General features: G+C 37.5%; 2 protein-coding genes across 3 annotated transcripts; both read left to right on the top strand.

Moving 5' to 3' along the window:
* Window positions 1-7,829: 7,829 nt before the first annotated feature.
* On the top strand, window positions 7,830-10,077 carry LOC136205602 (uncharacterized). Its single transcript, XM_065996265.1, has 2 exons — window positions 7,830-8,113; window positions 8,660-10,077. The coding sequence occupies exon 2, from the start codon at window positions 8,676-8,678 to the stop codon at window positions 9,816-9,818; it is 1,143 nt and encodes a 380-aa protein (XP_065852337.1). The 5' UTR covers window positions 7,830-8,113; window positions 8,660-8,675; the 3' UTR covers window positions 9,819-10,077.
* Window positions 10,078-19,738: 9,661 nt separating this feature from the next.
* On the top strand, window positions 19,739-46,067 carry LOC136205599 (uncharacterized). 2 transcript variants are annotated; one of them, XM_065996262.1, is made up of 6 exons: window positions 19,739-19,910; window positions 20,983-22,103; window positions 39,749-39,884; window positions 39,930-40,033; window positions 45,570-45,694; window positions 45,770-46,067. In XM_065996262.1, the coding sequence occupies exons 2-6, from the start codon at window positions 20,991-20,993 to the stop codon at window positions 45,915-45,917; spliced, it is 1,626 nt and encodes a 541-aa protein (XP_065852334.1). In that variant the 5' UTR covers window positions 19,739-19,910; window positions 20,983-20,990; the 3' UTR covers window positions 45,918-46,067. The 2 variants fall into 2 exon arrangements, with proteins under 2 accessions (XP_065852334.1, XP_065852335.1); XM_065996263.1 differs by lacking the exons at window positions 39,749-39,884; window positions 39,930-40,033; window positions 45,570-45,694; window positions 45,770-46,067 and having other exon boundaries at window positions 20,975-22,462.
* Window positions 46,068-72,089: the final 26,022 nt, after the last annotated feature.

The raw sequence follows: 72,089 nt of genomic DNA, 5'->3' as shown, positions 1-72,089 counted from the left end.
CTCTGCAGTCGGCTTCCTAGGTCTTAAGGACGGACCTTGAATATTCCTCGACGAACAGCTTTGAAGGAGCTTCAATGGAGGTTGAAGAAGATGGAGGAGATGGAGAGGAAATTCAAGGGGAAAGCTAAAGTAATTTACAATTAATGAAAGATGCCTAATTTACATTGGAAAAATCCTATTTATAGGCGTGGCTCGGGCCCTTTTCTTGACCTATTTCGTGTCCTTATGCAGGTAGGAAGTCGTGGGACCGGTCGTGGAGTCATGGGGGCGGAATTGGTCTTTTTGACCAATTCCCGCAGGTCTGCTCGCCGAGCAGGGCGAGCTGCTCGGCGAGCAGGCACTGCTCTTTGCGAGCAGGCTCCCTGCTCGCCCGAGCAGACCTCTGAGGGCCATTCTCAGCGAGCGGGCATGGCCTGCTCGGCGAGCTGGCATAGCCAGCTCGGCGAGCTGGCCTAAAATAGGCCAGTTCGTCGAGCAGTCTTGCCCGATACGCCCCCACGCGGTCGCCAAATGCCAAATATGCGTCTTTTCGCCCAAACTTATCCCTGCGCATGCACAAAAACTCCAGATAACATTAGTCCAAAGGCTAAATTGACCCGCCAATCGCTTATTTCGAGCAAACGCTTCATTCGGTGCGACTTTTGACGGATCAATTAGCTTCAAAAGATAACGGAATTATAATACTCATGCCATTTTCGCCGTATTTGCCTAAATTGATCATAAAACGAGCCTAAACAACGAAAAGTAAATAGAACGTTTCCAATTTCTAACTAACTCACACAAAAGAGATTAAATGCGAGAATTGCTCGCTTATTAACTAAATAACGCTAAAACCCGTCCTAAAACCGTACCCAAAGATAAGGGTTTTTGACCCCCCTATCATCGGGACCAAGTTGCTGCCCCAGCTGGCCGATGAAATAAAGGCCGTCCTCACCGAACACTCAGACGTGTTCGCTTGGTGCACCGAAGACATCACTGGCGTTTCACCCGAGCAGGCAACTCACAAGTTGAATATCGACCCTTCTGTCGAACCTCTAAAACAGAAGCAGCGGGTACAAGCAAAGGACAAGTAGGCAGGTGTCAAGGCAGAGATCGAGAAGCTTCTGGCTGTAAAATTTATTCGCGAAGTTCACTATCCGGATTGGCTTTCTAATGTTGTATTTGTAAAGAAAGCCAGCGGAAAGTACCATATGTGTGTAGATTTTAGCGATGTTAATAAAATGTGTCCCACAGATTCTTATCCACTGCCTAACATAGATCATCTTCTCGACCAAACGGCAGGACGTAAAATCCTATCCCAATTTGATGCCATAGCCGGTTTCCAGTAGATACCCTTGGACCCAGCCGACGCTGAAAAAACCTCTTTCATAACACATGAAGGCACATATTGCTATAACATAATGCCTTTCGGCCTGGAGAACGCAGGAGCCACCTATCAGTGGCTGATAGACAATATGTTTTCTCACCTAATTGGCAAAACGGTACAAGTATACATCGACGATATGGTCGTCTTGAGCACGGAGGAAAGTGATCACCCACGCGACTTGATAGAGGTGTTCAAAATTTTTCGAGATTACAATCTCAAACTCAACCCGGAAAAGTGCTTCTTCGGAATTCGTTCGGGCAAGTTCCTCAGTTGCGTAGTTTCGGAGAAGGGTATTGAACCTAATCCCGCAAAGATCGAGGAAATCTTAGAAATGAAAGCGCCATAACATCTACAAGCCATGTAGAGACTTAACGGGAGGATCATCGCTTTAGGGCGGTTTATCTCCTGCTCGGCACAGCGTTGCCTCCCTTTTTACAAAGCAATAAAAAAGGAGCATCCCTTTAAGTGGTCTACGGACTGTCAAGCGGCGTTCAATTCCATTAAGACCTTCCTCACCATGCCACCCCTGTTATCCGTGCCAAAACAGGGCTGAGATATCCAGTTGTATTTCACCATAGCCGACGAAACCGTGGCATTGGTTCTCACTCAAGCCGAAGGAACGGAGCTCTATCCAATATATTTCTTAAGCAAGGTGCTCAAAGGAGTAGAAATTCGATACTCGGAGGTTGAAAAGGCTCCGTTCGCCATCACACAAGCGTCTGAACGCCTACGGCCGTATTTCCAAGCCTATACCATTGTCGTCAAGACCAACTACCCACTCAAGAAAGCAGTCCAGAAGCCCAAGGTGTCTGGTCGCATTACCAACTGGTCGGTCCGACTGTTGCAGTTTGATGTATGCTTTGAACCTCACACTATGATCAAAGCTCAAGTCCTCTCAGATTTCCTTATCGAGTTCACCGGGTCGTCAACCGGTGACCCCTCCCAGGATAAAGCTCATAACGGCGACTAGTGGACTATGAGTGTGGATGGATCTTGTGGCTCGGGATGGGCAGGCGTGGGCATCGCCATTCAGGGACCTAACAACCTCCGTTTGCGATACACCGTCCAACTTGATTTTCCAACCACTAACAACCAAGCAGAGTATGAGGCCCTAATTGCGGGTCTCCGACTAGCCAGGACAATGGTGACAGGGTACCTGACAATGTACTCTGATTCCAAACTCATCGTCAGCCACGTAAGTGGCACTTACAACGAAAAAGACCCAAGGATGTGTCGATACTTGGAGCTTGCCAAGTCCCTGCTCGAGGATCTCAGAAACAAGGAAATTACTTTCACCCTAAAACTCGTGCCGCGAGAATAAAATGAAGAGGCAGACAGCATCGCCGCCCTTGCAGCAGGTGAACAGTCTAGTGACCCGCACACCCTTATAGAAACCACCACCGCCCTAGCAATTAGCATAAATTCTTCTTGCATATCGACACGGCCGACGCATCAACAAACGAATAGAGGAGTCAAATAATCAGATACCTAGAAGATGGAGCCCTGCTGGAAGACAGGACTCAAGCGTCCCTCGTGGTTCGGTGATCCTGGCGGTATGCAATGCATGACGGCATCCTGTATCGAAAATCGTCCAACCAGCCTTGGTTGTGTTGCATATCCGAGGAAGAGGGAGATCACTATCTAAAAGAAATACACCAAGGAGTCTGCAGCTCACATTAGGGTTCTCGATCCATTGCGAAAAAGGCTCGGCTTCAGGGAATTTACTGGCAAACCATGGACTCAGACGCAGTCCGAATAGTATACAATTGCCAAGCATGTCAGATGCACACAAACACCCATCATGCGCCGGCGGCTCCTTTCAAAGGCATCATCACACCCTGGCCCTTCGCCGTATGGGGGGTTGATCTGCTCGGACCTTTTCCGTTGGCCCTAGCACAAAAGCGTTTCGTGGTAGTCGTGGTCGATCACTTCACAAGATGGATTGAGGCAGAAGCCATCGCAAAGATAACCACCGACAACGTTATAAACTTCCTTAAACGAACAATAATATACCGCTTCGGAGTCCCTCATTCTTTCATCACAGATAATAGACGACAGTTTGACTGCGTTTAGTTCCGCGACTTCTGCTCCGACTGGGGCATAAGGGGATGCTATACATCGGTTGCACACCCTCCAAGCAACGGGCTCATCGAAGTCAGTAACCGAACGATTCTACGAGGAATAAAGGCACGCCTTTTTGACAGGGGGCAGGCATGGCCCGACTATCCCGACGCTGTTATGGTCGTATCGCACAATCCCGCACTCTGGCACATGATGAACTCCTTTCTTCCTCACATATGGAGCAGAAGCAATGGCACCCTCCGAAGTCATCCTTCAATCTCCTCACCGAGTCACTTACGAGCAGGCCAGTAATGATGATGAACTCACTGAGGCCGACGAGCGACTAGAGGAAGAACGCCTTCATGCTCTGGTTCACATCACGACCCATAAGCAAAGCTTGGCACGATATCACAACAAACAAATATGACCCTACACTTTCCAAGTAGGGGACCTTGTGCTCCGAGATGCGGCCGCCGCTCAATCCCCGCTCGCCAAAGGAAAGCTCGGACAGACATGGGAAGGGCCTTACAGGATTAACACGGTCCTACACAACGGGGCATACAGAATCGCCTCCTTAGATGGGCTGGTGTTCGAAAATAGTTGGAACATCCAAACGCTCAGAAAATATTATCAATAGCTTATGTAACCTTTCAATGACGAATAAAATCAAATGTTTGTTAAAACACTAGCTGTTATTCAAAGGCTTCTCGAGCATCTCGAACGCCTCTTAGCAATCGTGCAAACAATCCCATGTTGTTCCCGATTGACCAAACCGCGAGCTACCCGATGAGGTCCTCGCTCAATAACACTAGCTGTTATTCAAAGGCTTCTTGAGCATCTCGAATGCCTCTTAGCAATCATGCAAACAACCCCATGTTGTTCCCGATTGACCAAACCGCGAGCTACCCGATGAGGTCCTCGCTCAATAACACTAGCTGTTATTCAAAGGCTTCTCGAGCATCTCGAATGCCTCTTAGCAATCTTGCAAACAACCCCATGTTGTTCCTGATTAACCAAACCGCAAGCTACCCGATGAGATCCTCGCTTAATAACATTTGATGTTATTCAACGGTCCATCAAGCACCTCGAACGCCTAAACAAACACCTCGGTCGCATAATCCGTTGACCAGAATACAAATTGAGGAAACTAGAAAAAGCATCACACAGTTCATTAGCGAAAAGCGATACATTACACATCAAAAGAACAGGCATTACAGAAATCTAAAACTTTCAATAAAGAAACCAACATCCACGAAGGCAACACATTGGCACGATCAGGGTTAGGGATAGCCTCATCATCCATCAAGTCTTGATGCACTGCTCGCCAATCTGCACACTCATCAGTGTTATGTCCATTTTGCCTATGATACAAACACGCCTTACCAACATGAGTCATGCGGTGATTTGGGTTCGCCGAAACAGGCCCGAGATAACCCTGCCTAGGAAACTCAAGGAAAACCACGATTTGAGGCTTTAGAGGGTCAACAAACGTCAGGCCGTACGGGCGAGATGGCGAAGCATGGCGTCCCACTCGTCGATACTCGGATTCGAGAGGAAGGTTCGTCACTCTTTTCCAGTTCATCAATAAGGAGCCTCTTAATCCATGAAGGATGCGGATTCAACACAGGCGCGACTGTCTTATCGGGGTTAAGAAAGCCAATACCGTCTTGCGACCAAATCTTCTTCTCAGTCGAAGAAAATGCACTAACGGCCACTTCACAGGAATCTGTCACTGAACTAGTATATGAAGTAGAATTCTCGCTCTTCGTGTTCCTTTTTTGCGAGTTAGCACCTCGTTTCATCCACACCGGGGACGCATATCGGGCTTTCCGCTCCCCGTCATGATCCCCAGTCGGCGAATAATACACATAGGGATGTGGCATCGCTGATATCGCCTTCTGCACTTCAAGCACTCTGGCAGGAACGACGATATCCCAAAGAGACATAACGACAGAAGAAAAAGGGACAAAGCGACCAAGAACGAATCCCAGCAAAGAAAAGCAACCCAAAATAAACACAAAATCGGCTCCCATTTACAGCACGAAAAGACAAGACATGAAAGACAGTTCAATAAAAATAAACATCAGTTCAGTTGCAGAAATATGATGACAAAATACAGGAAACCATTCTTAAAGATCCTCCAAATCCAGAAAGTACGATTACATCATTGCAACAACAAAAAAGAAAGCAAAAAAGGGATAAGCTGTCTTCGCCTAGTTTTTCTTCTTGAAACGCCCACAAAATTCAACAGCTTTGGCATGGGCCTCCTTATCGAAAACGTCCAGAGAGAATACCACCTCTAGAGGAATAGCATACCCGGCAGTATGAGCAGCAGCAATTAGCATCATTCGGTCCATCTTGACAAGTTTTTCTTCACACTGCCTGGCAAAAGCACGAAGGTCAGCAGCCTCCTTCCGAGCTCCTTCAAGGTCCCGACAAAGTCTCTCGTTCTCCGTCTGAGCGCTCGCCCTCTCCTCGGCCAACGCGGCAAGCTGACGGGCCTTATCTCCTAAACTCTGTTTGGCACGACGAGTCCATAGCACTGCCAACCTCAATAGCAACTTACGGCAGCGCAGCTCTTCGACGTTGTGCAACGACGCCTGTAGCAGCTCGGAATTTTTCTTATTTTCGCCTGACAGCTAATCGGACAAGCTGGCAATCTTGGCTTCATGACGATCTAGTAAATCGCCAACACTAGCCAACTTCACATTCGCCACCTCCAGCTCAGCCACGGCACCTCGCAGACCCTCCTCCATATCTCGAAATAGTTTCTCATCGTTAACGCACATATCGAACACCATGTTAGCATTCGCAATAGCCTGCAAACAAAGCAAAACAATGGGACTTTAGCCTTCAAGAAAATCACAAACATATTAAGCAAAACTTACCACACCAAACGCCAACAAAGTCTCTAACCCTAGATTCACCGAACCTTCTTTCTCGCTCCCCATCACTTCTTTCCCTTTACTAATTTTACGCTTCCGGGACGGCACAGCTTCCATCCGGCCCTCACCAACCGAACTATCCTCACGAATAACCTCTGGTTCCTCCACGGCCCTGACCGGCTCGACTTCTTTCACGGGAAGCCCCTCGGAGACCTCTATAGCCATATCCCCATCATTAGCCGCGGACAGTACACCACCCATGATCTGGACCACCTGATACGCATCTTCAAGCGACGAGAAGGACGCCAACGAAGCCGAAGCACCAACAAAAGCTTCCTCTATAATGGTTTCTTAATATTGTGCGGCATTCGCATCGCCCACCTCCAGCTCAGCCACGGCACCTCGCAGACCCTCCTCCATATCTCGAAATAGTTTCTCATCGTTAACGCACATATCGAACACCATGTTAGCATTCGCAATAGCCTGCAAACAAAGCAAAACAATGGGACTTTAGCCTTCAAGAAAATCACAAACATATTAAGCAAAACTTACCACACCAAGCACCAACAAAGTCTCTAACCCTAGATTCACCGAACCTTCTTTCTCGCTCCCCATCACTTCTTTCCCTTTACTAATTTTACGCTTCCGGGACGGCACAGCTTCCATCCGGCCCTCACCAACCGAACTATCCTCACGAATAACCTCTGGTTCCTCCACGGCTCGACTTCTTTCACGGGAAGCCCCTCGGAGACCTCTATAGCCATATCCCCATCATTAGCCGCGGACAGTACACCACCCATGATCTGGACCACCTGATACGCATCTTCAAGCGACGAGAAGGACGCCAACGAAGCCGAAGCACCAACAAAAGCTTCCTCTATAATGGTTTCTTAATATTGTGCGGCATTCGCATCGCCCACGTCGTGCAGGTGCATCCCTAACCCGATGGTCAATCAATTGCACCCCCCTGCGCGTGAAAGAGCATTTTCCCTAGTAATTGGTTAAAGGCTTGTAAAGCCAATTTACTTATAAACTAGTTAAGTTTCTTATTTCTTTCCTATGTGGGATGTAAATGTTTAGTTTCATTTTATTTTCTTTCAAACTATTTCAAATGGTTCACTTTGAGCATCAATTTCTCATTTATTATTTGTCCGTTTTGAGTTTATAATATATTTTAAAAAAAATCTTATGGCATAGAATACGTTGATATATTTCAATTTATTCTGAATTTAATTTATTCGTTATATATTTAAGACTCAAATTAACAAAAAATAACAAATTAAAAGTTGTTTATAATTTATCGTGGATATATATATATATAATGTATAAAAATAATTTTAATTTAATTATATATATTTAATATATATAAATATTATTTATTTATTTATTACATCATCCGGTTCGATTAATCCGAGCTATCTAGTCGACCAAGTGACTCGTGACCCAGTCATCAATCCGGTTTGATGTCCTGTCTGTTAACACTGCTTCTAACAAACAGCCCCCCTACGGGTTATGAAAAGGAGATGCTTCTTTCACCTTCCCTCTTCTCGATTTTGTAATTCCCGCTTCCTCTCGATTTGCTTGTTTTTCTTTCTCCTTCAATTTCCTCACCAGTTGACCTCTGTTCACCGTATCTCTAGGCGACTCAACCATAATCTAATTTCCGATTACTTCTCCCTCCTCCGTCGCTGCATCAGAGTCGCTGTTCCACCGGAGTCTGGAGGTGATCGGATTTGCTGTTCCGGCTTATCGGAGAAGAATATCGGCTTAGCTTCAAAGGAGGCCAGAGCGGAGCCCACTGGTCAGATACTCTGAATCTCTCTTCTTCTTTTTCTGGGAATTAAAATTACTGAAAAATGTTCTGTTATTCAATGATATTTGTCTTAGAATTCACATAGTTTCCGTTAGGTTTATATTTATGCTGCGTCTTGTTTAAATTACTGGCATTGTATTAGAAATGAAATTTGAAGCTAATATGCTTTGAAATTGCACAGTCCTTTAAAGGTTGTAGAGGCTAAATACGTTCTTCTAAATTTGTATTTTATCCCTAATTTGTTATTCCATGAGTTCCCCTTTTTATCTGAGTTATGGAATTGAATAATCTAAACTGAGTACAAAGATCTATTAAATGTATTAGTCCTATTATACGTATTTCTTATGTAGTCCTATAAATCAAGTCCTCCATTGATCAAACGAAGTGAAATTTGATTGCTGAAGCAACTTGAAGTTATGTTTTACTTGCTACTTACTATTTTGATTCAATGAGTTATTGTTATGTATTTGTATGTATTTCTACAAGTTAGTTTTCTGCTCTTATTACGTACAACTAACAGTATGTTCTCTGTAGATCATTAGGATTATCAATGACTTCAGCATCAAAATCGATTGTTGCTGAACTCAATAAAGATCTCAAGTTGAATGGAGTAAACTATGAGGTATGGAGTATGAAAATCCGGTACTTGTTAGGAGAGCAAAAGGTTCTTGATTGTTTGGGTTCGGTTATGGATACACCCGAGGAAGGTACTATATCCCAACATGAAAAGGACCTAGAGGCGTATGTGGCTTGGAGGAAGAAGAACTCCACTGCACGCATCATCCTACTTAGTGCGATGGATGATGTTATTGCTAAGCAATTCCAAATTTATGACAATTCGATGGATCTATGGATTGCATTGAAACACAAGTATGGAGGTATGTCTCTAACAAAGCTTCGTTCCCTGGCTCTCAAATTCGATACTTATAAGATGCATTTTGAGCATACTATGAAGATGCATTTAAGAGAAATGTCTAAGATGATCAATGAGCTTAGTGATGCGGGTCAGAAAATGACTGAAGAGCAGAAGGTCCAAGCTGTTATTCGTTCTTTACGAAACAGTTGGGACCATATGAAGATGCACCTAATCCATAACGAAAGTATAAGGACTTTTGAGGATGCGGCTCGCCATCTAGAGTTAGAAGAGGATCGCCTCACATCTATTAAGATCAATGTTGAGTCACATTTCATTGAAACAGCATCTGTTGAAAATAGTTCCAAAAACAATGCCAACAAGCGTAGTTGTTTCGATGACTATGACAAAGAGCAGGCTCAAGAGCCTAAAAAGCCGAAGCAGAAACATGAAGGAAACAAATCGTCGATGAAGAAACAAAAAGTGAACATTTCACGGGTGAAGTGCTTAGACTGTAACCAGGAAGGGCATTATGCAAATGAGTGCATGCTTTCAAACTATAACATTCAGAAGTCGTCTACTCGTGACAACCTTGTTCTTAGTCCGGGAAGTGGTATGCAGATTGTCATGCAACCTTTATCTGGCAAGAGCTTCATCTTGGAAGTTGAGAGCATTGACACAATTGATACTTTGAAGGCCAAAATCCATCCTATAATTGGCATACCCCCATATCAGCTGAGGCTGGTGTTTGATGGTAAACTTCTGGCAGATGGTACAAGGACTATAGCCGACTACAACATTCCAAACCACTCTACCATTGATGTGGTATTAAGAATGTAGTCTTCTAAGTATGAGTAATGGAACATTAATGCACCATAAACTTTACATTATGGTGGAAATGTTTCCCCTGAATTCACCTGATAACATCGTTTCTTGTTTGGTTAGTGATTTTAATTGTCTACTTCTGGTTCTACACGTCTAATATAGGGTTGGATGTTGGAGTCAACCGTAATTATCTTATTCACTTCAACTTTCTAAACAAGTATTTACATGTTGGAATACTTTATAACGAACTTCAAATACCTTTTAATTTCATTTACGAGAATATGTATTTAGGTGCCTTTTAAACTTACTTTATTTTTTATAATTAAAAAAAAAACTTATATGCTTTTATGTTTTGTTAACTGTGGAATTATTTGTTATTTTTTATATAATGAGAATTGAGGTTTACGTTTTGCTAAAAACGATATTTTAATTCAATACTATAAAAAGGGCAGTTAAGGACCTCAAAATGGAAAATTTCAACAGTTAAAGTTGTTTAGTACCATATTTACTATAAAACTAAATCTTTTATTTTAAAAAACGGTTTTTATATATGCAGTCGTAAGGGTCAGGATGGCAACGGATAATCGGCACTATCCGATCCTAATGGGACTATCTGTATCTCGTATAAAAGGAGTACAAGACGGGTATGAGATCAAAATTAGTACCTGTTAGGGTAATGTGATGAGTATGGGAATACACTCCACGCTCATTGCCTGCGATAACTCTTTTATATATTGAAAAATATTATTGTTTTTTAGATGTAAGATGTGATATTTGAACTCCAACCTTTTGTTATTCAACAATTGAGTGAAGCTACTTTATTCTTATTGACTAAAGTTCAATTTGTTCAATTTTTAGATTGATGATTTATTAAACTTATACTTTGTTAAATTTGTAATATTTTTTGTTTTATTTATTGATTCTTAACGGGTACCAGCGAATTAAATGGGATGGGTACGAGATGAAAAAATATACTCGTTAGGGTAATGGGACGGAGACGGATAATTAAAAAATAAACGGGTAAGAGTTTGGGATTACAAATATGCGCGGGTACCCTACCCGTTGCCATCCCAACCTAAGAGATGCATATAAACATTAAACAGATAGAATATTCTCACCAATTTTCAATGTATATCTATTTTTAACCCTATTTAATTTACATTGAAACACCTAAACATAATAGTAATATTTATATTTTAGGCGTGTTATTGCGTGTACCGTGGAAGAATTAATATTTGTTGGTGGAAAAATTTGTGAAAATATTATATATATATATAATGCTCATATATCAAAACCGTTTCAAAAATCATCATCTTTTTAATTTTCTTTCTAAATATTCACTTTCTCTCTGCTCACTAAACAACACTTAAATTATTTCAAAATTAAAAATTGAAGAATTAAAGTTGCTTACAATATCATCAGGTCTTTAAATTTTTTGATTTTGAGGTCTTTGTTTTTAACAAAGCTCATTTCCTAGTTGTAAAAAAAACACACACACTACGTTTGGACAAAAGAAATTTCACGGATACTTACATGGATTTTTTTAGATTTTACCCTATATATTTTTGTGCTTATATATATTAAAAATAAAAATTTAATTTTTATACAAAATAATCATTGATAGAAAAGTTGGTCAGAAACATTTGTTGAAATTATTACCGATGGATTTCTACGGCCACATTGGTGATCCGGTGATTGATTATCAATGAATATTTGTGTGTACCGAGCATCAATAAGAATTGCCACTGTGTGATTGCATTAGAAACAATAAAAGTGAGAATTCTAAATGGATAAATATTTGATTTTCTTATTTTCACTAACCATACAAATAGAATTTGATAATTTTTCAAAATCTTGATATTATTATACAAAATCAAATCTTATTTTCACTAACCATAATGTTTCAAAATCTTGATATTGTCATACAAAATCAAATGTTCTAATTGCATCTTTGATTTAACCATCTCATATAGGGTAAAATCTCTGTTGGTAGAATTTTGATAAATTTACACAGAAATTCACTTTAAAAACATTATAATTATGTCAAACTAATAACATCATTATTTTTAATCTATTCAAAGAATTAGAGTTTATAAATTATGGGTTTAGAATATATGTCCAGTTTTAGGAATTATGAATTTGAATTTAAATTTTTTAAATTTGGATGTTAAAGCATATTTTATTTGTTATATTTAAAAAAATAACATATTAAGAATTAAATTTGATAATATGATATAATTGAAATTTTATATTTAATTATGATATTCATATAGAAAGCCTTATTTTTTTTTTTTTGGTACCAACTCGTGAATATCATCAAATTCTAAATGTTATAAGCATCTCATTTTTGGGAACTTAAAATAAGTAATTTTACCACTTTATCATTCAACTTTTTTTTTTTTTATCTAGATCTTGCAATTGATGTAGAATTTAAAAGAATGCAAATGGAAGAGAGTTAGAGATTAGAAAGGAACAATAAATTGAAAATAAAAAACGTGAAATCTTTGAAAATGGAGAGTGACATCCCATAATGAAGTGAATAAAGGAAATAACAATTTAATGATATAGTTTGATCCATATGTTACATAGTTTCGTGTTTTAAAACTTTGTACTTGTCTTACTACATTAACAAAGTGAATTTAAAATGTTAACTATATTTAAGTGATGTAGTAACTTTTGATTAAAAAAACCATAAGGATATTTGCTTTATTATTATTATTTTTAATTAAAGATTGGTTAGCGAGAAAGGGTAAGCGGCCAACATCCTAGCTATGCTGGCACTCCCACCATAGACTCAAAAAAGCCCCGAACCAAATTTATTAAAAAGAATAAAGAAAAAATGAAGCCAAAGAATTAGAAAAAGCGATAAACACAACGTCCTACACGATCATGAAAAAAGACGATCCATAAAAATCTGGGACAACATCTCACCAAGCCGATGTTGTTGTCGTCCGTCCATAATTTGCAAGCGAGTCCGCAATATGATTTCCTTCACGAAAAATATGAGAAACCACAAAAGCCACAGAATCGATCTAATTTAAACAATTGAACCATTTTTGTCTAAGCAACAAAGGAACCGAACAAGATTTAGATTTGAACATCTGCACAACATACATTGAGTCGCTTTCAAGCCAAATTTTCCGCGAACCTTTATTGATAGCCATGTCAATAGCGTAAACAGTAGCAGATAGCAAAGGAACTTTCAATCGGAAAGGCAAACGCACCAAGGCACAAGCCAATATGTGAGCGATAAAGACCTCTAGGACCAGGAGTACCGGTGACAGACGCAGAGTATTGATCTTAATTCCCTCGGAGGTTGTTGCCAAAAAATCGGAGTAATGCGTTGAGCCTTAGCAAGACGTTTTTCAATCCCGAGCTCACCTAAGATTTGAAGTTCAACTAGCGAATTCCACACGGAGCCCCGTCTAGTGAGAGCAGATTCACGAACAGCTCCCAAAATCCGTCTCATCCTCAAAAATGGACCTATTACATCAAGCCATAGAGCCCAAATCGTATTAACAATTGCTACCGCCCACAAATCAACGATTTGAGTACTGAAACGTTGAATAACAGCATGATCAAACAGATTCCTAAGAGTCGAGTCCGTGTTAATTCGTCTTCCAAACAATGAGCTAACACCATGCCAAATAAATTTGGAAAACCGACAGGAGACAAAAAAAGGTGGTCCAACGTTTCAGTATATAACAAGCACAAACTGCAACGAGAAACAACTTGACAACCGCGCAACTGAAGCTGATCATGTGTCGGCAAATACCCAAGATAAGTCTGCCATCCAATAAGCGACTGTGCAAGAGGAACACTCCGACACCTTAAAAAACGACTCCAAGGCTATTGATTAGGAGGAGATCTAAGCCAATCATACAAAAGCTTAACAGTTAGAACCCCACTCGCAGCTGGCTTCCAAACACATATATCAACATCGTCCCTACGCCATCTAATATTCCGCAATCTATTCTCCACATCCGCAGGTAACACGAGCAGATTATGCCAATTATTACCATCCAAATAATCCTCCACCAAATCAAAACAACGACGCTGTTGACTAGCAGATAGGCCAACCTGTGCAACCAACGAAGGACACATCCAAGCCCCATTCCAAAAATTAAGTTCAGAGTGCTGACCAATCCACCAAAAATAGTGATGCTCAACTTCAGAATAAATGGATTTTTATCAAGCTCCAAATAGAAGAATTCGTGATATAATGTCGTGACTGTCCTGCTTTATTGAGAAAACGTGTTCTAAGTAAGTTAAAGCAGAGATACTTTTCCTGAAGAAGACCCCTAGCCATCTTTCCATTCATCGCCTTGTTTAGAATAGATAGATTCTTAATTCTAAGACCTCCATCCTTGAAGTTTTGACAACAAATTTTTCAAGGGACAGTGACAAGCTTCTTGCAATTAATGGATCCAGGCCAAATAAAATTCCTCATATGCCTAGTCATATGTGCAAGCAGGGCAGATGTCCACTTATAAATGATAAAAGAGTGAATGAAGCTACCAGTAATTACAGAATTTACCAGAGCCACTCTCCTAGCCATAGACAAACAATGCCCTTTCCATTTAGCAAAGTGAGCAAGCACCATGTCCATCAAACTAGTCAGATATCGTGTCTTTGGTAAACCAAAAAACAAAGGGACTCCAAGATAGCGAAATGGAACAGACCCTTGACGAATACCAATAATATCAGCAAGATGATTGTCACGTCCAGAAGAAACAAAGGAGCGCAGAAATAGTTTAGATTTGTTCCAACTAACACAGACCCGAGATAGATCCATACAGCTCAAATACACCCTTAATAACAGCTAGATTACCCGAAGAGGCCCTACAGAAGAGAAGAATGTCACCAGCATAAAATAAATGAGTCGGAAACACCTTTGCAGAAGTATATTGCATCGGAGCAAGTCGCGTAATGTCCACGAGGTGAAGCAACCAACCACTACTAGAAAATCAACGAATTGTGACGGAAAATTCCATCAGAAATTGCCAGATTCCGTTACTAAATCATCTTAGTGGCGGAATTTAAGACGGAATAAAACCGTGGTTATATTGGTCGACGCAGATTTCACATACGGTTTTTATGACGAAGATGGAATTCCGTCAATAGTGATAGAATTCGAGACGGAAATAAACGTTAACAAATCCTTACGTTATTCAATGACGTTTTTCCGTCACAAAATTATAATGGTTTAAACGTTGAAGCTTTATTCCGTCAAATAGAAATTACTAACGAAATTCTGTCACAATATAATGTTTATGTTTTTTTAATATTAAATAATGCATTTAAATATTAATTTTATAATTCACATATATATATATATACTAATTATGAGTATAATTTAAACTAAAATATTATATTAATATAAATAAAAATATAACATCATATAATTACGAAACTAATAATCTAAAAAGTTTTTAGATCCTATACAAAATTAGCCTCCAAAATGTGTATCATGCATACTAAAAAACATTTAATGGCGCGCTCTTCAAAATGGAATTATTTCCGTCACAATTCCGTAACAGTTTAACCATTTTCTAGTAGTGAACAGCTAAGAAAGTCTTCGGCAATACCAAACAATATAGGAGACAGCAGATCGCCTTGTCGAACCCCTCTTGAACATCTAAAATATCCACTAATGGCTCCATTGTTCAAAATTAAAATCCGAGATGCAGATAAAATATTCAGAATCTAGTCTCTGAATTGAATAGAGAAACCAAAAGCGTCCATCACGACAAGTAAAAAATTCCAATTTAAAGTGTCAAAAGCTTTCCTGATGTCAACCTTCAAGGCTAAGTTCCCTCTAAAACACTTTTTACGAAGCATATTAGTGCCTTTAGAAGCAAGTGAAATGCATTGGTGAATACTTCGCCCAGGAATAAATCCAAATTGATTATGAGAAACAATGCGAGATGCAATAGAAGCGAGTCTATCAACCAATTTTTTTGCAATTATTGTAATAAACACGTGAAGGATCAATATAATTATCAAATTAAAAAAAATTGATATTAAAAAAATATATTTTCAAACTCATTCGAATGAGTCATATTAATTTTACACTATAAAAGGGTAAGAAATACATCTTTTATAGAGTTAAAGGGGTAAATAGGATCATAAAAGGTGAGAAATACCACTTTTATGGAGTTAAGGGGGGTAAACAGGACATTCGATGAGTTGGTGAGAGGTAAAATGACCAAGTTGGACAAATTAAAGGGGTGAGAAATACCATTTTTATGCAGTTAAGATGGTAAATAGGATATTCGATGAGTTGGAGGAGTAAAATAACCAATTTGGATAAGTTAAAGGGGCTGGAGTAGCATTAGACCTTAAAAATATGAATTTTTTTAAGAATCAACTTACGTACAGTTAAACCTCGATAAACGAATGTTCGATAAAGTAATCATCTCGTTTATATAATAAATTCTTTCCGTCCCGACTTGGGCCAATGGATTAAAGTAATAACCTCGCTAAATGCATTAAGTAATAAAAATATTTAAATCCTTAACAACCCAACAAAAATATAAATTAATAATTATTGAATTATATATATATATATATATACACATGGTGGTAGGGCTGTAGCCGAGCCGAGCCGAGCTTTGGCCTGTTCAAGCTCGGCTTGATATAAAATTAACGAGCTCGAGCCTGAGCCGAGCTTGCTATAAAATTAACGAGTCGAGCCCGATCCGAGCTTTGGCTTGCTCAACGAGCTTGAGCCAAGCTTCGAGCTTGTTTCGAGCCTAAAATCCTCTGTTGGACTTGGTTCATTAAGAAAATTATCTAACCATGAATTGTTTGCGAGTAAATTGTTAATTATATTTGTGAAGTTTGCTCGCAAATAACTCTTTAATTGTGTACATAAACAAGCTCACAAGCAAAGTTCGTGAATAAATAAACAAGATGCTTACAAATAGTTCGTCTATTACTCATTTATTATGTTTGTGAACGAACTCATCTAATAGCAAATGAAATAATATTAAGTTTAGATATTTGTGAACTAACAGAAAACTACGTAGTTTTCTACAAAACTAAAATTTGTTCATAAATGTTCTAATCGAGCATGCTCGCGAGCTTTCGAGCCGAGCTTTGGCCTGCTCAAGCTTGGCTCGTTTACGAACCGAGCTAGTAAATCATGTTCACGAGCGGCTCATTTACAAATCGAGCCGAGTCGAGCCGAGCTTTTATCGAGCCGATCACCGAACCGCTCATGAGCGGCTCTGTTCATTTACATCCCTAATGGTTGTATATCTATAGATGATATTTAAACTATTTTGAATAAAAAGTTATTCAAATCTGGTAATTCTTTTTACATTACAATCTTTAACACGTGATATGTAAATTTGATAAATTTTTTAATTTTTTTTCATATAGATTTTATACGTGGATAAATAAGAAGGAAATCAATTCTTTATTTATCCACTCATTAAGAGCATCTCTAAGAGTTTTTTAGTTTGACTCTTAAATTAAAATTTGAGAATGGAGAATTACAAATCAGTTTCAACAGTCTCTTAGTGGCTCCTTAAATCACTAAGAGCATCTCTATCATTTTTATTAATAGCGAACATCTCTCTATCTCTTAGTGCCTTCTAACTTTATTTTTATTAGTAATTTATTATTAAAGAGTTCTCCTTGCACTATTGATAAATATAACAATCATTAATAATTTTAATTATAAAATAATAAATAGTAATGAATATAAGGAGTATTATTAGAGATTATATATTTTAATCACTCTTAAATCACTAAGGTGCCGTTTGGTTCGCGGAATAGAATGGAATGGAATGGAATGGTTATTCCAAAAGAATAGAATAACAAAGAATGGAATAGAAATTCTTAGGAATTACTATTCCTATGTTTGGTTGATGGAATAAGGTAGAATGGAATAGATAATTTTTTTTATTAAAAAGACAATATTATCCTCAAATGTAATTTCTTATTTATTTTAAAAATTTAATTTTTTAATATAAATTGTTCAAATATTTAATATATATTATTTTAAAAAATATATAAAAAATAGAAAAATGGGAAACGCGAAAGATGAAAAAAACACGAAAAATACATTAAAAACGAAAAAACAATAAGAACATGAAAACGGAAAAATTGTAAAAACACGAAAAAAGAGAGGTAAAAAACAAAAACAAAAGAAAAAATGAGATAGAAGTGGAAAATGGTGAAAACGCGAAAACATATAAACGTGTTAACACAAAAAAAAAAAACACACACGCAAAATATGAAAAAACACAAAAAAATGTGCAAACCGTAAAAAACACAAAAACATGAAAAAAGTGGAAAACACGAAAATGTGAAGAAAAAAAATGAAAAACGTGAAAAAATCGAAAAACACGAAAACATGAAAAAGTGTTTAAAACATGAAAAATGCGTTTGTAACGTTTTTTTTATGTTTTTCCGTGTTTCCCAAGTTTTCTTTTTTTTTTCCGTTTGTTCACGTTTTCGTATTTTTCACGTTTTGTCATGTTATTGTGTTTTATTTTGCATTTTTTTGATTTTTCACGTTTTAGTTTTTCGGTTTTTCCCCTTTTTGTTTTTTTTCGCGTTTTTGTATTTTTTGTATTTTGTTACTTTTTCGTGTTATTCACGTTTTTCCATGTTTTTCGTATTTTTTCATTTTTTCATTTTTTTTGTTTTTAACGTTTTCGTGTTTTGTTTGCGTTTTTCGCATTTTCATGTTTTTCACATATTGTCACGTTTTTGTGTTTTAGCATTTTTTCGCATTTTCGTGTTTTTATTTTTCACGTTTTTTAATATTTCGTGTTTTGTCACTTTTTCGCGCTATTCCTATTTTGTGTTTTTCGTGTGTTTGCTTTTTTTTTGCGCCTTCGTGTTTTTCGCATTTGTTCACGTTTTCATGTTTTTCGCGTATTTTATTTTTTGCATATTCTCGTGTTTGTAACATTTTCACATTTTTCGTGTTTTATATTTTTCGTATTTTTACATTTTTTAACGTTTTCGTCATTTTTCCATTTTTCACGTTTTATATGATATAAATTATGGATTGACCAAAATTTATAAGATTTGGGAAAGTGATTAGAGAGAAGATTAAGGATTTAATGGAGGATAATTTTGTAAATTACGAAAATATAATATTAGGAATAGGTTATTCCTAACCTAAATTGAAGAATAGCTATTCCATGAAATCAAGGAATATGGATTCCATGGAATAGCTATTCCATAAAAAAAAATCAACCAAAGGTGGGAATAGCTATTCTTTAGGAATAGACTATTCTATTCCCCCTCTATTCCGCGAACCAAACGAGCCATAAATGTTTTTTTTTTGGGCTTAATACATCATTTGCCCCTTGAACTTGTCCAAAAAGCTTGATTGGCCCTCTGAACTTTCAAAGTGTTCCGATAGCCGCCTGAACTTGTATAAAATGTTCAGTTACCCCCTAAACTTGCGTAAAATGTAATCAATTGATCACTCGGTCGTAAAAAAGTAAGTTAAATGCGAAAGATGTATTCCACGAGTCTTAGAATTTCATTACATAATTTAAAAATAGAATAGAAATGAAGTTATTACTTGGTCAACTATAAAACTTGTCTTTTCTAGTATTAAAACCGTATATCCCGATTTTGGTCGTTTTATTTTTTTATGACTCGTGGGATACATCTTTCACATTTAACTTACTTTTTACGACCGAATGATCAATTGATTGTATTTTATGCAAGTTCAATGAGCTATCAGAACACTTTGAAAATTCAGGAGACTAACTGAACATTTTATACGAATTCAATGAACTATCAGAACACTTTTAAAATTCAGAGAACCAATCAAGTTTTTTGAACAAGTTGAAAAATCAAATGATTTATTAAACTTTTTTTTTAGATGAAAATCACTACGTGCTAATTATTTATATTATTTTTAACCGCTCATGAAAAAAATTGAAACAATCCGCACGTGTTGAAAATTGTTCACCTCATCTCTCGACGACTCAACCATCAAGTCCCGATTAAGAAGAGATCGGATTCTCTATTCCGGCTTAGGAGGCGATCGAAGTGGGTAAGTCCATTGGCATAAAGACCGGAGCAGAGTATCGGCCTAGCTTCAAAGTAGGAGCAGAACAGAGCCCACTGGTCAGATACTCTGAATCTTTCTCTCTCTCTCTCTCTAGGGATTAAAATTTCTGAAAAATGTTCTGTTATGCAATGATATTTGTCTTAGAATTGAGATGGTGCCCGTTAGGTTTATAGTCATGCTGCTTTTTGTTTTATGTGCTTTGTTTGGCATCTTAGAAAATTCTGCATATGCATATGATTTAAACGTTACTCTATCTATTCTGTTTCTCAACATGAACAAATTGAAAAATGAATTTGGGATTCCTTTTCTCCAACTGGATAGCGTCAATTGTTTGTTTGGGTAAAGACACAATTTAAGTAAAAGTTTCGTGTATAGCTAAAAAATGGTAGAAATTAGGAAAATGACACTCGTATAAATATCTGGAAACAAAAAATTCTCATCTCAGTGACCAAAATTATTGCCATTGTATCTCAATGATGATCATGAACACGATAGTGGTGCTTATAATTTTCGATTTAAGGTGTTCCCTGTCCTTATATGAATTTTGTGTTTGGGAATTTGAGAATTTATTAGTATCCATTAAGTATTCAGATTATTTAATTGGTCCTTTGAGTTTTGGAGATGTCTATCTCATTGGCCTTTTGAACTTGCTTAAAATATCTCATCAACCTCCTAAGTCTATGTGGTAGAACAATGGGTGATTTAGATAAGTTAAATGGATATCATTTTAAGCAATTCCAGGGACTAATAGATCATTGTAAATAAGTTGAGAGACTAATGAGACATCTCTAAAGTTTAGAGGGTCAATAGAATCATCTGAAAAAGTACATGGATCGATCTATTCAATGTATTAAGCTTGTTATATATATTTCTTATGTTGTTGTTGTTCCATAAAACAAGTCATCCATTGATCAAACCAAGGGAATTTTGATTGCTGAAGCAATTTAAGAGTGCTTTTTTTAGTGGTAGGTTTATTGTTTTACTTGCTACTTGCTATTTTGGATTTAATGAGTTATTGTTGATAATGTTCATGAATTCTAGTTATGTATGGATGTGCATGTAGTTCTGTAAGTTAGTTTTATTCTCATATTAGTGCAACTCACACTATGTTCTATCCTAGATCATTAGGATTATCAATGAATTCATCATCAAAATCGATTGTTGCTGAACTCAACAAAGGTCTCAAGTTGAATGGAGTAAACTATGAGGTATGGAGTATGAAAATCCGGCACTTGCTAGAAGAGCAAGAGATTCTTGATTCTTTGAGTTCAGTTATGGCTAAACCTGAAGAAGGTACTACAACCCAACATAAAAGGGACCTAGAGACTTATGTGGCCTGGAGGAAGAAGAACTCCACTGCTCGCATCATCTTACTTAGTGCGATGAATGATGAAATTGCTAAGCAATTCCACTTTTATGACAATGCGATGGATCTATGGATGGCATTGAAACAAAAGTTTGGAGGTATGTCTCTACCAAAGCTTCGTTCCCTAGCTCTCAAATTCGATACTTATAAGATGCGTCATGATCATACCATGAAGATGCATTTAAGAGAAATGTCTAACATGATCAATGAGCTTAGTGATGCTGGTCAGAAAATGACCGAAGAGCAGAAGGTTCAAGCTGTTATTCGTTCGTTACAAAACAGTTGGGACCATGTGAGGATGCACCTAATCCATAACGAAAGTATAAGGACTTTTGAGGATGCCGCTCGCCATCTAGAGTTAGAAGAGGATCGCCTCACATCTATTAAGATTAATGTTGAGGCACATTTCACTGTTGAAAATAGTTCCAACAACAATGCCAACAAGCGTAGTTATTTCGATGACTATGACAAAGAGCAGGCTCAAGAGCCTAAAAAGCCGAAGCAGAAACATGAAGGGAACAAATCGTCGATGAAGAAAGGAAAAGTGAACATTTCACGAGTGAAGTGCTTAAACTGTAACCAGGAAGGGCATTATGTAAATGAGTGCATGCTTCCAAACTATAACATTGAGAAGTCGTCTACTCGCGACAACCTTGTTCTTTGTCCGGGAAGTGGTATGCAGATTGTCGTGAAAACTTTAGTTGGCACGATCTTCATCTTGGAAGTTGAGAGCATTGACACAATTGATACTTTGAAGGCCAAAATCCATGCTATATTGGGCATACTCCCAGACCAGCAGGTTCTGTTGTTTAATGATAAACGTCTGGCAGATGGTACGAGGACTATAGCCGACTACAACATTCCAAACCACTCTACCATTGATATGGCAGTAAGAATAATTGGTGGAAAAGTTCTGGCTGGTCATAGGAACATTAATGCACCATAAACTTTACATTATGGTGGAAATGTTTCCCCTGAATTCACCTGATAACATAGTTTCTTGTTTGGTTAGTGATTTTAATTGTCTACTTCTGGTTCTACACCAAAAAATATAGGGTTGGGATGTTGGAGTCAACCGTAATTATCTTATTCAGTTCAACTTTCTGAACAAGTATTTACATGTTGGAATACTTTATAACGAACTTCAAAGTTAGAAATTACCTTTTAATTTCATTAATGCCCTTCTATGCTTGATTTGGTTTTGACAATTAAAAAAAAAAAAAACTGATGTGCTTTTATTTTTATGTTTTGTTAATTGTGAAATTATTTGTTTTTTAAAAACTTATGCTCATATATCAAAACCGTTTCAAAAATAATCATTTTTTGAATTTTCTCTCTCTAAATATTAACTTTCTCTGTGCTCACTAAACAATGCCTAAATTATCTCAAAATTAAAGTTGTTTACAATATCAGTGGGTCTTTAAATTTTTTTTTGATTTTGAGGTCTTTGTTTTTAATAAAGCTCATTTCCTAGTTGTAAAAAAAATACACACATTACGTTTGGACAAAAGAAATTTTACGGGTACTTACATGGAGTTTTTTGGACTTTACCCTATATATTTTTGTGTTTATATATATATTAAAAATAAAAATAATAATTTAAAATTGACAGAGAAGTTGGATTGAAACGTTTGTTGAAATTATCACCGATGAATTTCTATGGCCACATTGATGATCCGGTGATTGCATTAGAAACAAGAAGAGTGAGAATAAGAATTATCACTCTATTCTAAATGGATAAATATTTGATTTTCTTATTTTAACTAATCATAATGTTTCAGAATCTTGATATTGTTATAAAAAAATCAAATGTTCTAATTTCATCTTTGATTTAACCATCTCATATATGGTAAAATCTCGTTGGTAGAATTTTGATAAATTTACATACAAATTCACTTTAAAAACACTATCTACAATCATGTCAAACTAATAAAATCATTATTTTTAATCTATTTGAAGAATTAGGTTTATAAATTATGAATTTAAAATATATTGTCTAGTTTTAAGATTTATAAATTTGAGTTTAAAATTTTTAAATTTAAATTTAAAAAACATATTTTATTTGTTATATTAAAAAATAATGACATATTAAGAATTAAGTTTCATAATATGATATAATTATAATTTTATATTTAATTATGATATTCACATAGAAAGCCCTATATTGCCGTGTGACCAGAGGTCACGGGTTCGAGTCTTAGGAGCGGCCTCTTGCCAATTAAATTGGCAAGGGAAGGCTTGCCCCCAATACACCCTTGTGGTGGGACCCCTCCCCGGACCCTCGCTTAGTGGGGACGCGTAATGCGACCGGGCCGCCCTTTACCAACTCGTGAATATCATCAAATTCTAAAGGATATAAGCATCTCATTTGGGAACTTAAAATAAGTAATTTTACCACTTTATCATTCAACTTTTTTTTTTTTTTTGGGTCTAAATATTGCAATTGATGTAGAATTTAAAAGAATACAAATGGAAGAAGAGAGTTAGAGACTAGAAAGGAATAATAAATTGGAAATAAAAAAGGTAAAATCTTTGAACTGTAAAATATTTTTCCCAACCGATACATCAATTGTTCTATTTGATTTTTTTTTTGAAGATAAAGAATTTGATTAAATAGTAAAGAATAACTTAGCAATAAAAGGAGGGGGAACAGACTCCCAGCTCCTATGCTCAGGCAAGGAACCCACCGTCCGTGTAAGAGCATGTGCGGCAGAGTTCGCTGAACGGGGCACAAACTGAATTGAGTAGGACTCAATATTCTGTAAGAAGGTTTTACATTCCTCGATAAGTAGATTAAAGTACGAATGGGAGTCAATGGAGGGTCCAGAGAGAGCATTGGCCACCACTTGACAATCCATTTCAACAACTACTGTACTCCAACCTTTGACTAGTCTCCATCGTAGAGCTTCTCGACAGGCCATGGCCTCCGCTAAAAGTGCATCCATCGGGCAATTTATTGGACCATTCTGACCTGCAATAAAATTACCGTTCATGTCACGAGCACAGATACCAAAACCAGCAGCCTGCACCTCTACGAAAACAGCCGCATCCACATTAATCTTGACCACTGTAGCTGCCAGGTTTTCCGCGGATGGACGCGGTAGCTGTTGGGTTTTAACAGCACCCTTCGAGCGAGCCTGAATCCATCTAGACAGGAACGCCGTGGCCCTGCTGAAGACCACACCCGTCGATTCAACATGCTGGCGCCAAACCAATTCATTACGCGCATTCCAGATGGCCCAGCACAAAACCGCCGCCTGTTCACTCTTTTTAGGATCCGATTGAGCTGCTACCAGATTCCAGAAAGCCGAGATATCTGAACACTGTGAGCTTACATCTCCTAACAACGAGAAGTGCCAAACTTCCTTGGCCTTGACGCAGCCAATCAAAGCGTGATACGGTGTCTCCTGGGTAAGTTTGCACCTTGGACATACAGCTTCGACAGGAATGAAACGAGCCTGCAGTTTCTGCATCGTCGGCAGACAATCCGCAGCAGCCCGCCACACCAAGTCTTTGACCTTAGGGGGAGCTCTAATTCGCCATATGAACGCCCAGATCGGCGATAGGCCATGATTTGCATTTTGTATTTCCCTAATTGTCTGTATATATGCTGTTTTAACCGAGAATCTCCCGCTCCTCTCATGGTTCCAGAACCAACTGTCCGCACGGTGGTTTGATAGAATTGGAATTTGTTTGATCAGCATCCGATCTCTTTCATTAAATAGGTCGTGCAGAATTCCGTCATCCCAATTATTTGAGTCTGTGCATCTCAACTGATCAACAGTCGCTGCTCGAAGTTCCGGCTAACAAGGGCTCTCAATATACGGGTTCGTTGCTAGTAGCCAAGGGGAGTTCCAAACCGGCGTATCAGCACCATTACCTATCATTCGTCTCAGACCTCCTGCAATCACACTCCGTGCCTCCAAAATACTTCTCCAAATGAAGCTCGGGTTATTACCCACCTGCGCACTCATAAAGTCAGAGTTTGGGAAATACCTGGCTTTATACACCCGCGCCACTAGTGAGCTTGGGTTATTCAAGATCCGCCACCCCTGTTTTGCTAAAAGTGACAAGTTGAACTCGTGTAACCTTCTGAAACCCATTCCCCCAAATTTCTTTAGAAGACATAGACGCTCCCAAGATTGCCATCTGATACCCTTAGAGTGCTGACCCTCTAAGCCCCACCAGAAAGAGTTCATCATTCTTTCCAACTCTACGCATAACAGATGTGGTAACATAAACAAGCTCATGGCGTAAGATGGCAAAGATTGAAGAACGGATTTGATCAAGATTTCCTTCCCAGAGCGTGAAAGAAACCTAGCTTTCCAACTCATAACCCTCTTCCTCACTGCGTCTTTAAGATACTGAAAAATCTGGACCTTACTCCTGCCAATTAGAGATGGTAATCCCAAGTATTTGCCAGACACCTCAGACGGCATGACCCCAAGCAGTGTACATAGTTTGTTCCTCAGCGTCGGTGAACAGTTCCTACTAAAACCCATTGATGATTTTTCAAAGTTAACTTTTTGCCCCGATGCCACTTCATAAAACCTGAGGCTTTCCTTAACTGTGCAACTCTCTTCCTCGGACGCTTTAAAGAATAAGTAGCTATCGTCCACAAAAAAGAGATGAGATATCGCCGGGGCTGTTCTGGCAATTCGGCAACCATAAATCTTTCCTCTTACTTCTAAGGCTGAGAGCAAAGCAGATAATCCTTCGACACAAAAGAGGAACAGATATGGTGATATAGGATCTCCCTGACGAAGGCCCCTTTGTGGGTGAATCAGACCAATCCTATGTTTTCCATTAATAACGTAGTATGAGGCCTTAGATACACACTGTAGTACCAACGAGATGAGCCGCTCCCCAAATCCTAACTTGCGCATCATACCCTCCAGAAAGTTCCACTCAACTCTGTCATATGCTTTGGACATGTCTAATTTTAAAGAGACATAACCCGACTTCCCCTGTGTTTTCCTGCTCAGAAAGTGGTTCACCTCAAATGCGAGCATCACGTTATCAGAGATTAGACGACCCGGGATAAAAGCACTCCGATTCGGGGAGATAAGCTGTGGAATTACCTGTTTCAAGCGGTTAGCAATCACCTTCGAAACCACTTTGTAAATAACACTACAAAGCGCAATAGGGCGGAGGTCCGTAATCAATTCAGGCTTTGACTTCTTCAGGATAAGTACTAAGGTCGTTTCATGTATGTTGTCTGGGAGCTGACCCGAATTCAACTAACTCAGACACGATGTTGTAATTGACTGGCCCACTATATTCCAAAACTTATGATAGAACCCCGGGTTGAAACCGTCCGGCCCAGGACTCTTGTCCGGATGCATACTGAACAAGGCTTGCTTAACTTCATCCGCCACAAATGGCCGTTCAAGATCGCTAGCTATATCGGCCGACAGTTTAGGACTCGCGTATTGAAGCACATAATCCGCGGGTGCCCCTAAGGAGGAGAAAATAGACTGGTAATATGAGTGAATGTGCTCTGCCAGGCCGTTATTCCAATCGATCCAGTCCCCTGCCTCATTTTTTAACTTCTGGATTGTGTTCTTCTTCCGTCGACCTGACGCCGCAGCGTGGAAGTATTTAGAGTTGAGGTCCCCGGACTTGAGCCATACTTGGCGGGATCGCTGCCTCCAAAAAGCCTCACGCTGCTGTAGCAGAAGCTTGAGACGTTCCCTGGCTAGAAGAACAGAGTTCTGTACCGTGCTGTTGTTCGAATTTTTCTCCCTATGAATCTCTCCATGACAATCCCTTAATTCTTTCCAAAACCGACGTCGGAGCTGCTCCCCCCAAGCAAATAAGATAGACCCGCAATACCCTTGCTTCCCTACAATATCAGTACCGTCGGTCTGTTCCCAAGCCTCACGAACCTTATCCTCCAATCCCTCCTCCATAAACTATGAGTTCTCAAAACGGAAGCTTTTGTGGTGGTAACTGTTATTGTTCTGCAGCGTCAATGCAATAGCCGTGTGGTCCGAGGCACTAGCGTCTTCACGGATAGCTTCAGCTTCCGGAAACAGGGCTAACCACTTAGGAGACGCAAATACCCAGATAAGCTTCTGCTCTATACACCTTATTGAACCTCTACCTCTCTCCCACGTAAACCTATGGCCCTTCGTTTTAACTTCATATAGGTCACACAGCTCGATGGTATTACTAAAACCCGCCAGAAGATCCGGGGGGTGGGGGTTACCGCCCACTTTATCAGCAGTTGATATCATATCGTTAAAATCACCCATTATGATCCATGGGAGAGTACTGAAGCCCCTGAGGGACTGTAAGAGCTGCCAAGACTCCCGTCGGCGAACTCGCTCGGGAAAGCCATAGAAACCGGTTAATCGATACTCCGGCAAACCTTATAGAGACACACAAACATTAATAAAATTCAGAGAGAAGCGCAGTAAACTAACCGAGCCTTTCTGTTTCCATAAGAAAGCCAGACCACCCCTATTGTTGACAGGAGGAACAAAAAACATGCCCTCAAACGAAAGCTTTTTCTTCAAAACCTCAATCTTCTGCTAATTACATTTAACTTACTGAGGAACACGAATTCTGGGCGAAACCTAGACACCAAGTCTAGTAGCATACGAATTGTCCGAGGGTTGCCCATGCCTCGGCAATTCCAACTGATTGAACTCATTATTGCTCGCGGGTCTGAACATCAGAACCCGCCTTGTTAGAAGAGATCACAGAATCTATTCCATTATCTGATTGATTATTAGCCGCAGCCATATCCCGATTACCAGCCTCCTCCTTCCTGCGACGTTTCACCTTATTAATAAGCAATGGGGAATCCTCGAGGTTCGATACATTCACCGGCTGGATATTTTCCTTCTCTTAGCTGTCTGCTTGCTTGAAACATTCAGTCCTGAGCTCAGACCAGGTTCACCTGTACTATTCTTCACCCCTTAGCCAGTAAGGTTTGCATTCCCTGACATATCCGGTTCTTTAACAGCCAAGCACGGAGGGGTAGAGAGCAGGAATCGTGATTGTGCTGGAGGTTGTGACCTGCGCAGGTTCGCTCTTAACCAACTTCCATAAGGCCGAACAGCAATACCAGGATCCGGAACATCCAGGAGTTTCTCACAGAACCTTTCAGGGTGCCCTATACAACCACAAAAGAAGCAAAAAATCGGCAGCCGTTCGTACCGAAAAGTAATCCAGGAGAAGTCCCCTCCCACTTTGCCTATCTGCATCTTCCTTTTCAGGGGTCTAGTGACATCAACACTCACCCTCACCCGCATATACGTCCTCAATTCCCCACAAAAATTATTCGGGTCCGCCTCTATGAACACACCCAGAAAGTTGCCCACACTAACTGCTACTCGTTCAGACATAAAACCTGGGGGGAGATCAAACACCTGCACCCAGAAGCTCCCGTGTGTTAGGGTTACAGCGAGCGGCTGTTGATCGGGCGTAATACACTCAGTTAGAAGCAGGTGTTGGTTGAACGTCCAGGGACCGCCTTTGATCACACGGTCACGCTCGAAAGGGTGAAAAAAGTCGAACCTGAAAAGGTTAGGCGTTATATCGACAATGATCATACCTCGTGAGGGCCTCCATAGTTCAGCGAATGTATTTTTCATTATCGGAGCCCGGAACGGCCTGTTTGTAAATAACTTTCCCACGAAACTCCACCACAGTGGACCAAGCTGTTCTAGGGAGGGTTTTTTAGGTAACACGAGGCGATGGAGATTTTCCTCCTCAATGGTGATGGAGTGGACAAACGCGGCTTCGAGATTCATTGTTAAGAGTAAACGGAGTGGACAGTTCGCCGGAGAACGGGAATCAAGTTGATCGTTGCCCTAGCCGCACGTAACCCTGGTCAAGAAGCGAGACTTTCTTAATTCTTAAATTTTTTTACTACATCTTTTCCAATGGCCGTGAATTGATTATGCTGGTCTTGATGAAACTTTAGTAATAATTGTTTTTTTCAATGCAACATGTTGGAGTAAGTTTTTTTTAATGATAGTACTTATTTACGTATTAGTGTTCTATTTGATTTATTCCCATTTCAAATATTTATTTCGTGGAGTTCTATAAATGGAATATTTTAAACAGTAAAATTATAAAATTAAACTAAAGATGTTTTTTATTATAAAATTTATCTTAACTAGATTTGGATCTTTTAACCCGCTTGAATTGTATCCGTTGTTTATTATCTGATTTAATAAGAATATAAATGATAGACCTTATCCATAGATCACGACATCCACAGGGTTGCAAAGAAAATGATTCAGATCCGAAGATTTAGAAGAGTTTAAACGATGGATTGAATTACATGTGCTTTTTCTTTTTTGCGGATTTGGAGTTTCAAAAAGTATACGTTTTATCAGTTGTTTGTGTTACTTGTATCTTTAATGGTTTGTTTTGCACTTTGTAGTTCTTTTCATACTTATATGGATTTTGTATTAGACATAGTTTATATTTATGTAGCTTTTATTTCTTACTTCTTTGGTTGTATTTCCACTTTTCTTATCTATGAAATGATATAATGAAAATAGATAGAATTAAAATAGGATAAAGATGTCATGGTTATAAATTGGAGTTTTTTTTATATTAAACATTCGGTCTTTCATGTCAGTTCGAGAACATCCAATTCACATTTGGACACGTGTATTGTGACCTCAGTTAATAATTAAAATAGTGAGATCTCTTATAATAATTATGGATCCATGTTACACGTAAAATATATATAGAATGCCCTTTATTTGGGTACTTCCAATAATTTCCTCATAAATTGACCTGGTAAGTGGTGCTTCAATGGGAAAATTATATATTAGAAGCATTAGGTTATCCATATCAAACAGAAGACTTTCCATACATATTTTGACATGTATAATACAGATCCACACATATTATAAGATGCCCACTATTTTATTTATTCGGTAAGATCACAATACACTTGTCTAAATGTGAATTGGTGTTTTCCAGATGACATGAAAGAATGGTAGAAAAATTTACACAAAAATTCATATTTAAAAATTATTTACAACTATACCAAGTATTAATTTAAATAATGTCAAATTAAGTAATTAATTGTTTTGGTTTTTCTAAGAAGAAGAATTTAAAAAAAAAGGCTCTCCTGAGTGAGAGGTGCGCGTCTCTCCAAAGTGAGGGTAGTGGCGGTCTTTGGGCAACGGTTGCAACCGTTTGAAACTGCTGTGTTCGTGGGTTCTGGGTTGCTCCTCTGTCGATTTTGACTCTGCGGTGGTGGTTCGGTGAGTAGTCTTTCATCGTTCTCTGATTTGTTTGCTGATCGTGCTACGTCTTTCTCTGGTTCTTGAGTTTCGATCTTGGTTTTTTCGTTTGGAGTCCTGCAACTGTGCCGTGAATTTTATTATTCTCTTCTTGTCTGTTACCATGGAGGAATCCTTGGGTAATCTCAATCTTTCTGATGGTGAGCAAGATGCCCTTGATTTATCAGGCCCTTCCTCTAATCCTTCCGATAGGAATCTTGGACTCTCTTTGGTTAGGCGTTTTCTTACAAACAGAAACATCAATGTTGTGGCAATGAAAGCGAGATTAGCGTCCCTCTAGCGTCCGAGTAGAGGTGTGGCAATATCAAAGGTGGATTCCAATTGTTTTGTGTTTGAATTTTTCTATGAAATTGACAGGGCTCGTGTAATTGCTGGCGGCCCTTGGTCTTTTGACAACCATCTGCTGGTAGTAGCGGAATGGCGTGATGAACCTTCTCCTGAATTAGTTTCCCTATTTGAAGCAACCTTTTGGGTTCAAGTTTATGATATGCCTGCAGGGTCGATGTTTGAAGTAGTGGGGAAGCAGATAGGGAATATCATTGGTACTTATCAAGAGTATGATTTGAACAACAATTCTGGTATCCAGAGGCATTTTATGCGGATCAGGGTTCTTGTGGATGTGAGAAAGTCGTTAAGGATGTGTAAGAAGATTCGTAATGGCCATTATAGTTGATCGTTTATTACATTTAAGTACGAGAGGCTTACTTCTTTCTGTTATATCTGTGGTTTACTTGGCCATACTGAACGTTTTAGTGAGAAATTTTTTTCTCTAAAGCCAGAAGAGATTAAACGTGAATGGGGAGAGTAGCTCAAGGCCCCAATTAAAACGAGTCAGGATTCAGTGGCAGCGAAGTGGTTGCGAGACCCTGGATGGGTGTCGATGGTAGGGGATAAGGCGAGCCTTAGTACACGTCTTCCATCTAGTCTACTAGGTTCGAGTAAGGCCCCGGTTGGAGAAGGTTCAGAAAATGATGGGGTGCATCCGAATATTCCTTTGCCCAAATCTACTGTTACTAAGGCGGTTGAGCCGAATATGGTCGTCGATAGAGAGGGGGGATGGGATGGAGCTTGTGGATGATCGTAAACATCGGAGAGCTGCCAATTTAGGTAAAATTCTGTAGGAAGTGGTAACAAGTGACATTAATGGTACTCCGAGGATTCCTATTTCTGTGTCATCTATAGATTTAGGGTCTTCTAATTTATCTGAAGCGGCAAGGCCTGAGATCTAGGTTCGCCGAGTCCAATGATTTGCCTTAGCTAGAAATATCGGGGTCTAGGCAACCCTAGGGCAGTTCGATCATTCGGGGATATTCTGAAGTCGAATAAACCTGATTTAGTCTTTCTAATGGAGACTCTGGTTACGAAGGGCTCCATTGATAGTTTATCTCGGAAGTTTAAGTTTGAAGGATCGTTTTCTGTAAATTGCAGCGATCACAGTGAGGGCCTGGCACTATGTTGGAAGAAAAGTAGTTCTGTCTCGAACTCCTCTTATTCTGACCATCACATTGAAGCCCAAATTCATGATGAGGAGCATGGTGGTTGGAGATTTATTGGTTTTTATGGTTATGCAAATAGGAACCGGCAACATCATTCCTAGAATCTTCTTCAGCAGTTATGCTCTAATTCTATTCTGCTTGTTGTGTTCTTAGGAGATTTTAACTGTATACTAGAACAGTCAGAAAAGATCGGAGGGCTAGTTTACCCGCATGCTCTTATGGATAGATTTAAAGAAGTGGTAGTAACAAATGACCTTACTGATTTAGTCCTACAGGGAGGAGAGTTCACATGGGAGCGCAGGGATTTTGCCCCAAAATGGGGCTCATAATGAAAATTATTCTTCATTAGGAGCCTAGTTAAATATTTTGCCCACTATAGGGCTTGTTTAACTAGGCTCGAAACCTGAAGGCTAGCTTCCGGTTTCAATTTGTAAGGAAACCGGAAGCTAGTCTTCCGGTTCCCCAATTTTTATTATTTTTTTATTATAAAAATAGAAACCGGAAGTGCATCTTCTGGTTTCTATTTAAAATAATTTTTTTCAAACTTTGAACCGGTGGTCTCCGCTCCGCTTCTTAAAAATTTTTAATGTAAAATTTCAAAAAAAATCCTTATATATTTTTTAACTTTTTAATTTAACTTCAACTTTTAACTATTTATTTTAAATTCATTAATTAAACATTTCCCTGCCAAATTAGTTACTAATAAACATCTAATTCGGTTAAAAATGTTTTATTCTTTTAAATATGAGTTTGAAACTATAATTTTGACAGTTTAAATTACGGTTTTTACAGTTTCTTTATAGTCACATTACAGTTTGAAATATGGTTTTTCACTTTGAACATTTAACTATCACCTCGAACATTTAACTGTCACTTTGAACAGTTTAAATTACAGGTTGAAATGGTTTAACTGTTATTTAATTGTCACTTCGAACCGTAACTGTAATTTAAACTGTTCGAAGTGACAATTAAATGTTCGAAGTATAAAAATCATATTTCAAACTGTAATATTGTGATTATAAAGAAACTGTAAAAACCATAATTTAAACTGTTAAAATTATAATTTCAAACTCACGTTTAAAAAGAATAAAACATTTTTAACCGAATTAGATGTTTACTACTAACTAATTTGACAAGGAAATATTTAATTAATAAATTTAAAAATAAATAGTTAAAGGTTAAAATTAAATTAAAAGTTTAAAAAGAATAGAGAGACTTTTTTGAAATTTAACTTTAAAATTTTTGAAAAGCGGAGATGGATTTGAAAGCTTAATATATATATATATATATATGGGTAGATCCACCGTCGAAATGACTTACGTTGTGATAATGAGTTTATTGTGTGACATAACAAAACTACTTAGTTTTGATGATAATTAAAAAGGGTAAAGTGGCAAATTGGTAAATGAAATGAAAGAGATGATAGAGAAAATTCTTTTTTTTTTTTTTAAAATGCATTTTCCCAACTTTTCCAATCTCGTTTTTTAAAATTTTTTATACTGTTGGACTCGTCTTAATTAAACGGTCATTTTAAGATCCATGAAGCTCAAGTAAAAAAAATTCCGGTGAATGGAATCCGGGTGGACGTTTTCCGGCGAGAAAAAAAATATCCAGAAAATTCTCAAAACATTCCAGAAAATGTAAAACATTATTCTAAAAAACTTTAATTCTTGGGTCGGAACGGGATTTCTTACGGTTTAGTCCCAATAAAACGTTTTCCTTAATTTTATCCATTTTACACGCTTCAACAATTTGTTGGGACTATACCGTAAGAAATCCTGTTTCGATCCAAGAATTAAAGTTTCTTAGAATGATGATTTATACTTTTTTGAATTTTTTTAGAATTTTCTGGGCACTTTGTTTCTCACCAGAAAACGCCCACCCGGATTCCGTTCACCGGAATTTTTTTTACTTGAGTTTCAGGGATCTTAAAATGACCGTCTAATTTAGACGAGTCTAATAGTATAAAATTTTTTGAAAATCAAGATTAGAAATATCGGGAAAATGTATTTTAAAGAAAAGAAATAAAACATGTTTCTGTTGGAACAATACAAATATTATGTTGGAACAAACGGTACACTGATTTGGAACAAATGGTACACTGATTTGGAACAATGTAAGTAGGAAAAAAATGTGTCTAGAAAATTATCAAAAAATTCAAAAACATGTAAAACATCATTTTAAGAAACTTTAATTCTTGGCTCAAAGCGAAATTCCTTACATTTTTTACCCAACAAATTGTTGAAGCGTGTAAAATGGATAAAATAAAGGAAAAATTTTTATTTAGACTAAAACGTAAGAAATCTCGCTTCGACCCAAGAATTAAAGTTTTTTAGAATAATATTTTACATTTTCTGGAATTTTTTGAGAATTTTTTGGACACGTTTTTGCTCACCGGAAAACCACCCGGATTCCGTTCACCGGAATTTTTTTTACTTGAGCTTCATGGATCTTAAAATGACCGTTTAATTAAGACGAGTCCAATGGTATAAATTTTTTTAAAAAACGAGGTTGGAAAAGTTGGAAAAATGCATTTTAAAGAAAAAATAAAACAATTTTCTCTTTTCTTTTATTTACAAATTTGTCATCTCTTTTTGGTTAATTATAAAATTGGTCATTGTCACACAATAAGGCTTGTTACACCATAAGAAATGTATCACAGCTTATCTCATCTATATATATATATATACAAACCGGAAGCTAGCCTTCCAGTTTTACTTTTTGTATTAAAAATATAAAATATAAAAATATAAAATAGAGAAACTGGAAGACTAGCTTCCGGTTTCTTTGCAAAATGAAAGTGGAAGCTAGTCTTCCGGTTTCTAGCCCAGTTAAACAAGCCATACACTGGGCAAAATGTTTAACTGGGCCCTTAATATGGTAAAACAATTATTAAAAGCCCCATTTTGAGGCAAAATCCGGAGCACAGTCGGGGAACTGCCTTCTAGATTCGGGAAAAACTTGACCGAGCATTGGCGTCCGTAGTATGGTGTTCTCGTTTTCAAGGCTACCGTATGTCAACAGTGCCAACAGCTTATTCTAATCATATTCCTCTTTTTCTTGAAACAAAGCACAATTTAGTTACTACCATACGTCGGTGTTTTAAATTTGAGAGGGAGTGATTGCTTGAAAGCCGATTTTCGGAGTTTGTGCAAACTGAATGACTGCGGTGCAGTGGTCTTAATCTGGATACAAAATTGGCAGCTTGTGCCAGTAGTACGAAGCAATGGGGTAGAGAGTATAGAGCTCGATTTAGCAAACGGGTTGCGGGCTGCAAACATACTATTCACATGTTGAGGGTTAGAACTTACCCGTTATCAATCAACGAGTTTTTTGAGGCAAAGCGGAAGCTGAACATTCTTTTAGAAGCCGAAGCTGTCCACTGGCAACAAAGGACGAAAACCTTCTGGTTACAAAATGGAGATTAAAATTCCTACTTCTTTCATGCCTCAATCCGTGTCAAGAAAGAACAAAATGCAATTCATTGACTCTGTGATAATGCAGATATTTATACTTCTGATGATGTTGGGCTCAATAATTTAGTCCATGATTATTTGGCTTCTGTGTTTGCTCCTTCTTCTGTTTCTTCTTTTGGGATTGTTGAGGCGGTTCCGTCTGGGGTTACTGATGAGATGAATAATGGCTTGATATCTCCTTTCACTTATAAGGAATTTAAAATGGCTATTTTTCAAATGCATCTAGACAAGTCTCTGGGTCCGGATGATTTAAGCCCTGGTTTCTTTCAATTCTTTTGGGCTGATATTGGTATGGAGGTGTTTCAGGCTTGTTCAGGTTACCTATCTCGTTTTGAGTTTCCAGCAAATCTCAATGATACTATTATGGTGCTAATTTCTAAAGTTAATCAACCTGAGTATATTAAGGACCTAAGGCCAATTTCCTTATGCAATGTGTTATACAAGCTAATTGCCAAGGTTTTAGCTAACCGATTAAAAATGGTATTGCCGCCCATTGTCAGTAAGTACCAATGTGCTTTTGTCCCTATAAGGGCTATAACTGACAATATTATAATAACCTTTGAGGCTATTTACCATATTAAAAGGAAGTATAGAGGTTCATTTTTCCCTCAAGATTGATATTAGCAAGGCCTATGATAGGGTGGACTAGGGTTTCTTGCAGGCTATCCTTCAACAAATGGGACTTCATAAAAAATGGATATGGTGGATGATGTTGTGTGTCACTACTGTGGAATACTCAATTTCTGTAAATCAACAGCTTGTTGGGCCAATTAATCCTGGGCGTGGGTTAAGACAAGGGGATCCACTCTCAACATATTTATTCATCCTTTGTACTGAAGTTTTATCTAGAATGATTCGGGAGGCTGAAGCGGATGGTCTTATTCATGGCTGCAGAGTTGCTAGAGGTGCCTCGTCTATATCTCATCTATTTTTTTTTTTGCGGATGATAGTTTCATTTTTTTCAAAGCAACTCAGGGGGAATGTGAGCATATATCTATAATCCTCCATAATTATGAAGTTGCGTCTGGACATGCTATTAATCACCGAAAATCTAGAATTTTCTTCTCTCCCAACGTTCCGACAGCTACACAAACGGTTCTTAGCAATTCACTACAGATCCATGCGCCTCTTGATACTGGAAGGTTTTTAAGGTTGCCATCTCTGGTTGGGAGGTCAAAAACATCTATTTTTAGTTTCTTAAAGGACAGATTAAAGAAGAGGTCTACTTGGAATCTTCGTTTTCTGTCATCTGCTGGGATGGAAATTCTCCTCAAGACGGTTGCACAAGCTTTGCCAACCTTCTGTATGAGTGTGTTTCTTCTTCCCAAAGCCATTTGTAATGACTTATAGAAGTTGATGAACTCATTCTGGTGGGGTTCGAAGGCAGGAGGCCAATGTTGGATTCATTGGTTTGAGTGGTCCCGTCTCTGTACGAGAAAATCGGAAGGTGGGTTAGGTTTCAGGGACCTGCGGAACTTCAATCTGGCTCTTTTGCAAAAGCAGGGCTAGAAGCTTCTAACTGAACCACACACTTTGGTAAGCAGAATTATAAAAGCTAAATATTTCTCTACTGAATCTTTCATGTCCTCCAGACTGGGCAATAATCCTAGTTACGTTTGGAGGAGTGTGTGGCGTTTGATTAGAATTCTTAAATTGGGGATTAGATGGAGTGTTGGGGATGGTAGATCAATCTCAATTTGGCGGGATCCTTGGTTAAAGGAGAGTGAGGGTTTTTGTGTGAGGTCGCCGGTACAGTCAGGGTATGCAGATGAAGTAGTGGCTGATCTTTTTATTCCTAGGACACGAATTTGGGATCGAGGTAAACTTGCTAGACTATTTCCACCTTCTAAAGCTATTGAAATTGGGAGTCGGGTTATACCATATAGACAAGTGGTAGATAAACAGATATGACATTTCACGAGATCTTGAATTTATGCTAGTAAATCTGGTTATCGAGTTATTACAGACACCCGAGTGTCTAGTTCAGTTGTTAACACTGGTTGGAAGCAGATTTGGGAGACGAAACTACCACCAAAAATTAAGCAAATTTACAACTATATTAAATACTAATTTTAAAAATGTCAAATTAAGTAAATAATTGTTTTTTTAATATATTTTAAGAATTATTTTTATGAATTAAGAGTTTAAAATATGTTTTTAAGGATTTATGATTTATAAATTGAGGTCAAAAATTTATAAATTAGAAGATAAAATTATTATTATAAATAAGGAAGATAATATGCAATATAAATTTTAAAAATAATAGAGAGAAAATAAGTGTTTGCATTTCACTTCTTTTTAATTGTAATATTACGAGCGTATAAATTTATTTTTAATGTAAAAAGCCGTTAAAATAAGAAGTGGCTCGCTGGAGTGAGGCAGGTATTCTCTTTCCCTCTTAAAATAAGAACTTCGCTCCATTTTGTAATTCCCTCTCTATTTGCTTGTTTCTCTTTCTCCTTCCACTCTATCTCTGTTCACCGTATCTCTAGACGACTCTACCACAATTTAATTCCCGATTACTTCTCCGCCGCTGCATCAGATTCGCTGCTCCACTGGAGGTGATCGGATTCTCTGTTCCGGCTGATCGGAGAAGAATATCGGCTTAGCTTCAAAGGAGGATCAGAAGGTCAGATATTCTGAATCTCTCTTCTTCTTTTTCTCGGAATTAAAATTTCTGAAACATGTTCTGTTATGCAATAATATTTGTCTTAGAATTTACATAGTGGCCGTTAGGTTTATAATTTTATAAAATTTCTTGATATTGGGATTAGTTTCTGAAACTTGGAATCTAGGTTTTTGAATATTTTCTAGGCCACGATGATGATCCTGAACACGATAGTGGTGTTTATAATTTTTGGATCAAGTATAAAATTAGCTCTATAGTTATCAGGAAAAAATGGATTTAACCTTTATATAAGGTAGTGTAATTTCAAGTCTATCGAGGGTATAGAAGACAGAGAAGGCTGACCGATGGTTTCGAAGGATAGATAAGGCTGATCTGCGGTCGAAGAACGCAGAACGCAGAACAGAACAGAAGGTTAGGAACCCTAGAAATAGAAAGAAACCGGACGAACCCTGAACTTGTGAATAATCATTGTAAGTTCAGATACTAATAAAACATCCCCAAAATTCAAGAGGGAATCGAATAATCTAAACTAAGTACAAAGATCTATGCATTGTATTAAGCCTATTATATATATTTCTTATGTAGTCCTCCATTGATCAAACGAAGTGAATTTTGATTGCTGAAGCAACTTGAGAGTGCTTTTTTTGAGTGGTAGTTTTATTGTTTTACTTGCTACTTACTATTTTAATTTAATGAGTTGTTGTTGATAATGTTCATGAATTCTGCAACTTATGGTTTACTTGCCACTTACTATCTTGATTTAACGAGTTATTGTTATGTATTTGTATGTATTTCTACAAGTTAGTTTTCTGCTCTTATTACCTGCAGCTAACACTATTATGTTCTATTGTAGATCATTAGGATTATCAATGGTTTCAGATTCTGTTGTTGATTATCTTAATAAAGGTCTCAAGTTGAATGGGAAAAACTATGAGATGTGGAGCATAAAAATCCGGTACTTGTTAGGAGAGGAAATGGTTCTTGATTCTTTGAGGTTAGGAGAGCAAAAGGTTCTTGATTGTTTAAGTTCGGTTATGGATACACCCGAGAAAGATCCTACATCCCAACTTAGAAAGAAGAGAGAGGCCTATCTGGCTAGGAGGAATAACTCCACTGCTTGCTTCATCATACTTAGTGCGATGGAAGATGTCATTGCTAAGCAATTCAACATTTATGACAATGCGGCGAATCTGTGGATCGCATTGAAACACAAATATGGAGGTAAGTCTCTAACAAAGCTTCGTTCTTTAGCTCTCAAATTCGATACTTATAAGATGCGTTCTGATCATACTATGAAGATGCATTTAAGAGAAATGTCTAAGATGATCAATGAGCTTAGTGATATTGGTGAGGAAATGACCGAAGAGCAGAAGGTCCAAGCTGTTATTCGTTCTTTACCAAACAGCTGGGACCATGTGAGGGTACACCTACTCCATATCGAAAGTATAAGGACTTTTGCGGATGCTGCTCGCTATCTAGAGTCAGAAGAGGATGGCCTCACGTCAATGAAGATAAATAGTGAGGCACATTTCACTGGAAAAACAACTGTTGAAATTAGTTCCGGCAGCAACGCCAACGAGCATAGCTGTTTCTATGACTATGACAAAGAGCAAGCTCAGGAGCCTAAAAAGCCGAAGCAGAAACATGACCTTGTTCTTCGTCCGAGAAGTGGTATGCAGATTTTCGTGAAGTATGTTACTCATGACATAATCACCTTGGAAGTAGAGAGCAGCAACACAATTGATAATGTGAAGGCCAAGCTTTTCTTGAAGTTGGAAGTAAAGAGCAGTGACAGATTTGATAATGTGAAGGCTAAAACCCAGGCTATAGCCGACTACAATCGAAGGCTGGGGCTGGTGTTTAATGGTAAACTTCTGGAGGATGGTACAAGGACTATAGCCGACTACAACATTCAAAACCACTCTACCATTCATATGAGGTTCAGAACATCCAGTAAATTACAACCAAAAATCATGAATGGAATCTAGCAAGGCTAAGCTAGATATTTTTTTGTTACACAGTCCAAAACATTGGCTTATGTGTTGTTTACGTGTCAATTTTTATGATTGTTATTGTCAAAATCTGTACAAATAATGCAAAGGTAGATGATATTAATGTTAAAAAATCAAGTTAGATGATACGTGGAGGATCACGAATGGATCGCGAATGTAACTAACCCAAATATTAACATGTATTTTAGTAGTTGGACTAACTATATAGTTAAATTGTCTTCATATAGAAACATTATATAACCGAACCGAGCAAGAATATATAAACAACTGTTACCTGCAAGTAAATAGCTGAAAATTGTAAAATAAGATTGCGAATAACGTCAAGTTTTAAGAATTCATCTTGTATATACCTAAACGTGGTGGAGTTGAAGAGGTTATATTAGTCTTTTGCACTATTTTTCTTTTTGTAAATAGTTTTTCTAAATCTCAACATGTTCCTTTCCTATGGATGAAAAACAGAAAACGAAAATAGATATGATCTATGATTTTAGGAATAGCAATGGGTATTCAACACTACTCGGCTCGGTTCTAATAAGAATATGGGATGGGTATGGGTTCAAAAAAATTACTCATGACAGGTATAAGAATATCCTATACGATATCTGGTACTCATCATATATTTAGCAGGTAATGGGTAAGAAGTAATTGGTTATCCGTTGTCCATTCGGAATACTTTAGGTAAAAACATATTAATAGTTCTAGATATAGGAAGTGGTTTTCGAAACCACAATCCGTATATTAATAGTTTGTAGATGAATTATTTATGGATGGTTTATTAGATTTATGCTTTATTAAATTTGTAATATTTTATTGTTTTATGTATTAGTTATTATCGATAGAGGTACCTGTGGATGCTCGCTATTTAATTGAGATGGAAATGCGATTCATGAAGTGTATTAATGGTGCTGCCCTATTTGCACATTTTTCTTCCATTGATTTTGGGTTCGTTTGTGCAATGATAGATAGAGGTGCTTTGATTGGATCCTCTAGCCTTCTCAAATGCAATTTGGATCATCTGCTGTTAGAGAGCTTAATGTTCACCAAGTTTTAAGTTGCTTGAACGATAATGGTTATAAAAATATCTTAGTAGAATCGGTTTCGTATTTTTCATAGTCAAGTCGAGTTAGATTCGATACTTGGAATGGTCGTTTCCAATTGCAAATAGATTTGTATGGAGCTGAGAAATTGCTCTATTAGTTTTATTAAAGGTTCAACCAATCGTACAATCCATACTCTTGCTAGATTGTTGATAATGTGTAGGGTATAATCGAGTCAAGCCGAGCCGAGGCGAGCTTGTGTCGAGCCCAAAATCCTCTTTGGATTTGGTTTATTAAGAAAATTATCTAACCATGAATTGTTTGTGAGTAAATCGTCAATTATATTTGTGAAGTTTGTTCGCAAATAACTCTTTAATAGTGTACATAAACAAGTTCACAAGCAAAGTTCGTGAATATAGAAACAAGATGCTTATAAATAGTTCGTCTATTACTCATTTATTATGTTTGTAAACGAACTCATCTAATAGTAAATGAAATAATATTAAGTTTAGATATTTGTGAACTAACACAAAACTATATAGTTTTCTACAAAACTAAATTTTGTTCATAAATGTTCTAATCGAGTCTGCTCGCGAGCTTTCGAACCGAGCTTTGATCTGCTAAAGCTCGGCTCATTTACGAGCTCAATCAAACCGAGTCGAACCGAGCTTTAATCGAGCCGACCACCGAGCAGCTCATAAACGGTTCGGCTCATTTACAGCTATATAACAGAATTACATTAGTTCTAATAAAGTTTAAACGTATTAATGCACAATTCTAATAAGAGGACAAAAAACGTTTGTTTACATATATCTCTAATCTTATCATTCAACTTATGACATCTAGGTATTTAGGTGGTGTTTGATAAAATTTAAAATTAAGTGCTAAAAAAATAAGTACTGAATTTTAAGTGTTAATTATTATAAATGTTTAAAATATTAAATGATATAATTGTTTGATAAATACTAAAAATAAGTACTGAATTTAAAAATATTAGTTGACAATGTTCAACTTAAATTAAATTATTTGACTTACCAGAATAAGTTGGTGTTTGTTTTAGCTTTTCGGATGAGTGTTTAACGTTTCACTTCAAACCGCATGAAATATAGTGTTAAGTTAGATTTATATAGTCGCAGCATTTAGCGTTTTCTCTAGAAACTGCAACTTTTTGAAGCTTTTCATGAAAAGCTATTTTTTGGAGCTTTTCATAAACAGTTGTTTGTGATTTTGGAAAGAGAATTTTCAGTTTTAGATCAAAATTATGAGAATGGAAAAAAAAGTCTTATCCGTAGATCACTACATCCACGTGGTTGTAAAGAAAAAGATTCAGATTCGAAGATTCAGAAGAATTTAAACGACGAAGATTGAATTGCATGTACTTATATGGATTTTGTATTAGACATAGTTTGTATTTGTCTAGGTTTTATTTCTTACTTCTTTGGTTGTATTTCTACCTATGAAATAATATATGCATTTTAATTAATGAAAATCGATGGAATTAAAATAGGATAAAGATGCCATGGTTATATATTGTTATTTACCGTCACCAAATTATTTATCACCGCCTCCATTTGGATAATTTTACCATTTTCATAAAAAAATTCAAAACTGAAATTTTAGATTTTTGAGAGATTTTTTTTATTTATTTTTTTTTTGCCTAGGCGGGTGGAGCACCCTCCTGTCCATTGGCCAGGTGGGTGGAGCATCCACCTAGCCATTAGACATGCGGGTGAAGCATCCACCTAGGCACAAAAAAAAAATTAAGCAAAATCGTCAAATTTTTGTGACGAAAAATGCAAAAATCGTTTAATTGTCATGCATTATTTCATGTTTTTTTGATAAAAACGTAAATTAATTTTCTCAGAATTATATTTAATCTTTGTATAACGGAATGAGTCTGCTGAGTAACTCTTAACACTTTATCTCTTTATGTATATATTGCTTGCTTAATACTACTCAGTAAAACATTAACAAATATACACTGAGTTGCTTAATACTACGTAGCCTTTTTCGACAATATCCCAGACATCTTGACATCCGAGTAACGCCTTCATTCGAATATACCAACTTGAATAATTGGTTTTGGTGAGCTGAGGGTATTGATAAGGAAGTTTGAGACCGTCTGACATTTTTATAGGGTCTGTTTTGCGGAAAACTGACTCTTATAACGTGGCTCTGATACCACTTTGTTGAAATTAGAGGAACTAAATATACTTTAGGAAACTATTTATGGAATAAAAGCACATCACACTTTCTTTTATTTTCTATTACTCACACTACAACTAAAAAGAAATAATACAACTCTAATTTATAGAGCTTTGATGCATATATTCTACCCAATTTTAAACCATTCACATTGATGCGTAACTAGACTTCCACATTATTACATTTCTCTTCCATACAACCATTCAACAATTCACATAAGACTTTTTATTCATAACAATTATACCTATTAAATTTTATAATATCATTTAATTGTAATATTAGGAGCCTATTAATTTTATTTTAATGTAAAAAGACCGTTAATTTAAGAAGTGGCTCGGCGGGTATTGAAAAAGGAGATGCTTCTTTCTCTTTCCCTCTTAAAATAAGAACTCGCTCCATTTTGTAATTCCCTCTCTATTTGCTTGTTTCTCTTTCTCCTTCCACTCGATCTCTAGACGACTCTACCACAATTTAATTCCCGATTACATCTCCGCCGCTGCATCAGATTCGCTGCTCCACTGGAGGTGATCGGATTCTCTGTTCCGGCTGATCGGAGAAGAATATCGGCTTAGCTTCAAAGGAGGATCAGAAGGTCAGATATTCTGAATCTCTCTTCTTCTTTTTCTCGGAATTAAAATTTCTGAAACATGTTCTGTTATGCAATAATATTTGTCTTAGAATTTACATAGTGGCCGTTAGGTTTATAATATTATAAAATTTCTTGTGATATTGGGATTAGTTTCTGAAACTTGGAATCTAGGTTTTTGAATATTTTCTAGGCCACGATGATGATCATGAACACGATACACCAGTGTTTATAATTTTTGGGTTCAAGTATAAAATTAGCTCTGTGGTTATCAGGGAAAAATGGATTTAACCTTTATATAAAGTAGTGTGTAATTTCAAGTAGGAAGGCTGATCGAGGGTTACGAAGGGTAGAGAAGACATAGAAGGCTCATGGAGGGTTACCAAGGGTAGAGAAGGCTGATCTGGGGTCCCCTGAACTTAATTCATTAGGATCTCTGTACTTGTTGAGATATCAAATTGGTCCCAGAACTTGTTAATAATCATTGTAAGTAATAAAACATCTCCAAAATTCATGAGGGAATAGAATAATCTAAACTAAGTACAAAGATCTATTTATTGTATATATTTCTTATGTAGTCCTATAAATCGAGTCCTCCATTGATCAAACGAAGTGAATTTTGATTGCTGAAGCAACTTGAGTGGTAGGTTTATTGTTTTACTTGCTACTTACTATTTTGATTTAATGAGTTATTGTTGATAATGTTCATGAATTCTGCAACTTATGGTTTTACTTGCCACTTACTATTTTGATTTCTATGAGTTATTGTTATGTATTTCTACAAGTTAGTTTTCTGCTCTTATTACCTGCAACTAACACTATGTTCTATTGTAGATCATTAGGATTATCAATGGTTTCGGATTCTGTTGTTGATTATCTCAATAAAGGTCTCAAGTTGAATGGGAAAAACTATGAGATGTGGAGCATAAAAATCCGGCACTTGTTAGTAGAGGAAATGGTTCTTGATTCTTTGAGGTTAGGAGAGCAAAAGGTTCTTGATTGTTTGAGTTCGGTTATGGATACACCCGAGAAAGATCCTACATCCCAACTTAGAAAGAAGAGAGAGGCCTATCTGGCTAGGAGGAATAACTCCACTGCTTGCTTCATCATACTTAGTGCTATGGATGATGTCATTGCTAAGCAATTCAACATTTATGACAATGCGGCGAATCTGTGGATCGCATTAAAACACAAATATGGAGGTAAGTCTCTAACAAAGCTTCGTTCCCTAGCTCTCAAATTCGATACTTATAAGATGCGTTCTGATCATACTATGAAGATGCATTTAAGAGAAATGTCTAAGATGATCAATGAGCTTAGTGATATTGGTCAGGAAATGACCGAAGAGCAGAAGGTTCAAGCTGTCATTCGTTCTTTACCAAACAGATGGGACCATGTGAGGGTGCACCTACTCCATATCGAAAGTATAAGGACTTTTGCGGATGCTGCTCGCTATCTAGAGTTAGGAGAGGACCGTTTCACGTCAATGAAGATAAAAATTGAGGCACATTTCACTGGAAAAACATCTGTTGAAAATAGTTCCGGCAGCAACGCCAGCGAGCTAAGTTGTTTCTATGACTATGACAAAGAGCAAGCTCAGGAGCCTAAAAAGCCGAAGCAGAAACATGACCTTGTTCTTCGTCCGAGAAGTGGTACTATGCAGATTTTCGTGAAGTATGTTACTCACGACGTAATCACCTTGGAAGTAGAGAGCAGCAACACAATTGATAATGTGAAGGCCAAGCTTTTCTTTAAGTTAGAAGTACAGAGCAGTGACAGATTTGTTAATATGAAGGCTAAAGCCGAGGCTATAGCCGACTACAATCGAAGGCTGGGGTTGGGGCTGGTGTTTAATGGTAAATTTCTGGGAGATGGTACAAGGACTATAGCCGACTACAACATTCAAAACCACTCTACCATTCATATGAGGTTCAGAACATCCAGTAAATTACAACCAAAAATCATGACTGGAATCTAGCAAGGCTAAGCTAGATATTTTTTTGGTACACAGTGCAAAATATTGGCTTATGTGTTGTTTTCGTGTCAATTTTTATGATTGTTATTGTCAAAATCTGTACAAATAATGCAAAGTTAGATGATATTAATGTTAAAAAATCAATTTAGATGATACTTGGAGGATCACGAATGTAACTAACCCAAATATTAACATATATTTTAGTAGTTGGACTAACTATATAGTTAAATTGTCTTCGTATAGAGACATTATATAACCGAACCGAGTAAGAATATATAAACAACTGTTACCTGAATAAGATTGCCAATAACGTCAAGTTTTAAGAATGTATCTTGTATATACCTAAATGTGGTGGAGTTGAAGAGGTTATATTAGTCTTTTGCACTATTTATCATTTTGTAAATAGTTTTTCTAAATCTCAACATGTTCCTTTTCTATGGATGAAAAACAGAAAATGAAAATAGATATGATGTATGATTTTAGGGATAGCAATAAGTATTCAACACTACTCGGCTCAGCTCTAATAAGAATATGGGACGGGTATGGGTTCAAAAAAATTACTCGTGACAAGTATAAGAATATCCTATAGGATATGTGGTACTCATCATATATTTGGCAAGTAGCGGATAAGAAGTAATCGGTTATCCGTTACCCATTCGGAATACTATAGGTAAAACCATATTAATAGTTTTAGATATAGGCAGTGGTTTTCGAAACCACAATCCGTATATTAATAGTTTGTAGATGAATTATTTATGGATGGTTTATTAGATTTATGCTTTGTTAAATTTGTAATATTTTATTGTTTATTAGATGCTTTATTAGATTTATGTTTTGTTAAATTTGTGTTATTTTATTGTTTTATGTATTAGTTATAATTAACCGACGATAGGGGTACCCGTGGGTACTCGCTATTTAAATGAGATGGAAATACGATTCATAAAGTGTAATATTGGTGCTGTCCTATTTGCACATTTTTCCTCCGCACATTTTAGGTTCGGTTTGTGCATTGATAGAGTTGCTTTAATTGCTGCCTCATCTAGCCTTCTCAGATGCAATATGGAAATTTGAGGCCATAGTCCTGATTCTCTTGTAAAGCTTCAAAAGTTTATATGTAATAATTTTCCTTTTGCATAAAAAAGAGAGTATAAAATATAAATAATACAATGTGGTTCAGATTTTTAACATTTACGACTATAATCGATTTCGAACTGAAGAGTTAAAAAAACGAATAACAAAATTACATTAGTTCTAATAAAGTTTAAAAGTATTAATGGAGAATTCTAAGGAGGAGATAAAAATCTTTTGTTTACATATATCTCTAATCTTATCATTCAACTTATGACATTTAGGTGGTGTTTGATAAAATTTAAAATTAAGTGTTGAAAAAATAAGTCCTGAAAAAATAAGTATTGAATTTTAAGTGCTGATTATTATAAATGTTTAAAATATTAAATGATATAATTGTTTGATAAATACTAAAAATAAGTACTGAATTTAAAAATATTAGTTGATAATGTTCAACTTTAAATTGAATTGTTTGACTTACCAGAATAAGTGAATGTTTATTTTAGCTTTTCGGATGAGTATTTAATGTTTCACTCCAAACCGCATGAAATATAACGTTTAGTTAGATTTATATAATCGTGACATTCAGCATTTTCTTTGGAAACTGCAGCATTTTGGAGTTTTTCACGAAAAGCTACTTTTGAAGCTTTAGTTGTTTGTAGTTATTTGTTATTGACAAAATTATCTTCTTATTTCTACAAAATATTTTTAAAACATGTCCATATTTAACATTTTACATACTAACATCAACATTTTAATATGATTTTACCAAACATTAATAATTAAACGGCTAATAACAAGCAACTAACCACAATAGCAAACAACTTACTGTAACCGCAAACAACTATTAACTAACAACTGAACCAAACAGGCTCTAAGTGATTATGTGGCTTAACAGAAATATTTAAGTTGAGTTAACAAAGGCAAAAAAAAAACATAATTAAACCCTTGTACTTTACCTATTTTGAGAATCAAACCCCTGATCAGTTACTTTTCCACATTGAGCCCTTAATCATTGATTTTGTTATGGATTTAGCCTTTATTTAACTTTTACGTTGAGTTTTGAAAAGTAGAAAGATCGATTTGGTGATTCTAATGCTGAAAATTGTAAAATGAAAGAGGAGAAGATCGAACTTAGAAGAACCTACCGGAAATTGATTTATGTAATTTCATTTTACTTTTCACTTTCTATCTATCCTAGTCAATAAACTTTTATTTTTATTTGTTCATATCAATAAGCTGAATCTCCCTAATCAAGGACGGATCCAGGATTTGTAAACAGTGGTGGCAAACTATATATACGAAATACGACCGAAATATATAATTTCAATTGGAATGCTAAATTTATATTAAAAAATTACCAATTCTATTATATTAATAAAAGCAAGGGTCAATGAGGGTTGGTCTGAGTGGTAAGGCGTTGAACCTCTGCTTGACAGGTTTGAGGTTCGATTCTCCACTCCGTCAAAATTTAGCCCTCATTGGTAGGTGACTACAAGAACATTAAAGGAATCTTAAGTTTAGGGGTAAAATGAAAAAATAGCTAACCAGAATGCTCAGACCCAAATGCCCCCATTGCCCCCACTGTAGATCCGCCCCTGTCCCTAATAATGTGTGTCACCAAACTCGACACAAAAGTTCATCACGGACCAAATCCATAACAGAATCAATAATTAAATGCTCAATATGGAAAAATAATTTATAAGAAGCTTGATCCTTAAAAAAAATATTCAGAGACTTACTTATACTTTTTGCCGTTAACAAATAAACTTAAAACAAATAAATAAACTTAAAACAAATAAGCCGTTAATATATTAATTTTAGTTGAGAGCTTACCTATGACCCTAGAGGTTATAGGTTCGAATCACATGAGGTGAGGTGGGTTGAGAGTTTTTCTTTCTTTTTAATGTAATCTCGATTTGTTTAATATAAGTGCATTACGCAAAACTTTAAAAAAAAGTGCTGAAAATAGTATCAAATTGGGACTTACTTTATTAAGTAATAAAGTTAAGAAAAATTAGGGGGTGTTTGTTTACCTACTTTTTATCTCATGTTTGCCTTTTCATTTTAAATGGCAGAATTTTAGGTGTTTGGTTAGACTTCTCATGTTTGCTTTTTACAGTTGAAAAGCAGCCTTAAGTGTTTGGTTAGTGACTTCATGTTTGTCTTTTACACTTGAAAAGCAGCCTCTTGCAAAAGCAGAGAATCTGTGCTTTTTGGAAAAACAGTTTTTTCCAACAGCAACTACAACAGTAAATAGCAAATCGTAACAGCAAACAGTAAACAGTGGGTAAAACAAACGGAGCCTTAATGAAAATCAATAGAATTAAAATAGGATAGTGAATGACATGGTCATAAATTGGAGTTCTTATATTAAACACTGAGTTTTCAATGTCATTTGGAAGACCCACAATTCACATTTGGACACGTCCGACAAGCAAATGGGCCAGGACGGCGGAGGACCCGCAGGCCCAAGTCAATCCGCTATAAATAGGCCATTAAAGGAAGGAGATGTGATCGGGTAACACATTTTTCTACTTCATTAAAGGAAGGAGATGTGATCAGATTTTGGTTTCTGATATCATGTAACAGTTTAAATTGTTGAGTGATTGTTATTGATGTGTAAATCATATATATACAGAGTACAGTTTACTTTGTAGTCAATGACTAATCCTATATTTTAGACTAAAAATAGGAAACTAATGTTATTAAAATAGTGAGACATCTTATAATAATTATGGAACCGTCTTACATGTGTCAGAATATGTATAGAAGATTTTCCATTTGATATGAGAAGCGGGTACTTCCAATAATTTTCTCATAAATTGACGTAGTAAGTGATGCTTCAGTGGTGAAATTTTCTATGTCAAACAAATGACATTGTACATATTTTGATATGTGGATCACACATTTTATAAGATGCTCTACTATTTTATTTATTTAATGGGATCGCAATATACTTGTCCAACTATAAATTGAGGTTTTCCAAATGACATGAAAGAATGAGCTAGGAAAATTTAGATATAAATTCATCTTTGAAAAGTTATTTACAATTATATCAAGTACTAATTTAAGAAATGTGAAATTAAGTAAATAACTGTTTTTTTTATATATTTTAAGAATTAGATTTTATGAATTAATAGTGTAAATTATATTTTTTAGATTTTATAATTTATGAATTGAGGTTAAAAATTTATAAATTAGAATATTATAAAAAAATAAAAATAGTGATAGATTAATCTATTTATTGTATATATTTCTTATGTAGTCCTATAAATCAAGTCCTCCATTGATCAAACGAAGTGAATTTTGATTGCTGAAGCAACTTGAGTGGTAGTTTTATTGTTTTACTTGCTACTTACTATTTTGAATTTAATGAGTTATTGTTGATAATGTTCATGAATTCTGCAACTTATGGTTTACTTGCCACTTACTATTTTGATTTAATGAGTTTTTGTTATGTATTTCTACAAGTTAGTTTTCTGCTCTTATTACCTGCAACTAACACTATGTTCTATTGTAGATCATTAGGATTATCAATGGTTTCGGATTCTGTTGTTGATTATCTCAATAAAGGTCTCAAGTTGAATGGGAAAAACTATGAGATGTGGAGCATAAAAATCCGGTACTTGTTAGGAGAGGAAATGGTTCTTGATTCTTTGAGGTTAGGAGAGCAAAAGGTTCTTGATTGTTTAAGTTCGGTTATGGATACACCCGAGAAAGATCCTACATCCCAACTTAGAAAGAAGAGAGAGGCCTATCTGTCTAGGAGGAATAACTCCACTGCTTGCTTCATCATACTTAGTGCGATGGATGATGCCATTACTAAGCAATTCCACATTTATGACAATGCGGCGAATCTATGGATGGCATTGAAACACAAATATGGAGGTAAGTCTCTAACAAAGCTTCGTTCCCTAGCTCTCAAATTCGATACTTATAAGATACTTATAAGATGCAGTGACAGAGTTGATAATGTGAAGGCAAAAACCCAGGCTATAGCCGACTACAATCGAAGGCTGGGGCTGGTGTTTAATGGTAAACTTCTGGCAGATGGTACAAGGACTATAGCCGACTACAAGATTCAAAACCACTCTACCATTCATATGAGGTTCAGAACATCAAAAATCATCAATGGAATCTAGCAAGGCCAAGCTAGATATTTTTTGTTACACAGTGCAAAACATTGGTTTATGTGTTGTTTACTTGTCAATTTTTATGATTTTTATTGTCAAAATCTGTACAAATGGACTTGTTCTCATGCAAAGTTAGATGATATTAATGTTAAAAAATCAAGTTAGATGATTCTAAATATTAACATATATTTTAGTAGTTGGACTAACTATATAGTTAAATTGTCTTCGTATTGAGATATTATATAACCGAACCGAGCAAGAATATATAAACAACTGTTACCTGCTGGTAAGTAGCTGAAAATTTTAAAATAAGATTGCCAATAACGTCAAATTTTAAGAATTCATTTTGTATATACCTAAATGTGGTAGAGTTGAAGAGGTTATATTAGTCTTTTGCACTATTTGTCCTTTTGTAAATAGTTTTTCTAAATCTCAACATGTTCCTTTCCTATGGATGAATAACATAAAACAAAAATAAATATGATGTATGATTTTAGGGATAGCAATGGGTATTTAACACTATTCGGCTCGGCTCTAATAAGAATATGGGACGGGTATGGGTTCAAAAAAATTACTTGTGATAGGTATAAGAATATCCTATAAGATATCTGGTACTCATCATATATTTGGCGGGTAACGGGTAAGAAGCAATTGGTTATCCGTTACCCATTCGGAATACTTTAGGTAAAAACATATTAAATAGTTTTAGATATAGGAAGTGGTTTTCGAAACCACAATTCGTATATTAATAGTTTGTAGATGAATTATTTATGGATGGTTTATTAGATTTATGCTTTATTAAATTTGTAATATTTTATTGTTTTATGTATTAGTTATTATCGATAGAGGTACCTGTGGATGCTCGCTATTTAATTGAGATGGAAATGCGATTCATGAAGTGTATTAATGGTGCTGCCCTATTTGCACATTTTTCTTCCATTGATTTTGGGTTCGTTTGTGCAATGATAGATAGAGGTGCTTTGATTGGATCCTCTAGCCTTCTCAAATGCAATTTGGATCCTCTGCTGTTAGAGCGCTTAATGTTCACCAAGTTTTAAGTTGCTTGAACAATAATGGTTATAAAAATATCTTAGTAGAATCGGTTTCGTATTTTTCATAGTCAAGTCGAGTTAGATTCAATACTTGGAATGGTCGTTTCCAATTGCAAATAGATTTGTATGGAGCTGAGAAATTGCTCTATTAGTTTTATTAAAGGTTCAACCAATAGTATAATCCATACTCTTACTAGATTGTTGATTATGTATCTGTTTTTGGAATGTGAGGCCATATTCCTCATTTTCTTATAAAGCTTCAAAAGTTTATGCGTAATAATTTCCCTTTTGCATAAAAAAAAGAGAGTATAAAATATAAATAATACAATGTGGTTCGGATTTTTAGCATTTACGACTATAATCGATTTCGAACTGAAGAGTTAAAAAATCTTTTGAGGGAACAAAAATCTTTTGATTACATATATCTCTAATCTTATCATTCAACTTATGACATTTAGATAGTGTTCGATAAAATTTAAAATTAAGTACTGGAAAAATAAGTATTGAATTTTAAGAGTTGAATATTAGGGGTGTGCATTGGAACCGAACCGAACCAAAAAACCGAATACCGAAATGATCAAAATAATTCAAACCGACACCGACACCGACACCGAATAATAGGTAAAACCGAATTAAAACTGAACCGAAATATACGGTTCGGTTTGGTTTAAACCGAAAAATCCGAATTAAGTTAAAAATAACAAACAACAAATAAAAATCACGATATTTTCTCATTAAATTCACTTCAACAACAACAAAAATTTAAATATTTCCAAAATATATCTATATTGGGTTATTATCTCAACAATAATAAAAAAAAACTAAACTTGCATAATCAAATATATATGTGTATATATATAAAAAATATAAAATATGTGTAATTCGGTGCGGTTCAGTTTTTTCACATTATTTGTCAAACCGAACCGAACCGAATACCGAAATATATTTAAAATTAAAACCAATGCCGAACCAAATTGTTAAAAAAACCGAACCGAAAAACCAAATTCACTCGGTTCGGTTCGGTATGCGGTTTAAACCGAACCGATGCACATCCCTACTGAATATTATAAATGCTTAAAATATTAAATGATATAATTGTTTGATAAATAATAAAAATAAGTACTGAATTTAAAATATTAGTTGATAATGTTAAACTTAAATTTTAAGTTAAATTGTTTGACTTAGCAGAATAGATGAGTGTTTGTTTTAGCTTTTCGAATGAGTATTTAACGTTTTACTCCAAACCGCATGAAATATAGTGTTTAGTTAAGTTTATATTAGTAAGGGACCCGTGCATTGCACGGTAAATATATTTATTGTAGTTTTTTTAAAGAAAATAAGCTTTTTTTTCTGTTTATATCTTTGGGTTTTTTTTGGAAAAAATATGAATTTACTTCATATTTTTCAAATTAAAAAGTTTATATTTATGAAGTTCCCTTTTTAAATTGAATAACGTCTATAAGTTATTTTTTTTGTGAGTATCATTGTAAAAAAAAAGTAGAAGAAATTAATATGGATAGTGAGTGTCATATAAGGAACCCAAAAAAATATAGAAAACATCAGAAATATAAATTGAAATGAAATGTTGAATAATTTGAATTCAACCAAACCAAAATATATGTATGAAAGATGATTGAATCCATGTAATAAGTTTATGTTTTGAATATCTTCTTATTTTCAGTACAGATCCAAACATTTATGTAAATAGATTAAAAAATATAGAAACAACTACATAAATTTTGTTTGAATACATATATATGTTCTCTTTTAAATAAACAACTATACTACAATTAGAGTACTAAAAGAGAAATGGTAAAACATATTATTCACGGCCAATAAAAAAAAGGTTAAGTTATCTGAAATTTGAATAAGAAACATAATGTCCTTTCGGCTTGACAATTAACGCTCTTAAATCAACTCTTATATGTTTTTACTTCCCAATTCAATTTGATTACCAAAAGAATAGAATAATGGCAAGAACATGTGTGGAAAACACACCATTACAGCATTGGTACTGATGCGTCTCCGTAGAAGACCCGCTAAGAGATAATTGTACCCCGTCGTTATCAAGTAATAAAATCTGAACAAGTCCAGGTATCGAATCCACAGGATTTATTCCTGCAAGTATCGAGCTACTCGGTCTCAGGTGTTATCTAGGCTGTGTGGGTTTTGAGGTTGTTTTGATTAAGTTAATCTACTCCTAGTTGAATTACTCTACTCCTAGCTAAGTTATTCTAATTCTAATTAAGTTATTCTACTCCTAAGTGATCTTTTACCAATGTAATTACCCGAAGGGACGTGAGATGATACGATGATAATGAGAATAGATTATCTAAACAACGGAATTAAAACCTAATCTAAGTCACTTGTGTTCGAGGCGATTAACCCTACCTATCCTCTTGAGGTACCTAGTTCGTGATTCCCTTGTAAGGCCAAAACTAGCTCTAAGGCTCAGCAATTTGGGCTTAATCTTCTATAGGGTCGTCAATCCTATAGCCACTGACTAGGTCAGATTCAGCTCGCAATATGTGCCAACTTAATTTTGGGATTATCGAATGAGTTAAACCAATCAGACAAAGCGTAAGATAAAGATTAAAGCAATAACACAATTGAATAAACAAAACTATAATATATATCAAAGATGAAAAGTATTGTCACGAAGATACAATGAGCCTAGGATTCATAACATGAATCAGAGGCTAGACAGAATATAAAAGAAGAAAAATCCCTTTCAGGGAACCTGTCTACTAATGCAGGTGTCTTCCTAGGACTTAAAGATGGAACTTGAGCAATCCTCGGTGAACGGAGCTTCAGAGCTGTCTTCAATGGAGGTTGAGGAAGATGGAGAGGATTTCTCAAGGTGGAAGCTAGATTTTTACGAAGGCCAGCTCGACATAAATAAAACCCGAAAACGTCAAACTAAACTAGACACGACGTAACAAAAATTAAAAAATTATACAAATTTTTGTAAGTTTGTCTACCCCTCCTCCTCACACTTAAAATATGCAATAAGTTCCAACATTGCATCTAAAACCATCAAGCACATGTGCAAAAAGTTAGGGTGGAGAAGACAACTTACTGATCGCCCGAGGGATATCGCCATGGCATGTTGTAGCGCTCGCAGTAATCTGCAGCTACGTACTCGAGACCTGTGAGCATTCGATCCATGTTCTGCTCGAAATTGGTGAACCGTTGGTCCATTTGTTGAACAGTGTTAAAGGTTCGGAGGTTGAGGTCCTTCATTTCTGCCATCATTGTGTTCATAGCTTGGAATTAGGCCTGCATCCCCGGCTCTTGGTACTCCGCTTGGTACCCTTCTGTTGCAGCTGCAACTCCTTCCTCCTTAGCTTCTACTTGCTCTTCCTCTCTTTGTTGTGGTGGTTTTCGTGCTCGTTTCCACGTCTTTCCGCTTAAGCTTGCTCCTCTAGATGGATCCCTATTCAAAACTGCATGAAAAGTAGATCTTCCCAAAAAATTGGCGTTAAGCATTGTAAGATGGAAACCCTCTTCGTCAATGACCAAGTCTTTGAACTGGTCCTCAAGGAAGTGGGTTACCAAATAACCAAGCCCAATGGAGCCACGTTTCTTACTTGTTTGGCTCCGAAAACCCTCAAAGATGGCTTGAACATTGTCAACATGTTTATTATTTGCCATACACCACAATATGAGCACTTCTGTGCTAGAGACCTTGTTACTCTCATTCTTGCCTAACAGGTTATGTGCTATAAATTTGTGTGTAAGATTTAAGAGTGGGTCTAGAAGAGAGATTGGGCTAGCAGTGCTGGAGTCATAATCTGACGACCCTGTCAATTGGTACCAGGCGTCTCTCAACGTCATGGGTTTCTCAAAACCCGAGACGGCATCATCTGGGCTATAAACTCCCATGCAAGCTGCTATTACTGTATCACTGAGCCGATAAGGTTTACCGTTCAGCCGGAAGGAGTATTTATCAGTACCTACGGGCGTCTCCTTTTTTAGGGTAGTCAGAAACTCTATAGTGTAGGTGTCATAGGCGGCAGTCCTTTTTGTGGCTAGGTGATGCCAGCCTTGGAACTTTAGGATTTCTTTGAAATCCTTTTCCAACCCTAGAGATGCTAAGTATTTCTGGTCAATAATGATGCGGGGGGAGTGGTTTTGTTTAGAAAATCGATCATATAATAGCCCCTTGCGCTCATCGATTAACCCAAAAGGAGGATTATACTTAGCTTGCAAGGCGTCACTGAATTCGATGTCGGAGTCGGCCTCATTTTCAACAGTGACCTTGGTTTTGCCTTTTCTGCCCATAGCACCTGAGAGGGAGACCAAAACAGACTAGTTATATCATATTCACATAATCATACCTAAATGCCCAAATATCCAACCTATAGACATGATTGAAGCTAAGAAACTTAGGGACCAAAATATAAGGTTTTGATCCCTAAAATGAAGTAATTTACCTGTAACTCTTAATCCGTGCAAAATCAACGAGGCCCAGCGAACAAAATGTGTTAAGAATGTGAAAAGGGGCCCTATTGACAAGTTTTTAACTATAAACAACATAATTGAATTTTGAGCTAAAATGGAGGTTTTACCCAATTTGAGCAATTTCTCCAAAACTCACAAATTAAGAACTCAAATCATACCCAAAGCACAAATTGATCATAACAATGTCATAAATTGCAAGGAAATCAAGAAAAACAAGCAAACAAGTGATTATTTAAAAAGGGGATGAAAATCCCCAAAACCTAGGGTTACCCAATATTCAAAAATCAAAGTTCTAAACTTAAATCTAATCCTAGAATCATGTGAGAAATAAAAAATAGGTAAGAATCCATACCTTGTTTGTTGATTTCGGGTTAGAAACGAAGAATTAGGGGTTAAGGTTGTAAAAAGGAAAAGGAAGAAAAAAGAAAGAAAGAAAAGAGAAAGAAGGTGAGAAAGGGGATGAATGTGAATCCCCTTAAAAAGAATTTTTTTTTTCGTTCGGGATTTAAAAATATCGAACTTGTGCCCGTGTCGGCCGAGCTGGGTGGCAGTGCCCAGCTCGGCGAGCTGGGCCTCTTGGGGCGAATTTCCACGTTTTTTTAACAGGACGCATACGGGGGTTCAAAAATTGACAATCTAGATGAACAAAAATGATAAAAATGATGAAAGCAAACAACAAGATTCAAAAATAGAAAGAAAAACTAAAAACTTTAAACGAGTGTTCAACTTTTGAATTTAAACCGGGGAAAATCCGATTTTCCCCCCTTACTCAGTCCTTTCTCAGGATCTTTGGATTTTTCTCCGTTGTGCTCGGGAGAGAACCCTATGGCCTTTCCTGTCTGTTCCTGTTGATCTGAGCTACCTGGTTGCTCAGATCCTTGCAGAAGGCTTCGTTATTAGCAAGCCTAGCCGAAATCTCTTTAAGGAGAGTCACTACTTCGTCAGATTCCTTAGAAGGTTGTGTCGGCCCTTGGTTCTGCTGTTGATATGGGGACATTCCAAGTCCCTGCTCTGTGTGTTCTTGAACAAACCCGTTGGGAGGTCTAAGCACATTCTGGTTTGAATTCTCGTAGGATAGGTTCGGGTGTTGAGGCCTCCTATAGTTGTTGTTGTTGTAGGAGTTGTAGTTGTTGTTGGGTTTGTAGTTGTTATAGTTCTGGTTATATCTCGGTTGTCCCCAACATAATTGATCATCTCCACCCCATCTCAAACGAAAGGGCTACCTGCTTGACAATCCTTTCCGTGGTGGTCGCCGCCACAATGCACACAGGTGGGAGGTTGGCTAAACTTAGCCAATAGGACATCCATCTTCCTACTCAGATCCGTAACAACCGGGTTTGGTTCATGATCTTCCAAAGCAAACATCCGCTGCCTTGTGGGGCCATGATAGGGGTCAAAAACCCCTATCTTTGGGTACGGTTTTAGGACGGGTTTTAGAGTTTTTGTGTTAATAAGCGAGCAATTCTCGCATTTAAATGCTTTTGTGTGAGTTAGTTAGGAATTGGAAATATTCTAGTTACTTTTCATCGTTTAGGCTCGTTTTGTGATCAATTTAGGCAAATACGGCCGAAATAGCATGCATAGTAGAATTCCGTTATCTTTTGAAGCTAATTGGTCCGTCAAAAGTCGCACCAAACGAAGCGTTTGCTCAAAATAAGCGATTGACGGATCAATTTAGCTTTTGGACTAATGTTTTCTAGAGTTTTTATGCGTGTGCAGGTGTAAGTTCGGACGAAAAAGGGCATAAAAGTCATTCGGCACGGATCGAGCATGCTTCGGGTGAAAATGCTCGGCGAACAGGGCCCCACGGGCCATTTCTGCTCGCCGAGCAAGCCCCTGGAGGCCTGCTAGCCGAGCAGGAGCCTGCTCGGCGAGCAGGGGGCTGCTCGGCGCGAGCAGCCCTGCTCGCCGAGCAGCCTTCCCTGCTCAGCGAGCAACCCTGCGGGAATTGGTCAAAAAGACCAATTCCACCCCCACGAAGCCACGTTCGGCCCCACGTCTTCCTACACCAATAAGGACACGAAAATAGGTCAAAACGAGGCCCGAGACGCGTCTATAAATAGGATTTTTCCATTGTAAATTAGATATCTTTTTCCTTTGTAATTTTCTTAGCTTTCACCTTGAGAAATCCTCTCCACCTCCTCCACATCCTTCAAACCTCCATTGAAGACACCTCCGAAGCTCCATTCACCGAGGATTGCTCAAGCTCCATCCTTAAATCCTAGAAAGACGCCTACATTGGTAGACAGGTTCCCTGAAAGGGATTTTTCTTCTTTTACATTCTGTCTAGCCTCTGATACATACTATGAATTCTAGGTTTATTGTAACTTCGTGACAATGTTTCCATCTTTGATATTTAATATAGTTCTTGTTTATTCAATTGTTTTGATGTTTTAATCTTTGTCTTACGCTTTGTCTGATTGGTTTAACTCACTCGATAATCCCAAAATTAGGTTGGCACATATTGCGAGCTGAATCTGACCTAGTCAGTGCCTATAGGATTGATGACCCTATAGAAGATTAAGCCCAAATTACTGAGCCTCAGAGCTAGTTTCGGCCTCACAAGGGAATCACGAACTAGGGACTTTAGGAGGATAGGCCGGGTTAATCGCCTTGGACACAAGCGACTTAGGTTTTGATTCAATTGTTTAAATATCCTATTTTTATTATCATCGTATCCCTTCATGCTCCTTCGGTTAATTGCATTGGTAAAAGATCACTTAGGAGTAGTTTAACTTAATTAGGGGTAGAGTAACTCAATTAGGCGTAGAATAACTTAGTTAGAATTAGATAACTTAGCTAGGATTAGCGTAATTCAACCTAGGAGTAGATTAATATAAACAAACAAACTCAAAACCCCCTAAGCCTAGATAACATCCGAGATCGAGTAGCTCGGTACTTGCAGAAATAAATCCTGTGGACGATAACCTGGACTTAACCAGAAATTTATTACTTGATAACGACGGGGTACACTTATCCCTTAGTGAGTTCCCATCTCGAGTTAGGTGGGGGCGCATCAAGTTTTTGGCGCCATTGCCGAGGATTTATTTCTTCTACAATATCGAACCAAAGGTCGACTTGTTAGTTTAGGCATTCTTTGTGAATACTTTCTTTGTTAATATCATATATACTTGTTTATAATCATGATTCTTTTTATTACGTATCTATACCATTTATACTTGTTTATATACACATGTTTATACATACTCATTTATGATAGCCGTTCTTGTTTATACTCACGCTTGTTTATATTCGTTTGTACGAACATGTAACTGTCAACTTCATCTACACGCGTCTGTATATGTTTATTTATACCATTCCTGTACTTGTACAAAACTGTATGATGTGTATGACTTCCCTTCAGCTTTAATTTATTTATGTATTTATTTTTTCTCAGTGTATGCCTACGAGATCAGCGAAAATACCGGTTGTCCCTCTTAACCCTGAACTTGAACGTACTCTTCGCAGGAGCAAACAGATCGGAAAGCTGAAGCAAGACGAGATCATCGAGCCTATCAAGCCTATCAAGATGACTGACAATGAATGGAACAATGAGCGGAACCCTGAGAACACCGGACCAGAAAACGACACTCGTCTGATGAGTGAGATCCTGGCACCGCACCAACATCAGCATCTGTCAGGCATTGCTGCTCCAAACATTCCCGCAAACACATATGAAATCAAGTCTGGTATAATTCACTTGATCCAACAGACTGGACTGTTTGGAGGAGAAGCACATGAAAGCCCGAATGATCATCTGGATCGCTTCCTAATGTGCGCAGACACTGCAAGGACCAATGGGGTCCCCCAAGATGCTGCTAGACTGAAACTGTTCCCGTTCTCTCTGACGGGGCAAGCTTTGGAATGGCTGAGAACACTGGAGCCTGGTTCAATCACAACATGGGCAGGGTTGGAGAAAGAATTCTTGTCCTACTACTTCCCTCCCTCGAAGACAGCAATGCTCAGGGGTGAGATCACATCCTTCCACCAACCCGAGCATGAGGCGCTCCACACATCTTGGACTCGATTCAGGAAAATGCTACGCATGTGCCCTCATCATGACATACCCAAGCATCAGTTAGTGAGCGTCTTCTATCACGGACTAACACCCACCAACAGAGCCATTGTGGACTCCGCAGCGGGTGGAGATTTGTTTAGAAAGACAGCAACAGAGGCATATGACATGATTAACGAGCTGGCCAGAAAGAGTGTGCAGTGGCAAGAACAGAAGCTCATCGGCCCCACAAGGCAGCGGGTATTTGCTGTCGAAGAACAGGAACAGAATCCGGTTGTTGCTGATTTGAGTAGGAAAATGGACGTACTGTTGGCTACGCTTAGCCGACCTCCCACATGCGTGCACTGTGGCGGCGACCACAACGGAAAGGATTGTCAAGCAGGTAGCCCTTTCGCTGGAGATGGGGTGGAGATGGTCAACTATATTGGGGGGCAGCCGAGATACAATCAGAACTATAACAACTCCAACCCCAACAACTACAACTCCTACAACAACAACAACAATGGCAACTACAGGAGGCCTCAGCACCCGAACCTCTCTTACGGGAATTCAAATCAGAATGTGCTTCGACCTCCTAGCGGATTTGTTCAAGAGCATAGAGAGCAGGGGCTTGGCATGTCCCCATACCAACAGCAAAATCAAGGGCCAGTACAACACCCTAAGGAACCTGACGAAGTGATCACTCTTCTGAAGGAGATCTCGGCTAGGCTTGCCAACAACGAAGCCTTCTGCAAGGATTTGAGCAATCAGGTGGCTCAGATTAATAGGGACAGGCAGGAAAGGCCACAGGGTTCTCTCCCGAGCACAACGGAGAAGAACCCAAAGATCCTGAGAAAGGATTGAGTAAGGGGGAGAAATCGGGTTCTCCTCGGTTTTTAATTCAAAGTTTGAACAATTCCATTATGCATTCCCTTTTCTTTTTGTTTTTATTTTCTTTTATTGATTATTGAATTTTAATCTCGTTGTTTATTTGCACTTCCAAACTTTTTTCTCCCGCACTCTAAAAAAAAAGAATTTTGCCCAACCCGGGCGAGTTAGGCACCGCCCAGCTCACCGGGCTGGTCGGTCGAGTCAGCCGGCTTGGCCGACACGGTCTGTTCGGGATTTTAAAATCCCGAACCAAAAAAAAGAGAAAAAGAAAGGAAGAAAAGAAAAAAGAAAGAAAGAAAGAATAAGAAAAAAAGGGGGGGTGATTCATCATCCCCTTCCCCACCTTCTTCTTCCCTTCTCTCTGTTCTTTCTTTCTTTTATTCCATTTCTTCTTTTCTTCCCTTCTCCTTCTCCTTTTGCTTCTCCAAAACCTAACCCCCCAAATCCACCATTCTAACCCGAATTCAAGATTTAAGGTATGAATCTTTACCTATTTTTTATTTCTAACATGTTTCTAGGCTTAGATTTTAGCTTAGGGTGATAATTTTTGAGTTTTAAGAAAAACCTAAGTTTTAGGTTTCTCTCTCTTTTCTTAAATTAATCTCTTGTTTGCTTTTAAATTCTTGATTTCCTTGCAATTTATGTTGACATAATGATTAATTTATAGTTTGGGTGTGATTTCTATTCTCAATTTGTGGATATTTGGAGAAATTGCTCAATTTGGGCAAAATCCCCATTTTAGCTCAAAGTTCAACTATTCAAATTATAGTTAGAAACTTGTTAATAGAGTTGTGAATTACATTCTTTTTATGTTTTAGTCATTGGGTATCTCCAATTTTGCATGAATTTGTGAATTTCGGTTAAAACACTTAGGGACCAAATACTTATGGTTTTAGTCCCTAAAGTTCCTAAAACTATAGTTTATGCCTATGGATGGTTTGTTTGGGGGTTTATGTTGAAACTTGTAAATATATCCTAACTTTCCCATTTTTGGTCTATTCCTCAGGAACTATGGGTCGGAAAGGCAAGGCTAAGATCGTCGTCGAGAATGAAGCCGAATCTGAGGTCGAATTCGACGAAAGCCTCCAAGCTAAGTATGATCCACCCTTTGGTCTTATTGATGAACGTGAGGGAATTTTGTACGATAGGTTTTCCAAGCAAGACCTTGCTACACACGTAGTTGTTGATCAAACCTTTTTATCGAGTCTAGGCTTAAAGAAGGATTTCAATGAAATCCTCAAATTCCACGGCTGGTATAGACTAGCCACAACACAGACTCCAATTTATCACAACTTTACTATAGAATTCTTGACCACTTGGAAAAAAGAGCTACCCTTGGGCGGTGGGAAGCATTCTTTTAGGCTAAACGGTAAACCTTACCGCCTTGATGCTACCACACTAGCAGCCCTAATGGGAGTTTATAATCACCCAGAGGCGATCTCAGACTTTGAGAAGCCTATAACAAAAGATATTGCTTGGGAACAATTGACAGGCATATCAAAATTTGACTCCCAGACTGCTAGCCTAGTCGCTCTCCGAGACCCACTTCTCAATCTCGTTCACAAATTTGTGGCCCATAACTTGTTGGGCAAAAATGAGAGCAATAAAGTCTCAAAGACGGAATTGCTCATACTATGGTGTGTGGCCAACCACAAGCATGTGAATAATGTTAAGACCATATTTGAAGGCTTCTCAAGCCAAACGAGCAGGAAACGTGGCTCCCTAGGTCTTGGGCACTTAGTTACCAACCTACTTGAGAGCCAATTCAAAAATTTGGACAATCCCGAAATTGCTATCTACCCTACTTTGCTTAACTCCAAGTTTTTGGGGAAATCTACTTTTCAAGAAGTCTTAAACAGGAACCCAACCGGAGGAGCAAGCTCCAGCGGAGGGGGAAGAAAAAGAGCACGGGGTCCACAACAGCAAAGGGACGAGGAACCCGAGGAAGAAGAACCTGCGACAGCAGGAGACCAAAGGGAACACCAGGCGCCAGGGACGGAGGCCCAGTTCTAAGCCATCAACACCATGATGGCAGAAATGCGAGATCTTAACCTACGGACCTTTAACACTGTTCAACAGATGGACCAACGGTTCACCAACTTTGAGCAGAATATGGACCGAAGGCTTTCGGGTCTTGAATACGTAACGGCAGATTACTGCGAGCGCTACAACATGCCTTGGCCATACCCCCCGGCCGATCAGTAAGTTGTCTTCTCCACCCTAACTTTTTACACTCGTACTTCATGATTTATGATGCAATGTTGGAACTTATTGCATATTTTTAGTGTGAGGAGGAGGGGTAGACAAACTTACAAAAATTGTATAAATTTTTAATTTTTGTTGCGTCGTGTCTAGTTTAGGTTTGCGTTTTGGTGTTTTATTTTTGCTTTATTTATGTTTTTGCGTGTTTAGGACCTAAAACCGTGAACCTCCTTCGAATCTAAATTTCGTTATTTGTCTTTAAGGGCTGAGAACCGAATCTAAAATTGCATGACAACTAGTTTAGGCGTAGGACACAACTCTTGTATCTGTAAAAGCATGAGCTAAAGTTTGCATTTAGACCCTACTTTTGAAGAAATGCCAAAATCATTACTTAGGTAGATAACTTAAGAATTTAAGGCATGTGATATTAAACTTGAGTTTGGGGAAAACTAGTAAACACAAAATTGAAACCCAAAGAATTGTGAGTTGAATTTGAGCCTAAGAGCGAACATCAAAAAGCTCTTTTTCTTGACATTTTTGTGTGAATGCTTTGACTTGTGGAAGATTACAGATTTTGCACCTAATACTGTGTTGAACCTACATGCAATGGTTTGAGATGATAAACGATGAATCAGCCTCATTAGAATTAACCATTTTCTTTACCTTATTTTCTCTTTTTCATCCACTCTAGGAAGCCCCTTTGAGCCTATATTTTTATAGTTTGTAGACTTTTCTTTCGTTCTAACCTGTTTTTGCAAACCACAACTTGGTTCGCTATTTAACCTTTGTTTTTGCAAAGCTCGAAATTGAGCCTTTGCTTTCTTCTAGCGCTTTACCTTTGTTTATGGCATTTCAGTAGCAAGCCAAAAGGCTAAGAAGTGAATGAGCATCACTATCCCAAAAAAAAAGAAAAAACAGAAAAACAGAAAAACAGAAAAAAAGGGGAAAAGAAAAGAGACGAACAAAAGGGAAGAACTTCATTCCCCAGTTCTTAAAAATAAAAAACGTCTCAAGAAAACATCCCAAAAAGAAAAGAAAAAAAAAATAAGGGATGAATAAAAAGCTCAGTCACTTCATATTTGCTAAAGCCATTTAAATTTTGTTTTTGTAGCGCTAGAACTATTAACCCTTGTTGTACCTTTAACCCTCTAACCACATTACAACCCCAATTAGAGGCTATTTTTGATATCATCGGAACCATATGGCATAGTAGAGGAACGCGGATGAACGTGCAAAATCAACGTAATCCTAAGCAAGAACATAAGCCGAGAGTAAACACTTTAGCCACCAAAAATTGTGTGAAATGAGTGAACTACCCATGGTGAGGTGTTTTACTTAGCGATCCCCTTAAAATCGTTTAATTGAACATGTGTCCATTTGCTTAAAACTATGATCCATGATAATTGAAATGCGGCTTTTGGATATCGTGTCTCTACTTTGTATTTCCGAATACATGTAATTACAGATGCCCGAAATTGTGTCAAGCACCTAGTCAAACCGGGAGGTTTCCTAGCTTGCTTGTGATGGCGGGTTTAGTTTTTTAGTTTACTTGGGGACAAGTAAAGTTTTAACTGCGAGGAGGTTTGATAGGGGTCAAAAACCCCTATCTTTGCGTACGGTTTTAGGACGGGTTTTAGAGTTTTTGTGTTAATAAGCGAGCAATTCTCGCATTTAAATTCTTTTGTGTGAGTTAGTTAGGAATTGGAAACATTCTAGTTACTTTTCATCGTTTAGGCTCGTTTTGTGATCAATTTAGGCAAATACGGCCGAAATAGCATGCATAGTAGAATTTCGTTATCTTTTGAAGCTAATTGGTCCGTCAAAAGTCGCACCAAACGAAGCGTTTGCTCAAAATAAGCGATTGACGGATCAATTTAGCTTTTGGACTAATGTTTTCTGGAGTTTTTATGTGTGTGCAGGTGTAAGTTCGGACGAAAAAGGGCATAAAAGTCACTCGGCACGGATCGAGCATGCTTCGGGTGAAAACGCTCGGCGAACAGGGCCCCACGGGCCATTTCTGCTCGCCAGGCGCCTGCTCGGTGAGCAGGGGGCTGCTCGGCGCGAGCAGCCCTGCTCGGCGAGCAACCCTGCGGGAATTGGTCAAAAAGACCAATTCCGCCCCCACGAAGCCACGTTCGGCCCCATGGCTTCCTACACCAACAAGGACACGAAAATAGGTCAAAACGAGGCCCGAGACGCGTCTATAAATAGGATTTTTCCATTGTAAATTAGATATCTTTTTCCTTTGTAATTTTCTTAGCTTTCACCTTGAGAAATCCTCTCCACCTCCTCCACATCCTTCAAACCTCCATTGAAGACACCTCCGAAGCTCCATTCACCGAGGATTGCTCAAGCTCCATCCTTAAATCCTAGAAAGACGCCTGCATTGGTAGACAGGTTCCCTGAAAGGGATTTTTCTTCTTTTACATTCTGTCTAGCCTCTGATACATGCTATGAATTCTAGGTTTATTGTAACTTCGTGACAATGTTTCCATCTTTGATATTTAATATAGTTCTTGTTTATTCAATTGTTTTGATGTTTTAATCTTTGTCTTACGCTTTTTCTGATTAGTTTAACTCATTCGATAATCCCAAAATTAGGTTGGCACATATTGCGAGCTGAATCTGACCTAGTCAGTGCCTATAGGATTGACGACCCTATAGAAGATTAAGCCCAAATTACTGAGCCTTAGAGCTAGTTTCGGCCTCACAAGGGAATCACGAACTAGGGACTTTAGGAGGATAGGTCGGGTTAATCGCCTTGGACACAAGCGACTTAGGTTTCGATTCAATTGTTTAAATATCCTATTTTCATTATCATCGTATCCCTTCATGCTCCTTCGGTTAATTGCATTGGTAAAAGATCACTTAGGAGTAGTTTAACTTAATTAGGGGTAGAGTAACTCAATTAGGCGTAGAATAACTTTGTTAGAATTAGATAACTTAGCTAGGATTAGCGTAATTCAACCTAGGAGTAGATTAATATAAACAAACAAACTCAAAACCCCCTAAGCCTAGATAACATCCGAGATCGAGTAGCTCGGTACTTGTAAAAATAAATCCTGTGGACGATAACCTGGACTTAACCAGAAATTTATTACTTGATAACGACGGGGTACACTTATCCCTTAGTGAGTTCCCATCTCGAGTTAGGTGGGGGCGCATCAGGCCAGCGAGTTTCTCCTCTTGCCACTGCACACTTTTCCTTGCCACCTCATTAATCATGTCATACGCTTCTGCTGCGGTCTTCCTGAAAAAATCTCCACCCACGGTGGACTCTACAGTAGCTCTGTTAGTGGGTGTCAAACCGTGATAGAAGACGCTTACCAATTGATGTTTAGGCATGTCATGATGAGGGCACATGCGTAGCATTTTCCTGAATCGGGTCCAAGATGTGTGGAGCGTTTCGTGCTCGGGTTGGTGGAATAAGGTGATCTCACCCATTAGCATCACTGTCTTCGAGGGAGGAAAGTAGTAGGACAAAAACTCCTTCTCCAAACCTGCCCATGTTGTGATTGACCCAGGCTCTAGTGTTCTCAGCCATTTTAGAGCTTGCCCAGTTAGTGAAAACGGAAACAGCTTCAGCCTGGCGGTATCTGTTGGAAATATGGCTAAGGTATAGCAGCGGAAATATAAAAAATTTTAGCCTACTTCCTTTTAACCCATAAGATCCGTTAATCGTTATTTCATATAAAGAGGGATAAGAAGAAATACCTTTCGATGATCAATCTACCGTTGCAAACGAAGTGCCCACAACTTCAAAAGAGATGTAAACTGTTTATCAATCTGCCCCTATCCTAAACAGACCTTCCAGACCTCCAAACGACAATCCCTTCGGTGGAAACGTGGAAGAATATATCTAGAAGCTACTGTCCAAAAATTGCGACGATCCAACGGTTCACTCTCCGGGAATCCTCGAAATAGTGAACTGACCTGATGTAGGCGAAGAAAAATGAATTTCTCCCTTTTGATTGTTTTTTCTTCTTTCGTGAACACGGTGAGATTAAGTTAGAATCAACCCTTATGAGATGCAACCAAAATAGATTGCCTCTAATAAACCAACACAAGATCAAAGAGAAAGAGGGATGGAAGAGATTAATCGATTGACGGAAGCCGTATGAATTCTTGTCCACGAACTTGGGGATGAGAATTCACTTTCTCTGTCTAAATGCAATTTTCGAAAAACTCAAGTAGGGGAGGAAGAAGCATTAGTCGAGGGGAGGAAGAAGCATTAGTCGAAATTCACATGTAGGAGGGGTATATATATTTGCTTGTATCTAAACCCTAGTTAGATAGGAATAGGTTACTTAATAGGAATCCAATTCGGAATAGGATTTCTAATTATTTCTTACTATATATCTAATATAATTAGGATAATAATAAATAACCTAGTTAGATAATAATAGGAGTATATTAATCTAATTAAAACTCCTAACTTGATTATCTCTTAATTAATTTAATTTCACAATCCTAATCAAATTAGGATGAATGGAATAAATTAATTCCTTACTCAAATACATATAAATTTCGGCCCCTCCATGTAATTAGGCCTTATTGGGCTTAATTTTGGCTTCCATTTATTAATCATATCCATCTCTCTTTTGTTTCCAAGTCTTATGTGTGATCCATTAGGTCCTTACTACTTCTGACCGTATGGAACTATTAAATTAATTTCTTCAAGAATTATATTTAATCCTTGCATAACGGAATGATGAACAGAGCATGTTATCGGCATGTCCGTAATCATTCCCCCAGAGTCCGTTAAGAAGACAGGTTGATTCTGTCGTTAACCATTCCGTATTAGTTACAGTATAATTCGATCCTTTATCAACTACATCCTTGAACTGAATCTTATGACTATGGATGATGTCAAGTCACATATAGCGAGACGTTCGTTTTACTTGTACAGGTCGAGTCAACTCAAATAGATAGGTTAAATGAAATCTGTATTTCTACTCTTAAGCTATCACCTTGCAAGGATTTAGAGTCGAGTCTTCCACAAGCGATCCTTGGACGTATCTCCCATTCGTCGGGAGTGATAAATGCTCAATCCAATGTATAACTACCCTGACATTACCTCCTGTGACACCCAACCTTTGCAGTTCACACCCCAGAGTCATCTCTGTTAAGGATCGTGGGACCACGCGATCAAAGTCTCACATTCAGTAATTCAGGATGACCAATTAACATTCCTTTGAGTCTGAGGATTATTTATACCTATTAATACCAATGAGATGAACAGGTGACAAGGACGAATCTACCCATCCTGTTATCTCAAATCGGATCCCCAATCCTAATGAACGGCGTTTCATCGGATCTATGTAACTGTCTAGATATCTATATATATGAAGCTTGTGAGATCAGCTTTCTGTCGGATAGAAGACATTGTTACATACAAGTCTCAACAGTGATATATCAATCCTAAACATATCACTTGACTTGGGGTGGTTTTAAGTTTATTAGTTTATTATAAAGTTTTGTCTCACTTTATGCTTGTATGAACACTTTATAATCACTTTAAACAAACTTACAGATTTCCTTTTATTAGACTTTATTTAGTACTTTAAAAGGGATTGCCTTTATATAGTTATAAAACATATATCTTATTAAAACAAATGATATAAAGAACAATTCATTTACAATAAGTTTGTATCCTGCAACAATTGTCTATAGGACACTAAACCCCAACATACTCCCACTTGGACTAAAGCCAATTGTTTCTAAAACTTATCCTAGTAGAAGTTAAATGACGATCATGTACTTTCTGGGCTAATGGCTTTGTCAACGGATCTGCAACGTTGTCCTCGTTAGGTACTCTTTCTATTCTCACATCTCCTCTAGCCACAATCTCTCTAATAATGTGGTATCGCTTTAGGTAGTGCTTGGATGCATTATGAGACCGTGGTTCCTTTGCTTGTGCAATGGCTCCATTGTTATCACAGTACAGAGTAATGGGATTGACAATGTCAGGCACCACTCCTAGTTCTGTAATGAACTTTCTAATCCAAACTGCTTCCTTTGCTGCTTCCGCAGCAGCGACGTACTCTGACTCGGTCGTAGAGAAAGCTACGCTTCCCTGCTTGGAACTTTTCCAACTGACCGCGCCCCCATTCAAGATAAACAGGTATCCTGATTGGGATTTAAAATCATTCTCATCTGTGAGATGACTAGCGTCTGAAAATCCTTCAATTTTCAGATCTCCTTCTCCGTACACTAGGAACATATCTTTAGTCCTTCTCAAGTACTTAAGAATGTTCTTGACGGCAATCCAATGCTCGTCTCCCGGATTCCCTTGGTAGCGACTCGTTATAGATAACGCGAACGCTACGTCAGGTCTAGTGCATAGCATAGCATACATAATCGAACCGATCGCGCTGGCGTACGGGACAACAACCATGCGTCGTTTGTCATCATCAGTTTTAGGACATTAATGATTGTTTAACTTTACTCCATGTACCATGGGTAAGTTACCTCGTTTCGATTCAAGCATGCTAAACCGTTTTAGCACCTTTTCAATGTATGTAGCCTGTGAAAGACCAAGTAGTCTACGCGATCTATCTCTATAGATCTTTATACCAAGTATATAGGCTGCTTCACTGAGGTATTTCATTGAGAAGTTACCAGATAACCATATTTTCACTGACTGTAAAAGAGCAATGTCATTTCCCATTAACAGTATATCGTCCACATATAGTATGAGAAATGCTATAGAGCTCCCACTTGCTTTCTTGTAAATGCAAGCTTCTTCACAATTTTGTTCGAAACCAAATTGTTTTATGGTTTTGTCAAAACGCTTATTCCAGCGTCTAGATGCTTTCTTGGGTCCATAAATGGATCTCTGAAGTTTGCAAACTTTATTTGCATCCTTTGATATGAAACCTTCAGGTTGCATCATGTATACATCCTCAAGCAGGTTCCCGTTTAGGAAAGCTGTTTTCACATCCATTTGCCAAATCTCATAATCAAAATGAGCGGCAATTGCAAGCATGATTCTGATTGATTTGGACATAGCAACGGGAGAGAAGGTTTCGTCATAATCAACGCCTTGTTTTTACGATATCCTTTCGCTACCAACCTAGCCTTGTAGGTGCTAACCTTCCCATCCATGTCAGTCTTCTTTTTGAAGATCCACCTGCACCCAATGGGTTTTATCCCCTCGGGTGGATCAACCAAAGTCCACACTTGGTTAGTATATATGGAATCCATTTCAGAATCCATGGCCTTAAGCCATGCTTTAGAATCTAGACTAGTAAGAGCCTCTTCGTAGTTTTTAGGTTCGTCGTCTAACACGGGAACCTCGTCATCATCTCCCACTAGAAAACCATATCTAACTGGGAGTTCACGAACTCTTCGTGATCTACGAATAGGTGCCAATGGAGTCTCATCTAATGGGACTTCTTCGGGTACCTCAACCGCTTCCGTTGTTTCATCCGGTGTCTCTTCCCCTTGAATTTCATCGAGTTCAATCACGCTTCCCTTTTGTGTTTCTTCGAGAAACTCTTTCTCTAAGAAGGTTGCGTATCTGGATACTATTACTTTCTGATCATCTGGATGATAGAAGTAATACCCTATGGTCTTTTTGGGATATCCAATGAAGAAACATTTATCAGATTTAGAATCCAATTTGTTGGACGCAATGCGTTTGACATATGCTGAACAACCCCATACTCTCATAAATGAGAATACGGGTTTCCTACCAACGAACAATTCATATGGTGTGGAACTGGCGGATTTAGTTGGTACTCGATTCAGGGTGAAGAGGGCAGTTTCTAAGGCATAGCCCCAGAACGTCTTTGGAAGTAAGGCCATGCTCATCATGGACCGTACCATATCTAATAGGGTACGGTTTCTCCTCTCGGATACACCATTGTGTTGTGGTGTATAGGGAGGTGTCCATTGCGAGCATATCCCACATTCAGTTAGATAATTCAGAAAATCATCTGAAAGATATTCGCCACCTCGATCGGATCGAAGAGTCTTTATTTTCTTTCCTAATTGATTTTCCACTTCATTCTTGAAGTATTTGAACTTGTCAAAAGCTTCTGATTTGTGCTTCATCAAGTAGATGTAACCATATCGAGTATGGTCATCTATGAAGCTAATGAAGTATCTGAATCCTCCTCTTGCTTGGACTGACATAGGACCGCATACATCTGAATGAATGAGTCCTAGAGTGTCTGATACACGCTCACCTTTATTGCTAAAGGGTGTCTTTGTCATTTTACCTTTTAAACATGATTCGCATGTTTCCAATGATTCCGAATCAATTGAATATATAAGCCCATCTGAATGAAGCTTTAGCATGCGTCTCTTGTTTATATGGCCTAAACGACAATGCCACAAGTAGGTTGAATTATCTAGTTTATGT

Source organism: Euphorbia lathyris, chromosome 9 (assembly GCF_963576675.1).
Source record: "Euphorbia lathyris chromosome 9, ddEupLath1.1, whole genome shotgun sequence".
Classification (NCBI taxonomy): domain Eukaryota; kingdom Viridiplantae; phylum Streptophyta; class Magnoliopsida; order Malpighiales; family Euphorbiaceae; genus Euphorbia; species Euphorbia lathyris.
The sequence above is the reverse complement of the archived record's forward strand: the minus strand, read 5'-3'. Positions and strand labels throughout refer to the sequence as shown.

Bases quoted from the DNA above. Each gene is read 5' to 3' on its own strand.
- LOC136205602 (XM_065996265.1), top strand. From the start codon at position 8,676: ATGACTTCAGCATCAAAATCGATTGTTGCTGAACTCAATAAAGATCTC.
- LOC136205599 (XM_065996262.1), top strand. From the start codon at position 20,991: ATGAATTCATCATCAAAATCGATTGTTGCTGAACTCAACAAAGGTCTC. The intron at 22,104-39,748 runs ATGGCAGTAAGA...CAGAAACATGAC, and splicing joins CAAACCACTCTACCATTGAT to CTTGTTCTTCGTCCGAGAAG. The intron at 40,034-45,569 runs ATGAGGTTCAGA...CAGAAACATGAC, and splicing joins AAAACCACTCTACCATTCAT to CTTGTTCTTCGTCCGAGAAG.